General features: G+C 42.3%; 2 protein-coding genes across 4 annotated transcripts; both read right to left on the bottom strand.

The window, feature by feature from the left end:
- Positions 1–10,473: 10,473 nt before the first annotated feature.
- LOC138750463 (uncharacterized) lies at positions 10,474–12,789 on the bottom strand. Its single transcript, XM_069912522.1, has 2 exons — positions 11,178–12,789; positions 10,474–11,072 (listed from the first exon to the last, which is right to left on the bottom strand). Exons 1-2 carry the CDS (start codon positions 11,703–11,705, stop codon positions 10,656–10,658), a joined length of 945 nt encoding a protein of 314 aa, XP_069768623.1. The 5' UTR covers positions 11,706–12,789; the 3' UTR covers positions 10,474–10,655.
- A 9,172-nt stretch (positions 12,790–21,961) lies between these two features.
- On the bottom strand, positions 21,962–55,447 carry LOC138750466 (microtubule-actin cross-linking factor 1-like). 3 transcript variants are annotated; one of them, XM_069912528.1, is made up of 8 exons: positions 55,078–55,447; positions 44,517–44,726; positions 40,008–40,236; positions 39,459–39,775; positions 38,427–38,594; positions 33,181–33,304; positions 31,535–31,630; positions 21,962–25,825 (listed from the first exon to the last, which is right to left on the bottom strand). In XM_069912528.1, the coding sequence occupies exons 1-8, from the start codon at positions 55,273–55,275 to the stop codon at positions 25,818–25,820; spliced, it is 1,350 nt and encodes a 449-aa protein (XP_069768629.1). In that variant the 5' UTR covers positions 55,276–55,447; the 3' UTR covers positions 21,962–25,817. The 3 variants fall into 3 exon arrangements, with proteins under 3 accessions (XP_069768629.1, XP_069768630.1, XP_069768631.1); XM_069912529.1 differs by lacking the exon at positions 55,078–55,447 and adding an exon at positions 51,546–52,422; XM_069912530.1 differs by lacking the exon at positions 55,078–55,447 and adding an exon at positions 50,190–50,747.
- Between the last annotated feature and the right edge of the window lie 16,642 nt (positions 55,448–72,089).

Raw genomic sequence — 72,089 nt, 5'->3', positions numbered from 1 at the left:
AACTTTTCACGGTGGTAGACTGCACCACTCATTGGCCTGAGGTTATCGAGAAGCCTCCACAGACTCCTGCTCCCGAGCACTTTTGACCGATTGTATTGCCTGGTTCGGCATGCTGACCCACCTCACCAGCAAACGTGGCACGCAGTTCACCTCTTCACTCTGGGCACAGCTCACCAACAGACTGGGACTGGTCGAGCGATTGCATTGCCACCTGAAGTCGGCACTTATGGCCCGCCTCACCGGCCCCAACTGGGTGCATGACCTGCCTTGGGTACTCCTGGGCATCTACTCGACACCCAAAAAGGTCTGCAGGCGTTATCGGCTGAGCTGGTCTATGGTGCACCACTAGCCCTGCCTGGTGAGTTTATCAATGCACCTCACAACTTGCAACAGGCACCGCATGGTTTACTTCCCATCTCCGGGCCCAGTTGGAGTCATTCACACCCCCACCACCGCCCAGACATGGCACACGCGCCTCTTACCAGCCCAGTGAGCTGTATTCCGCAGAGTATGTTTTTATCAGATGAGACCCTTCACAGCACCCCTTCAAAGACTGTATGAAGGGCTGTACAGAGTCATCCAGCATTCAGGATCCACCTTCACACCAGACATTAATGTAAGAGGGAACTGTTTACTGTGGACAGATTAAAGCCAGCACACCTCAACCCCAATGAGCCAGTGGTCGCGGCTCAACCCAAGAAGCGAGGCTGCCCGACAAAAAAGGCCATTGGCACCGGTTCTGGGGGGGCTGTGTGGCGGCATGCCATTAGGCATGTGATCCAGCCCCTCATGTCATGCATGCGGTGGGGCAGCCGTCCAAAATGGCACCGTCGCGGGTTTCTCCCCTACCTCGGCACCAGGCTCAGAAGCCCGTGAACTGCGGCCCACGTGACCCCCCGGTACGCTTCTCAGCCAAGTCTGGGCTGGGAGCATAAGACCAGCCATGCAAACCTGAATAAAGGAATTTTTGCTCACTGAACTCAACCTGTCTGGTTGTAGCTGCCGCTACAGTAGTATCTTAGTTTCTTTTCCTTTCTTTTCTTTTTTATATATTATCAACATATATTTGTAAGCTCTGTAACATTGTGATTTGATTTTAATTGTTATAACTTTCATATATATGTTGATTTAAATAAAATATTCAATGAAAGAAAATTCTTCAAGAATTTTGCAGAAGAAAATTTGGATGGGATGAAACTATCCCAGAATCCATCGCACAAGATTGGAGAAATTGGATTGAGTGTCTTCAAATACTTGGACGTTTGAAGTCAACAGACTTTGGATTGGCCACGTTTGCTGTTACACCATTTTGCTGATGTAGTGAAGGTGATTTTGATCCTGTCAGTTACTGAGTCCTGTGAAAACCAAGTGTGAGTACATGGTGGATTTGTAATGGGAAAAGCCAGAGTTACTCCATTAAAGTCAGTCACCAGACCTTGAATGGAATTGACTGCTGCTACTACGGTGAGCAAAATGGACACTATGTTAAGAAGAGAATTACAGATGGAGTTAGCAGATTCTGAGTTTTGGCCTGATAGTACATCAGTGCTTAAATATATTAATAATGAAATCATGAGGGTTCATATCTTTGTGACTTACAGAGAGAATGAAAACCTGGACAACAACAAATGTCAGATTTACCACAGGCCAGAGTTTCACCTGATTAATTCCCTTTTACATACGTGGAAGTTGATTATTTTGGTTCTTTTATATCACAAGATCTTCCCATGATCTTCCAGTTTAGAGTGTAGTGTTACCAATGAAATTGCTGGGTCTGTCAAACATATCAGGACATCATCTGCAAATAGATTAATCTCATCTTCTTCCTGGTTTATTTACCCACGATCCTTAAATGTCTGGATCTCAGTGAATATCTTCCACCAATGGTTCTCGAATCAAAACGAAGGGAGCTGGAGATAATGGGCATCCCTGCCCACTACACCTGGTTCATGGGAATGCTGAGGACATTTGTCCATTAGGTACAACCCTAACTTTGGGCTTATAATATAATACCCTGATCTAATTTATAAAATTGGACTATTGTCTGATTATTTTAAACCCTTTTCTGTTTATTTAATTAATACATAAAAGCCCTTCAGGTCTGTAATATTTCAATATTATCTATCTATTATAAAAGCCCTCTCTGCTCAGCAAGTTTCTGCCATTAAATACTGGGCCAAAATAACAAATTAAATCTTGCTTTGGATCCTGTTTTTATCGGTTCATTTGATCCAAGATAGACCTTTGCTCCAACTATGAACTTTACGGCCTGTGTGAAGAGGGGATAACAGAGCCAGTTCCTTGTTACTAGTTGTAATTCCCCAACTTCTGCTGGGAATGTAATAAATGGAAAGAGTATAGCATTTGGATCAGGCTTGCTTTAGATAATTTTGGAAAAATCAGTGAATCGCCCTTCATGGGCCATGACGGAATTACAGTTTTCCAAAAAAGTTCTACAATATTACCATTTTCCAAATTTGACACATAATCCATGATTGAAAAACTGATTGAGAATTTTGGCCAATTTAGGAACTGTTTTGGGCTAAATGGTTTTTCATTGGGCAACCCTATGATAGATAACCATCTTTTACCACCATCCTTGTTGGATGTAGATTTCAAGGATGTTATAGAATAGGTATTCAAAATTTCAATTACCCCTTTATTTCAGTTAATTTTGCCACGTTCAAACAATTATCAACTAAATTTTGAACTTAGTAATCACTCTTTTTTGACATTGAAAAATTAGACATTTTCTTCAATCTAAGATTTTGGATTTTCCGTGAATTTCTAAGACTAATATTCTTCATCTATTTTTTTAAATTTACGGCTTTATGTTCATGGTGGATTAATAGCATGTATTTATAATAATGTATTGGGTTTAAAATCCAAGATTAAGAGCAGTTGTGAATGAGATTTAAATATAAAATTTCCAGAAGTAGCTGGGTATTCTATTCTCAATTGTATTAATGACTCTTCACTTTATGCTAGGCATTGATTTTTACAATTTAAGGTGGTACAGGAATACATATGTCCAAACTGAAACTATCTCGCTTGTATGCAGATGTTGATTCACTATGTGAGAAATTTAAAATTTTCCAAGTATCTTTAATTCCTCTGTTTTGGGAATGCCCAAACTTAGAGAATTTCAGGAAAGGCATTTTTCAAACTTTATCAATGGTTCTTAAGATCAATTTTGAACTTGTCCGTTAAATTGCTCTGTTTGGTTTTTCTCGTGATCCAGATAAACCATCGTCGGCAGCTCAGAAAAAATTTTGAGCTTTTGCTACGTTAATAGCCAGATGAGCAATGTTATTGAAATGGAAAGATGATTCTTCCCCGACTCATACACTGTGATTACATGATGTAATGTCCTTTTAAGTTTAGAGACAATCATATCTTATTAAAGATAGAAAGTTCCAATTGATGAAATAATGGGGCACATTCCTAGAATTTTTCTACAATTGGAGGAACTAAATGTGTGGTTTGGCCATTCATCGCCTGTTCTCTGGGGGCTACCAGTGGTTCTACACTATTCTTCTTTTCTTCATTACATAAGGTAACTTTGATTAGAGGGAGAGGTTGGATTAGACCTAATTTTTAGGTTTTTTTCATTTTAGCAGTTAATTTTTTTTCTTTTTTCCTTCTATTTAATTTATTTCAGTTAATGGGTTTGACGGTGTTCTATAGATTATTTCTGATCAATTGTTTTTGAGGTTAATGAAACAGTTTGCCATTGTGTTCAAGATGGTTAAAGGAGAGAAAGAGTAAACACTCTTTATTCTGAATAAGATGGCATCTAAAGGATGACATGGTTGGTGTGGAAATTAGCACAACACCTTTACAGCACCAATGGTTGGGACCGGACCTGGTTTCGGGTCCTGCACTGTCTATAAAGAGTTTGAAAGTCTTCCCTGTATCTGCGTGGGTTTTCCTCAGGGGCTCTGGTTTCCTCCATCCATTCAAAATGTGCAGGGGGTGTAGGTCAATGGGGTGTAAATTGGGCAGCATGGCTTCAGGGCATGAGATGTTCTGCTACCGTGCTGTATGTCTAAGTTAAAAATTAACCGAATATGCAATATAAACGTAACTCATTTTATGGCATCGCGCGCTCATGTGCCTTCTCATAACATTTACTGGGTGATCTCTAAAATTTCTTGATTGATCAAGAACAGTCTCTACTCCTTTCTGAAACCTCTCATGCCTGGGTTCATCCCGATATCCATGTGTGTGTCCTCTCACCAAATTGTTTAAGAATCAGTGACCATAACTAAATCTTTCAGGTTCACATCCTTCCTCCCAGTTTTGTAGTGGAGTCTAATTCTTTGAATGATATTGCCATTACATGTACAATATAGATGTTGTATTTAAAATATAAAACAATCCACATCAATCATCAAGCTGCCATTTACACCTACCTGAGGGATGTGAGAGGACATCAGTACCCAGAGGAAACCCATGGAGTCAAAATTGTAAGGTTTGGAGTAGAGTGGATGAAAAACCAGAAGGCAATTGATGTGTTATGTTGTCTTTTGTTCAATGGATGAGCCTGGCTCGACATTTATCTCGATGCAGTTTTTTTGGAAGTTTATTTAAGAATTTTACAGAACCAAGAAAAAATACAAAGTTTAATCTAAAACTACCCTCTACTACCTCCCACCTCCCTCCTCCCCCTTCTAATCTATCCCAGCCCCTATAACCCTCACCCCTATGAAGCTTATATTAAAAAACTCAATAGCATCGTCTCATAACAGACTGTTACGGTGTGACATCCATTTACATCTTGCAACACGTATAAGGCTTTTACTTAACATCTCAACCCATACATTCCAAATACCAACTTCACATCTTTATAAAAAAAGAATAATTATTTTGCAAATTATACGTTATTTTCTCTAAGTAAATACATGATTGAATTTCATTGTGTCATCTATAAATACTCAATTCGACATCATTTTTCCAAGTTGCAGCTATACATTTTCTAGCCACTGCTAATTCTAAACGAATATATGCAATTTGAGGTTTCTCCAAGCGTAAATTTGCCATAATTGTATTCATGTATCCCAGTAATCATACCCATGGATCCACATATAAATCTATTTGAAAAGAACTCGCAAAAATTTAATCACTTTTTACCAAAAGGGCTTCAACTTTAAACATTCCCACGCTGAGTATAAAAAAAGTACCTGTCTGATCACCAAATCAAAAACACAAATCTGACCCACTAAATCCATATTTTGTCATGTTTTCAGGAGTTCAATATAACTGATGCAGAAAGTTATAACTAACTAAACTATATCGTACATTAATTAATTTCATAACACTAACCAAACACATGTAAGACCACTCATCCACAGAAATAGGAACACATAAATCCTTCTCCCATTTATCCTTTATTTTAAATATATCTACCTTTTTCATCTTTTCTTGTAATAACATATCATTTCGGAAACAAATCCCTTCTTTCCGCTTATCAACAATTAATCTCTCAAATTTCATTTGACCAGGTTATACTAAAATTTCTACCAAAGCATTCTAATAATAAATCTTGTACTTGATAGTAAGCAAATAAAGTATTTTGTGATATTCCAAATTTCTCTCTGTCTATTAAACCAAAGAAGTGAATCTACTTCAAAACAGTCCTCCAATAATATCACTTCTTTTGATTCCCAATCTTTCAAATAAGAATTATTCATAGAAAATGAAATTGTCTGATTCTGATATAATGGTGTCTTAGCTGAAATCTTACCTTTCGATCCTATAAACTGATTCCATTTATACCATTCTCCTATCAAATGTTTCAATACTGTCAGTTGATACTACTGCAAAAGCAGAGGATTCCATTTATATATAAAATAATGTATTGTTCTTTCTTGTATTTGATCCATCTCCACATTCACCCACATCGGAGGTTGGTCAATATCAAACAATCTATTCATAAACTTTAATTGTGCTACTTGATAATAATTTTGAAAATGTGGAATTGATGACCTCCTAAAACATACCTCCATGTCGACTTTTGCATAGAGACTCTAGACAACTTACCTTTCCATAGAAAGAAACAATCTGCTTTATTTAATTCCTGAAAGAACTTTCCCGGTATAACACTCAGAATAGATTGAAACAAATACTGAATGCGTGGATATATACTCATTTTAATACAATTTACCCGTGTTAACAGTGACTCCTTCCATCTATTTAAATCAAACTTAATCTTATTTAATAATGGTACATAATTTAAGCTGTATAAATTTTGATACTCTTTATCCATTATTATACCCAAATAATTTTATTTGACCATTTAAACTTCATAAGTTGTTTACAATCTGAATAATCTCCATCTGATATTAGTAATATCTCACTTTACTTTATAGCCTGACATTACCCCGTATCTTTTCAACAAATTTTGTAATGGTTCGAAAGAATTCTTAGGTTGAGACAAATATATCAACACATCATCTGCAAACAGATTAATTTTATACTCTTGCCCACCAATTGTAATTCCCTTAATATTCATTTCTTGCCTAATTGCTTGGTTCTATAACTAATGCAAATAAGGCTAGTGACAGCGGACGACCCTGTCTAGTGGATCTAAACAAATTGAATGCCTGCAAAATCTGTCCATTTGTCACCACCCGAGCAGGAGTATTAGTATATAATGCCTTAACCCAACTGGTAAAGAGTGGTCCAAATTTATATTTTTCTAACACCTTAAATAAAAATTCCACTCCACACTGTGGAAAGCCGTTTCCACGTCTAGCGCTAATATCATTGTCTGGTTGAGTTGTCTTGAAGCATTAATTATTGTAATTAATTTAGTAATATTATCAGCTGAATACCTGTCCTTGATAAATCCTGCTTGATCCACATGTACTAATTGCGGTAAAGGGTTAGCCAATCTGTTTGCTAAAACCTTTGCTACAATTTTGTAATCTACATTCAATATTATTATTTATTAATATTAGTCTGTATGACACAACTTTTAATGGATCTCTGTCTTTCTTTGGGATGAGTGTTATTAATGCCCTTGAAAACGATTCTGGAAATAAACCTGTATCAGTGGCGAGCTTCAGTACATCAGAATATTCCGGAAATAACAAATCATAAAAATTTCTCTAAAATTCCAATGTAAATCCATCTTCTCCAGGTGATTTTCCACTTGGCATAGATTGTAACGCCTCCTTAAGTTCCAAATCAGTAAATGAACCATCCAAAGTCTTAATATCCTCTTCCTCTAATAAAGGTAAATTTAAATTCGACAAAAAACAATCAATCTGCTCCATATCCGAATTCCCTTCAGATAAAGTCCCGATGAAATGTACAAAATTCATCATTAATATCCTGTGGTTTATGTTATCTCTGAATTTCTCCTAACTGCATTCTAGACACTTGTTCAGTTTCCAATTGCTAAGTTAAAACCGTATGTGCTCTGTCCCTCAACTCATAGTAGAGCTGTTTCCATCATTGAATTATTTTTTCACAATTGTATTATATCAAAGCTTCAATTTGGACAACTGTATTTTATTATCCTCAGTTGAATTTTTCTGAAATGTCTTCTCTAATGTTGCAATTTCTTTCTCTAAGTCCTGAATTTCTGCTATATATTGTTTCTTCACTTTTGCTGTGTAAGTAATAGTTTGACCTCGTAAATATCTTTTTTAAAGTATCCCATAACATAAAATTACTTTGAACTGATCCCTTATTCGTTTCTAAAAAAACCTAATCTGATCTCTTACAAGCGTAATAATTTCAGGTTTTTTTTAACAACATTTCATTAAATCACCAACAATAACAGGTTTCCACCATCTCTGCGATACTACGTGAAATTAACAATAATGAGTGATCTGACAGAATCCTACTCTTATACTCAGCCTGTCTGATTCGACCCTGCAAATGGGCTGATACCAAAAAAAACTATTCTTGAAACCGAATCATGACGTGAGAATATAAGGAAAAATCCTTTTCGGTCGGATTCCTCTGTTCCCATATTTCCACTAAATTTAAATCCCCCATCAACTCAGTTATTCTTTTCGCCATTTTGTTTTTTTTTCACAATTTTTCGAGATTTAATCAACAACGGATCCAAACAACAATTAAAATCTCCTCCAACCATAATATTCTCATTGATTGATTCAAATATAAAAATGCATCAGGAACAAAGTGAACATCATCTTCATTCAGTCCGTACAAATTCATCCAAGTCCAAGCCTCTGAAAATAGTTTCCAATTAACCTTCAAAACCCTCTCTACATGAGCAGAAAAAGATTCTAAAAAGGCACCTTTTTATGTATCTCCCGATAGTTTTTACCTGGCCCACCAGGAGTCACTGTTTTCACTTTTGTACATGGTTTTTCATTGTTTGAGAAGATTTTATAATTTGCAATGTTTTCCCGGGAATTTTAACAGCTCTTGGCTAATATTGTGAACTCCGAGTTGCGCACATATTGAAATATGAAAATAAAGTATCTATTTTGAGGAACAGAAGGAAAGGACACTGCTGGTGACACATTTCAGAGAGCAAAGGTGCAGGAAGGGGGAACATTGCAGAGTGCGTCGAAAGAACCAAACACTTGTTGATCCAAACCAAGACTTTTATTAACTAAAAGACTGGAGCATATCATAAGTGGGTCGACCAGTCCAGAATGACCTGGTCTGGCTAGGAGAAATCCTTTAAGACCTGCCAGTAGGTGTGGCTACACTCTCAGCCAATCACAGTCATCCTACACTACACTCTGGACAGATACACATTGGTGTTAGAATCTGTACTATCAGGGGGAACGACCAGAAGGCAATTGCTGTGTTATGTGGCTTTCTGCAGGTGTGCAGAAATGCTGGGAAACAATTCTGGGGGCCATCACTTTTTCTTCACCCGTTACAGAGCAGCAGGTAGCTGGGAGAAAACAGCAAGGCTGCAGAGAGACAGATAGATTAGGAGAATGGAAAAAGAAGAGGCCAGTGAATTCCAAAGTAGGAAAATGTCTGGTCATGAACTTTGGGAGAAGGAATAAAAGGGCAGATTATTATTGCATAGGGTGAACATTCAAAATTCTGGGGGAGATGGACCTTGGCATCGCCGTGCAGGATGCCCAATAGGTTAACTTCCATGTTGGTGGTCAATCAGCTGATTGGAATGTTGGTATTCATATCGCAAATAATAGGATATAAGAGCAGGGATGTGATGTTGAGGCTTAAGAAGGCACTGGCGAGGCAGCACCTGCAGTAGCGGAGAGAGTTTTGGGCTCCTTATTGAAGAAAGGATGTGCTGGCATTGCAGAAGATTCACAAGAATGATTCCTGGAATGAAAGGATTAATATATGAGGAAGGTTTGATGGATCTTGGACTATACTCCTTGGTGTTCAGAAGAATGATGAGTGGTAGGGGTCCTAAGAAGCACTTCGAATGTTGAGAAGCCTGGATACAGTAGATGTGGTAAAATTATCTCCCATGTTAGAGGAGTCAAGGACGAGAGAGCACAACTTCAGGGTTGAAGGATTCCCACTAAAAACAGAGGTGCAGAGGGATTTATTGACACACAGACTGCAGAACCTCTTGAATTTTTTAACTGGTGGCTGCAGTGACCAAATCATTGGGTGCATTTAATGCACTTCAACTCTGTCTGCTGCAACAGGGTGGATCTCCCAGTGGCCACCCATTTCAATGCTTACATGGCTGACCGTGGACTCAAGCACATTTAGATTCTGATGAAAACAATTCATTAAATCAGTAAAAGTTCAACCACAGCAACTGCTGGAATATAAGTTATACAAAACTGCTGGAAAAAGCAGGTCAGGAAGCAGAGAAACCAAGAACTGGAGAAGTAAGAAAACAAGTGTATTTGAATTGACAGGCTGGAGAAAACACAGAATAGGTGTTGGGAAATTTGCAAAGAAAGTCCTGGCCAAATAATGTAAGAAGCAGCCAAGTGGAACCACAAGATGCCCCTGTTATGCAATTTTCCCAGGTGGCACATTTTTGTGGCCTTGTCTTGAGATGTGCATCTATATGTGGTGCTTAAAAACCCACCGTTAAGCTGGAGGAGCTCAGCCCGGATTTTCAGTGTCCATAGGAGATCAAGATATATTCCCAACATTTCAGTCCTGAGCCCTTCTTCAAAGAATGAGCCAGATACAGGAACTCTTAGAAAAGGCACTTTCAGGTGGCCAAATGCCCCACTTGTAAAGCCGCATATAATGGCAATATGGGCTGCCGGAAGGCCACCTGAATGCGCAGGATGCGCCTGCCAAATGAACTTGGTAACCCTCCTCCGAGAGGTATAATCGGCACAACACAGAAATGCTGTGGTGCCGGGTGGAGGTGTTTGTTGTGTTTACCATTTTTGTTTTTGTTCTGCGGTGTTCAAGTGTGGAGTGTATTTGCAATGTGATTTGTCCGTTCCATGGTTTACATCTAGTTTAAACATAATGTGAAATGTTTACATTGCTATATCGAACTCAGATATTTATGAAGCAATAAGATTTCTCAAAAAATGTTTTTTATTACATTTTTGACAAGCACACAAGTCTCATTTATATGCAACCATTACTTCACGAGAACACATAACATGCCAGGCAGTAGGCTCATGTTGTCGCATTGGGTGGGGAGGGTGGAGGGGGGAACAAGTTGTGGAAATTAGGAGCTAGGTGGCAGGGTTATACCCTTACAGGATGGACAAAATGGCAGAATGGATGGCCTGGTGCCCATGGGCCTGCTGATTGTGACAATCTGTGCTAATGGGTGCAGGACCATCTGCTTCAACCAACGTCCACTCTGACAGAAAGTCTTCCTTGTTAATCTCACATATATTGTGCAGGACACAGCGAGCAAACACAACACCTGGGACTAAGGTGGTAGAGATATCCAGACGGTTGGACAGGCACCACCGGCAGCCATTTAGACGGCAATATGCATGTTCCACCACTATCCTTGCAGAATTAAGGGCCTTGTTAAATCTTTGCTGATCCAGATCCAGTCCTTGGTGCTGTGTGAACCCCTTCATCAGCCAATTTCGTAGTGGATATGCCAGATGACCCACAAGATGCGCTGGAACCTCCACTCCATTAACATCCTTGGACACCTGCAGGCACAACAATGGAGAATGTTGTTAATTCATACACATGACCGTTGACACAATAAGCATACATAAGATTGACACATGAAGCTTTGTAGGGTGAACACTCACGTCAGGTGGGAAGTGGTATCCGCCCTGGTCCTCTTCCTTTCTATACAGAGGAGAGTTGGTAAGCACTCGGGCATCATGGGTACTGCCCGGCCAACAAACACATCTGAGAAGCTGTAACGTGAATGGAAAGCACAGTGAAGTGATAGACATTGAGATGTGATGTGATAAAGACCAATAAAGGCTTAGCTCACCAGAATCTGTGGTCGACCACTGCTTGCAGAACCATTGAATGCCAGCCTTTGCAGCATGCAAGCTGGGGGCAATAATGGGAATATGTGATCCATCAATGGCACCGGCACACATTGGGTATCCCCTTTGCACCAAGCTGTCATTGGTCTCCTGGAGACGTGTTCCAATGGGCAGGGACATGAGACGTTTACCGAGGAACTTCGTCAAGGCGGCCGTCACCACCTGCACCACCATGCACACGGTGCTGATGCCTATTCCAAAGATGGGACTGATGGATCGATACTCACAAGGGGTGGCATACCAGCGCAGAGCCACAGCTAATCGAAATCCCGGCTCCATGGTTGCTGCGCCTGGTCTATGCGGCTTCAGGTGAGGTTCTTAGAGTTCCAGCACGAAGTGAAAGGTGCCATGCGACATACGAAAGTGTTTCCTCCATTCAGCAACATCAAATTTGGTGTGGTCATTTCTCCAGAACTCAGTGCCCTGGGATCAGTTCAACCTCCAGAGAGACCCATGTGTCACTGACAAGCATCATTCACCTTCGTCTGTGAACAATGGTGGGCGAAACCTCTGAGCAGAAACAATTTCAAGCTGGCACTGGAAGGTGTTGTTAAGGTTACTGAACGCTTACTGTAGCTTTTGACAATTCACATCTGATAGGTAATAGACTCAATCAGCTGTGTTTGGGCGGGAAACCAATATATGAATGGGCTGCCTTTTGGAGGTTGGGACCCTGTTGGGAAGAATTGATCATTGAACCCTGTCTGGAAGATTTGCTGGCCTAAAGACTTGTATTTTCTCACCCACTCTGGAAGCCTGTGAGTGAGTAAAACCTATACTGGTTGTATTTTCATCGGAATTTATAGCTATCCTATAAATACAAACTTCTCCATGTCCGCCACAAGAGTGGGGATCTCCCAGTGGCCACCTGCTTCAATTCCCCATCCCATTCTCTTGCTGACAGCCTGTTCATGGTCTTGTCGTGACTGCAAAAGGTGGTGCTACTGAAATGAAGCACCTCCACACAGCATGAAGTGAACCAGTAACTGCCTTTATATGAACCTCTCGTGCTGCTTTTAGGGGACGACCTCATTCCTCTCTGGGGTGCGCTGGTCTAGGGGAGTGATGTCAGTGCGTTGCGAAGTTGCTGCAACCAGGATGTGGCGACATCTCCCAGGCAACATGTGTCACCAAATGCATGCTTCTCATGAGAAGGGAAGGGGGGCCTATGCCATCTTGTACCAACTGACTGGGACAGCGATTCGGCCCGCCTGACCACATGGTCGCTCGGCCTGCTATGAAAAACCTCATCCCTATCACATCCAATTAACACCTTTTGTTGGGCTGGATTTGTCCCCTAACCAGAATTCTGAGCCTTTCTGAGATTTCCTGCTTCTGGGTTATTCTGTTTATTCCTTGAAGAAGGGCTCAGGCCTGAATGCTGGAAAGAATAGCTGAGTTCCTTCAGCATGTCAGTGTGTTTGTAATTATAATCACAGCGTCTGCAGACTTCTGTGTTTCACTCATCTTTATTTGTAATACAAAGAACTGATGTTGGCAGTGGTGGTGGGGAGAGAGTGGGGGGTGGGGAACCATCTGATGGCATCCTCATTAGTACCTGGACCTACCACTTTGTGTCAGCCTATCCCAACAACTGGGAGCTACAACCCTGCGACAGTTCCCATAGAATTAGAGGACTAACAGTAGATCTGTGTGGAAAGAACAACCTTAGCTGCTTCTTGCCCTTTCGTGTAAGACTTTATTCGTAATAAATGATCGACCACAAAAAACCCTGTTCCAAGTCTCTTTCAGCCCTTAGTATCATGTCCATACATTCCCATCATTGAACATTTTACATGCGCTCTCTGTTTGCACTCGGATGGTGAGTGGGAGCAGTTCCTTTGGTGCTTCAACCTTCTCCCGACCCCTGCACAGAAGCTGTTCTTCATCCTGCTGATGCTGGTTCTGATCCTCCTTTCTCTTTCTTGATGGGAGCAGCTGAGAGATGCTGCGGGCAGGGTCAAAGGGCTTCTCCAGGATTTGGCATGGCCTCTTCAGACAAGGATCCTGCTAGATCACACTGATGGGGAAGAGGGAGACTCCAGTGATCCTCTCTGTTGCTCTGAGGGTCCTGTGGATTGACTCCAATCCATTTCTCTGCAAGGACCCTCTCATCCAGTTTAGTTTGTACTTGTGTGGTGTTTCAAGGTCCCTCGGCCTGACGGAGATTGCCGATTCTATCGCATCTGCTGATTCCAAACGACCTTAGTTCCTCCGTCCTGTCGGGTCAGTCCGATTTATTGTTTCTCATCTTTTGTTTGATTTTTTAAGATTGTGTAGTGGATGTGTGTGGGGTATAAGTGCATGGGTGCTTGTGGGTGGGTATATGTGTGAGCGTGTGTAAGAAGGGGTGTGAGGGACAGTGTGTGTGTGTGTGTGTGTGTGTGTGTGTGTGTGTGTGTGTGTGTGTGTGAGGGAGGGGGAGTGTCTGTTGGCATTTGGGTGTGTGTGGTAGTGTGTGTGTGCGTGCATGTATGTGGGGGTTTTATTTACAGTGAAAAAGTATATACAGAATATTTACAATATATACAGAATATATACAGAAGAGTGAACAAATATATACAAATATATCAACGATCAAATATATACAGAACATATGTACAAAGCACAACATCGACGTCAAATGAAAAGAACTCGACAAAATTATCTCACTTATCGAACACGTCCCTGATATAAAAGCACATCTACCAATTTGCCCCGAAATAGTTGGGGTTGTGTGTGGGATTTGGGATGTGTGTGTGGAGTTGTGTGGAATTGGGTGTGTGTTTGTGGACTGCATGTTCGGGTATTGGGGTGTTGGATGGAACGTGTGAGTGGATGTGTGTGGTGTGTGTGGGTGAGATTGTGCGGTGGATGTGTGTGGGTTATATGTGCATGGTTGCTTGTGGGTGGGAATGTGTGTGGGTGTGTGTAAGAAGGGGTGTGGGGGAGGGTGTGTGTGTGAGGGTGTGTGTGCAGATATGTGGGGCTTTTGTTTACAGTGAAAAAGTATATACAGAATATATACAGAATATATACAGAACAGTGAACAAATATATACAAGTATATCAACGATCAAATATATACAGAACATTTGCACAAAGCACAACATCGACGTCAAATGGAAGGAACTCGACAAAATTAACTCACTTATGGAACACGTCCCTGATAGAAAAGCACATCTTCCAATTTGCCCCAAAATCATTGGGATGTGTGTCTGGAGTTTTGTGGGATTGGGGTGTATGTTTGGGGTCTGCATGTGGGGTTATGGAGGGAATGGGTGAGGGGTTGTGTGTGGGGTGTGTGGGTAGGATTGTGTGGTGGATATGTGTGGAGTGTATGTGCTTGGGTCCTTTTGGGTAGGTATGTGTGTGGGCGTGTGTAAGAAGGGGTGTGAGGGAGGTTGTGTGTATGTATGTGTGCGTTTGGGAGGGTGTGGGAGTGGGTATGTGTGCGTGTGTGCATTTCCTTCTTTCCATTTTCCATAAGTGAACAAATATATGCAGACATTTGTACAAAGCACAACATCGACGTCAAATGGAAGGAACTCGACAAAATTATCTCACTGATAGAACATGTCGCTGATATAAAAGAACATCTTCCAATTTGCCCCGAAATAATTGGGGGGACCTATCCTGAACGATTTTCAGAACCTTTCATTCTAAATCCCGACTTCCAGACCCATATTATATTCGTCTAGGAACAAAGTCTACTTTAAATACAAGAATCTGGTTCGGAGACGGGATTAAGGGGAGAGGGAGAAAAGAGATTCTATTGGAGTGTGGATGTGTGTGTGTGTGGGGTCACTGTGGGAGTTGTCTGAGTGTGTGGATTGAGTGTGTGGGAAGTGGATGTGAGAGGTTTGTGTGGGGTGAGTGTTTGGTAAGTGTGGGGATGTGGGGTGTGTGTGTAAGTGGGAGTGTGTGTGGGAAGTGTGTGTAAGTATGTGGGTGTGTGGGGTGTGTGTGGGAATTGTGTGTGGTTTGTGTGTTGTGTGGAGTCAGTGTGGAAGGTGTCTGAGTGTGTGGGAAGTGTGTTTGTGGGTGTGTGTGAGAGGTGTGTGTGGGGTGTGTGTAAGTGGGAGTGTGTGGGTTGTATGTGAGGATTAGTATAGGGGGCTGTGTGGGGGTGTCTGAGTGTGTGGATGGGGGGTGAGAGTGTGTGGGATGGGTGGATGGGGGTGTGGAGGGGTGTGTGTTGTGGGGTATGTGTGTGGCAGTGTGTATGAGGGGTATGTGTGTGTGGGTTATGTGTGGTGTGTGTTTGTGAGGGATGTGTGTTTGTGGGGGGTGGATGTGTAGGGAGTGCGGTGTGTGGGGGTGGGTGTGTGTAAGGTGTGTTAATGTGGTGTGTGTGTGTGAGGGATGGGTGTGTGTGGGAAGTGTGTGTAGATGTGTGTTTGTGAGAATATGTGTAGGGGGCAGTGTGGGGGTGTCTGAGTGTGTGGATGTGTGGGTGGGGGGTGAGAGTGTGTGGGATGGGTGGAGAGATGGTGTGGAGGGGTGTGTGTTGTGGGGCATGTGTGGTGTGTGTTTGTGAGGGATGTGTGTTTGTGGAGGGTGGATGTGTAGGGAGTGGGGTATGTGGGGGGTGGGTGTGTGTATAGTGTGTTAGTGTGGGGTGTGTGTGTGTGAGTGATGGGTGCGAGAGGGGTGTGTGTGGGAAATGTGTGTAGATGAGTGTTTGTGAAGATAAGTGTAGGGGCTGTGTGGGGGTGTCTGAGTGTGTGGGTGGGGGGTGAGAGTGTGTGTGAGATGGGTGGGTGGGTGTTGTGGAGGGGTGTGTGTTGTGGGGTATGTGTGTGGCAGTGTGTGTGGGTTATGTGTGGTGTGTGTTTGTGAGGGATGTGTGTTTGTGGGGAGTGGGTGTGTGGGGAGTGGGGTGTGTGGGGGTGGGTGTGTGTATGGTGTGTTAATGTGGTGTGTGTGTGAGGGATGGGTGTGTGTGGGAAGTGTGTGTAGATGTGTGTTTGTGCGAATATGTGTAGGGGGCAGTGTGGGGGTGTCTGAGTGTGTGGATGTGTGGGTGGGGGGTGAGAGCGTGTGGGATGGGTGGAGAGATGGTGTGGAGGTGTGTGTGTTGTGGGGCATGTGTGAGGGTGTGTGTATGAGGGGTGTGGGTGTGGGTTATGTGTGGTGTGTGTGAGGGGTGTGTGTGTGGTTGTGAGGGGTGTGAGTTTGTGGGGGATGGGTGTATGGGGAGTGTGTGAGGGGTGTGGGTTTGGGGTGTGTGTGGGGGTGTGTATGTGTGAGTGGGTGTGTGTGGCAGGGTGAGTGTGTGTGTCAGTGTCTGTGTGGGGCACCAACGTATATAGGACATGGCAAGCATTGCATGCGCCCCCACCCTGCTTGTCAGCGCTACTTCCATCCCCATACTTGTCAATGATGACGTCATCTTGCACCCCTTGACACATCAGCGATGGCACCAACCTCCCTCCCTCCATCAGCGATGGCACCAACCTCCCTCCCTCCATCAGCGATGGCACCACCCCCCTCCTTCCATCAGCGATGGCACCAACCTCCCTCCCTCCATCAGCGATGGCACCAACCTCCCTCCCTCTATCAGCGATGGCACCACCCCCCCTCCTTCCATCAGCGATGGCACCAACCTCCCTCCCTCCATCAGCGATGGCACCACCCCCCTCCCTCCATCAGCGATGGCACCAACCTCCCTCCCTCCATCAGCGATGGCACCAACCCCCCTCCCTCCATCAGCGATGGCACCAATCCAACTCCCTCCATCAGCGACGGCACCAACCCCCCTCCCTCCATCAGCGAAGGCACCACCCCCCTCCCTCGATCAGCGACAGCACCAACCCCCCTCCCTCCATCAGCGAAGGCACCACACCCCCTCCCTCCATCAGCGACGGCACCAACCCCCCTCCCTCCATCAGCGACGGCACCACCCCCTCCCTCCATCAGCGATGGCACCAATGCCCTCACCCACACCTCCCCATGGGTCAGCGACTGCACCAATGCCCTCACTTCCACCATGGGCGCTATTTTGGGGTTTGTGTGTGTGGGGAATTTGGGTAAGTCTCTGATGTTTGGGGATGTGAGTATGGTGTGTATGTGTGGTGGGTTAGTGTGTGTGGTGGGTTAGTGTGTGGGGTGGATTTGAGTGTGGGGGTTGTTTGTGTTTGTGTGGTGTTTTTGTGTGTGAGTTTGTGTGTGTTAGGGGTTTTGTGCTTGTGTGGTGTTTATGAGTGGGGTTTGTGTGTGTGTGGGATTTGAATATAGAGAGTGTGTGTGTGGGTATGGGATGTGTGGCTTGTGTGGGGTTTGCATATGGAGGGTTGGTGTGTGTGTGTGTGTGTGTGTGTGTGTGTGTGTGATATACGTGGAGGGAATGTGTGTGTGTCTGTGTGTGAGCGCATGAGTGTGGGGGAAATATGTGTGGGGTGGTGTGGGTGGGTGGATTTGCGGGTTTGTGTGTGAGGGGGTTGTATGAGGGAGTGTGTGTGTGGGCGTATTTATGGCTTGTGTGTGTGTGTAGGGGTATGTGGTTCGGGATGTGTGTGTAGGGCCATGTGAGTGGGAGTGCATGTGTGAGGGACTTGTGTGGGAAGGTGTTTGTGCAGGGTCGCATTAGTGCGTGTGCATGGTGGGATTTGTCTGGCAATGTTTGTGTCAAGGGTGTGAAGGGTGTGTGTGCGGAGAAATAAGTGTGGCAGTGCATGCGAGGGAGAGAGTGTGTAGGGGGCATGATTGGGAATGGGTTTGTGCGTGGGTTGTGTGTGCAGGGGTGTGAATGCGGTGGTGAATATGGAGGGGCGTCCATGTGCTGGGTGTGTATGTGGGGTATGTGTTTGGGGGATGGGTGGAGGTCTATGAATGGGTGTGTGTGTGTGGTTTGTGTTGGGTGTGTGTGGGACGGGTATGTTATTGTTTTTGTGGGGAAGTCTGTAGGGTTATGATTGTGTGGGGTGTGTATGTGGGGAGTGAGTGGGGGATGTCCATTGGGGCCATGTTTTTTGGGGCAGATGTGTAGGGTTGTATTGTGTGAGTGTGCGTGTATGTGTGTGTGTAGGTGGGTGTTGATTCTGTGTTGGTTGTGTGTGGGAGGTGGTCAAGTGTGAAGGTGTGTGTGTTTGGGTGTGTGTGTGAGAGGTATATGGGGTGTGGGTGGGTGTGTGTGGGGGGGACTGTGTGTGTGAAAGGATGTGTGTACGGGTATGTGTGTGGGAGGTTTATCTGTGTAGGGGTTGTATTGTGTGAGTGTGCGTGTATGTGTGTGTGTAGCTAGGTGTTGATTTTGTGTTGGTTGTGTGTGGGAGGTGGTCAAGTGTGAAGGTGTGTGTGTGTTTGGGGGTGTGTGTGAGAGGTATATGGGGTGTGGGTGGGTGTGTGTGGGGGGGACTGAGTGTGAGAGGATGTGTGTACGGGTATGTGTGTGGGAGGTTTATCTGTCCAGGGGTTGTATCGGGTGAGTGTGAGTGTGCGTTTATGTGTGGGATGTGTGGCTGGGAGTTGATTTTGTGAGTTGTGTGTGGGAGGTGGTCATGTGTGAAAGTGTGTGTGAGGGGTGTATGTGGGCGGTGTTTCTGGGTTGTGCGTCGGGGTATATGTGTAGGTGTGGTGTGTGGGAAGGGGACTGTGGGTGCATTGGGTGTTTGTGGAGTGAGGGTGTGGAAGGTGTGTATGAGTGTCGAAGGGTGTTTGTGTATATCTGTCAGAGGTTGTGTGTGGGGGAGTATGTGTATGGGGGATATGTGTGTGTGTGTGCGCAGAGTGTATGTGTGGGAGTTTGTTGCGTGAGGGTGTGTTCCTGGGATGTGTATGTGTGTGTGGGGTGTGCATGTGGGAGGTGTGTGATTGTGGGGGGTGTGAGTCGGGGCTTGTATGTGTGGAATGTGTGTCTGGGGATGTGTGTTGGGGGTTGTGTGTAGGGTGTGTGTGTGGGAGGTGTGTGATTGTTGGGGTATGTGTCTGGGGTATGTGTCTCGAGTGTGTTGCAGTTTTTTCAGGGGGGGGTCTAGTGTTTTTTATTGTTGGTTGAGGGTTTTTGTTTAAGTTAATTGTGAAAGATTGGGTGCCATTGTGTAAGTTGTAATAAGTAATTTAAGTTTTACAATTGTTAATGTTAAGGGTTTAAATCACCCAATAAAAAGGCAATGTGTGATAGATTATATTAAGAAGCTAAAAGTAGGGATCGTGGCAAGATAGCGTAGAGTCTAGACATGTAATCTCGACCTCTCTGGCCAGATTTTTAAATACCTGTTTTTTAACCCTTTGTTTTCAAGTTTAAACTTTTTAAATTTTAGTTTAAAGTATCAAGCAATTATTATGGCAACTAATGGTAAAAAAATTAAACCTCAAGTTCATAAGAATATACATTTTCGAAGTGCTGAGGATCTGGGGACTAGACGACCTGAAACAGCCCCTGGCTCAATTTCTTCATTGCCTAGACCCCAAAGATTTCCTGTGCGGGCTGCAAAAAAATCTATTGCTACCAAATGAAGGATGGCGCTGGAATTACCCATTCCCCGGAAGAAGGTGTGTGTTCCCAAGAAGTAGAAAGCCTTTTGATTTCAATGGAGGGAGCACACAGGAAAATGTCTCCATTGTTGGAAATGCATCAGGTCGACGTCGATTCAATCCAGTTAAAGAAGTTTTGTGACATAAAGGTTATAAGTCTACTTTTCGTTACCCTGCAGTGTTGAAGGTGTTTTACGGAGTCTGTCAATTTTGGTTTTTTGAAACTGATTGTGAAGCAATGATTTTTGCTGACTCATGGCCAGATATAAGAGGACAAAGACATAGTCCAGCATTATCTCCTAAAGAAAAATTTGGTAGCTCTGGAAAAGGAAGAAATGGCAAAAATGGGAAAAAAACAGGAATGGAAAGAGTCCAACTTCTGAAATGGGATTTTCGAGATTGGAGTCTTTTGGGTAAAAAGAATTTTCTTATTCTATTTTTTCTTTTGTTCTTATAATATTTTGATGTTACTGACTGTTTGGCTGGGCAAGGAGAGATTTGGACTTTCTTTACTAGTCATCAGCCACTGGTGGGTGACCCACACCCAATTTTTGTTTAGAGGATTACTACCTTTTGGTAGTTTTTTTTTGGGGGGGGGGGATTTTCTTTTTTTTTTTCCTTTTTCTTTATTTTTTTATTTTTTTTTATTTTTAATTTTTTTTAGTTTTTAATTTGTGATTTTTTTATTGGAGGGCCTATATACATTAATTTGAGTTTTTATATAAAGATATTATTGGTATTTAGTAATAATAGTAGATATGTCAAAGTTGAAGTTTGCTACTTTTAATGTTCGAGGATTAAATAGTTAGATTAATATACGTGGGTCTTGGCGTATATTAAGAAAATGAAAATTGATATTGCTTTTTTACAAGAAACACATTTGAATGTGAATGAAAGCGTGAAATTAAAAAGGAACTGGGTTGGGCATGTATATTCTTCATTTAATTCTAAGGCTAAAGATGTAGCTATTTTGATACGTAAAAATGTATCTTTTGAATTACAATCAATGGAGAAAAAGGCAAAAAAAATAAAAATTTAAAGAAGCTAAAAGTAGATATTGTATTTTTGCAAAGGACTCATTTGACAGAAAAAGAACATGTGAAGTTGAAGAGAGATTGGTCAGGACATGTAATTTTGTCTACATTAAACTCTAAAACTAGAGGCGTGGTGATATTAGTTAATAAAAAAAAACTTTTTGCTGTGGATTTTTTTTTTGCTAATGTTGGAAGAGTACTGATTGTTAACTGGAAGATTTTTTTCTGAAAGTTGGACTTTAATGTATGTTTATGCACCAAATGAAGATGATCAGACATTTATTTCAGGGACATTTTTAAATTCGAATCAGGCATATGGGAATGTGTTAGTCGGAGTAAATTTTAACTGTTGTTTGGATCCCTTGTTGGACAAATCTCCAAAAATTGTTGAAAGAACTAAAATGGCAAAAAGACTGTTTAAGATGATGGAGGATTTAAATTTAGTGGAAATTTGGAGGAATTTAAACCCAACTGAGAAAGATTATTCACTTTATTCAGCTCGGCATAATTCTTTCTCTAGAATAAATGTATTTTTGATTTCTGTGCATTTACAAGGTAGATTTAATTTTGCAGAAGATAAAAGTAGGTTATTCTCATATCCTTCATTAAATGTTTAGGGACTGAATTAACTGAGACAGCTTATCGTTGGAGGTTTAATGAAAAGTTATTGAAGAGACCAGATTTCATTTAGTAGATGAGAGATCAAATTATTTTTTATTTACAAATGAAAGAAAATTCAGTTCAAAGTAAATTTATTTTGTGGGATGCTTTAAAAGCATATTTGAGGGGACAAATTATTAGCTATACAACTAAGAGAGAAAAAAAACTATTTATTCGTAAGTTTAAATTTGGAAAAGGAAATCGAAGGCTTGGAGAAAAAATTTAAAAAGAAATATACAGAGGATGAAAAGATAAATTTATCTAAAGTGAAATTACATTATAATTTACAAACGTATAAATATGAGAAAATGATTTTGCAGTCTAAACAATGTTATTATCAATTGGGAGTAAGAGTGCATATGGTTGGCATGGCAACATAAAACTGAGCAAGTATCAAGGACAATTAATGCTATTAGGAAGAATGGAGAAATTACATAAATGAATACTGATGAATTTTAAAAATTTTATGAAAATTTATATATGTCAGAGGGTTATCAAAAAATGGATCAAATTGATTTATTTTTATCTAGTTTAAATTTGCCAGTGTTGAATGAATTTGAGGTAAAGAATTTAGATATTTTATTTACTGAATTAGAATTGAGAGAAGCTTTGCCATCGATGCCTGATCGGAAATCTCCTGGAGAGGATGGATTTAAGGTGGAGTTTTATAAAAAATTTAATGATTTATTATTTCCATTATATAAAGATGTTTTGAAACAAGCAACTAAAATGGATGTATTTCCAGAATCTTTCTCAAAAGCATTGATTACAGTTATACCTAAAAAAAGAAAGGAACTCTTTAAAAGTGTCACCTTACAGACCGATATCATTATTAAATGTTGATTATAGATTGGTGTCAAAAGTTTTAGATAATAGGTTAGTGAATTATTTGCCAAATTTTTTTACGTAACAATCAGGTAGGGTTTGTCAAAGACAATATAGTTAAATTGTCATCAGATAATATAGTTAAATTGATTTCATTAATTAATGCTAAAAACAACAAGATAATCAACCAACGGATATATCTTTGGATGCTGAGAAGGCATTTGATCGAGTTGAGTGGAAGTTTTTGTTTAAAGTATTGGAAAAATTTAATTTTGTTCCATTTTTTAGGGGTTGGGTTAGGGCTTTATATGCAGAACTTATGACAAGGGTAATAACGAATGGTGAGATTTTAAAATCTTTTAATTTATCTTGTTTTACAAGACAGGGTTTTCCTCTTTCACCTGCTTTACTTGCTTTGGTGACAGAACCTTTAGCTCAGGCTGTTTGACATGATTTTGGTGTTAGAGGACTTAAAGTGAGAGAAAATGAAAATAAAATTAGCTTATTTACACATGATGTTTTTGTATATTTAACTAATCCAAAGACTTCACTAAAATTATCACAGGACTTGTTGAATAAGTATGGTAAATTATTGGGATATGAGATTAATTGGGAAAAGAGTGAGGTTTTACCAATAGCAGAAGAAGATTTTATGGATTGTAGACAAATTACTAAATTTAGATGGTCAAATAAAATTAAATATTTAGGAGTAGTTGTAAATAAAAATGATCATGAATTATTTATTTTGCATTATGTACCTTTATGAAATAAGGTTAAAATTGATTTAGATAAGTGGAAAGATTTATCACTGACCTTAATACGAAGAGTGAATTGCATAAAGATGAACATTTATGCTCGAGTACAATACTTTTTTCAATCTATTCCTTGCATAGTTGGGTTATTCTTATGGAAAGGTAAATTATCGAGGGTTTCTTTCCAAAAATGGACTTGGCATTATAAATTGGGTGGTTTGCAATTACATTGTTTTTATAATTATTATGAGGTGGCACCGATGAAGTTTATTAATTGGTTATTTGATAATGAACAATCTTCTAGGTGGGCAAAGATAAAGATGGCTCAGATTTTGGAAAATAATATTAATCATTTTATTTATAAATGGAATCCTTTATTGTTATAAGAATTTAAATTATCCGTTTTTCGACATACAATGAATATTTGGTAAAATCGCAATTTAATTCTAGATTCTATCGGAATAGTTTCGATAAGATCACCATTATATCAGAATAAATTAATTCCCTTTTCATGATAGAATCCTTACTTAAAAGATTGGGAAATTAAAGGATTAGTGAATGTAATAGATTGTTTTTAAGCAGGGAGGTTTTGTGCATTTAAAAGGTTGCAGGAAAGATATGGTATTGCATCAAATTCTTTGTTTATTACCAACTTTGAGATTATTTAAAGAAGAATTGTGGGAAGGAAATAAATTTACCAGGTCATAAGAAATTTGAATTATTAATTGCAGATAAAGGTGAAAAAGGCTTTATTTCTGATATGTATTGGTTGTTGCAGGAGAAAATGGAAAAAGACAAATGGGAAAGAATTAAATATTATTTTGACATGGGAGGAATGGTCAAAACTGTGTGTTGACGGTGTTACCAAGTTAATTAATGTGAGGTATACTATGGTCAATTAGAATTTTTTGCATCAATTATATTCAACCCCTGAGAAATTGAAGAGATATGGGTTCAGTTTAACAGATTTCTGTTTTAGATGTAGAGAGCAGAAAGTTACTTTTGTACATTCAGTTTGGTCGTGAAAGAAAATTAAGCATTTTTGGGAGGAAATTATAAAATTTTTGAGGGATTTGTTTCAAAGGGATATTTAATGGATCCAAAAATATGTTTGTTGGGTTATGTTAATGTTCCATTTGTTGATTCAAAATGCCTAAACCATATTTGGCTTTGTTAAGATTTGTGTTAGCAGTAGCGAGAAAATGTATAGCTGTCACATGGAAGAATATAAACTTGCAAAGATGGCATAACGGATTTCACTCTTGTCTATATTTAGAAAAATTAACATATAATGTAAGTAATTACTCTTTTTTATTTATATGTGGTGTTTATATTTGAAACACATGGCTATAGAAATTAAATCAATGTTGTAATGTTGGCAGACCAATCAGGGAATATTTGATACATTTCTCTAAAGTTTTGGGGGAGGAGAGGTTGTTTTTTTTTTCTTTATTTTGGTTATTTTTTTCTTTTTTTGGTTTTTATTGTATTAGTAAGGGGGAGGGGATGTAGTTTACAGTTATTTTATGTGTATTTGATTTTCTTTATGTAATTTGAGAATATTAAATAAAATCTTTCAAAGAATCGAGTGTGTATGTGTGTGTGTGTGTGGGGCGTATGCGTCAGGGTTTGTGTGTGTGGGGGTGTGGTAGGAACTGCCGCTGATCCCCGAGTCCTCCCCACTGCCGCCGCTGATCCCCGACCCCTCCCCACTGCTGCCTGACACATCGATTCCTCCAGACGCTCGAGATTCCAGCCGGCTTCTCTGAGCCGACAGGGTGTCACGGTTGATGTAGTGGTTAGGGCAATGCCTTTACATGGCCAGTGGTCAGGACTGGACCTCAGTTTGAATTCTGCGCTGTCTGTCAGAAAGTTCTCCTCCTCGTTGCTATCAAGTGGCTTCTGTGTTCAATCTTGCCTTTGAAAGTTCTTCTGCATTCAGGACAGGTTGTTCCAGATGGCAGATCAGGCTTGGGTTGGTACAGCCTCTCCTCTCATCTTCTTCTATTTCTGCACATCTGCTGGCTTTGAAGGTTGCTGTTCCCTCTCAGATGATGGTTTGCCAGACCTTTCTGTCCATGGTTCATCCACCCTTTGACAGGTCTTGTTTTTCATCCTGCAGGGTGTCTAGCCACCCTCCTCACCAGGCAAGCCTGGTTGGGGAGCCGGTTTAGTCGCCGACCACTCGACCATGTGACAGGTAGTACTGGGTTACATGGTACCAGTAGCACTCAGGCGAGTGACCTGACACGGATCCTTGTTTACTCTTCACTTCATGCAAAAAGGCTCCCAAGTACTCATGTTGACCATGACTGTGGCCAATATGCCTTTGTTGAAGAGCCTCAGGATCCGTACTTCCATTTCAGTTCATCTAATACTAGAAGGGGTGTCCTATAGTTGTTTCCTTGATGCAGAGTTAAAGGCTTTGGTGTGGGTGATGAATGACGTGTACAAAGGTCGGATCTGTTCACTACATTTTTTTGGAGTTGTCGAATTTTTAGGTGTTGGCAGAAATCTTGCTTGAACTTTGTTGAGATCCTCCAGGACTGGATGTAGAAATACCTGAACATGTTGATTGTGTTTCCAAGTGTGGCTGCCTTATTGACTGTTGGTCCTGCTACCAGCTCGACTTCCAGCACAAGTTGTTGTCCTCCCTTCTGCGCTTCACGAATCTACAAGCAACGGAAACAAAAGTCATTCAAGGGAAGAGATGAACAGAGTTGAGGAAGATCACGCGAAGACGACCAATGGTCTTCAGCTCAAAATCATCTTCACTTTTTCGTAAAGATTCAGAGACAATAGAAACCCTTTAATCCCCTATCCCTCTATCCCTCCCCCTTCGTCGACAACTCTTCCTCCCTCTCCCTCCCTCTCCTTCCCCTCTACCTCTCACTCTCTACGAATATCCCTCCCCATCCTCAAAAACTCTCCTTTCCTCTCCCTCTCCTTTTGCCCTCACCCTCTCCCTCTATCACTCCCCTTTCCTCGACAACTCTCCCTCCCTCTACTTTCCTCTCCCTCTCCCCCTCACCCTCTCCCAAAATCCCTCTCCTCGAAAATTTTCCCTCCCTTTCCTCCTCTTTCCCCTCTCCCTCTCCTTCCCCTCTCCCTCTCCTTCTCCTGCCCCCACTCTCTCCCTATATCCCTCCCCCTTCCTCGATAACTCTCCCTCCCTCCCTCTCCTTCCCTTCCCCTCACAATCTCCCTATAACCCTCTGCCTTCCTTGACAACTATCCCTCATTCTCTTTCCCTTCTCCTTCTCCTTCTCCTCACCCTCTCCCTCCCTCTCCTTTCCTCTCCCTCTCCTCCTCTTCCCCTCACCCTCTCCCAAAATCCTTATCCCTTCCTCAACAACTCTCCCTCCCTCTCCCTTTCCCCCTCCTTCCCCTCCCTCTCCTTCCCCTCTCCCTCTCCTTCTCCACCTCACCCTCACCCCATTACTCCCCCTTCCTCGAAAACTCTTCCTCACTCTCCTTTCCTCTCCCTCTCCTTTCCCTCTCCTCCTCTTCCCCTCACCCTCAGCCTATATTGCTCCCCCTTCCTCACCAACTCTCCCTCTCTCCTTTCCTCTCCCTCTCCATCTCTTATCGCTCTCCTTCTCCTCTTACCCTCACACTCTTCCCTATATCCTTCCCCATTCCTCGACAAGTCTCCCTCCCTCTCCATCTCCTTTCTCTCTCCCTCTCTTTCTTCTCACCCTCCCACTATCCCTCCCCTTCCTCGACAACTCTCCCTCCCTCTCCCATTCCTTCCACTCTCCATCTTCTTCTCCTCCCCCACTCTCTCCCTATATCCCTCCCCCTTCCTCGATAACTCTCCCTCCCTCCCTCTCCTTCCCTTCCCCTCACAATCTCCCTATAACCCTCTGCCTTCCTTGACAACTATCCCTCATTCTCTTTCCCTTCTCCTTCTCTTTCTCCTCACCCTCTCCCTATATTCCTTACCCTTCCTCGACAACTCTCCCTCCCTCTCCTTTCCTCTCCCTCTCCTCCTCTTCCCCTCACCCTCTCCCAAAATCCTTATCCCTTCCTCAACAACTCTCCCTCCCTCTCCCTTTCCCCCTCCTTCCCCTCCCTCTCCTTCCCCTCTCCCTCTCCTTCTCCACCTCACCCTCACCCCATTACTCCCCCTTCCTCGAAAACTCTCCCTCACTCTCCTTTCCTCTCCCTCTCCTTTCCCTCTCCTCCTCTTCCCCTCACCCTCAGCCTATATCGCTCCCCCTTCCTCACCAACTCTCCCTCTCTCCTTTCCTCTCCCTCTCCATCTCTTATCGCTCTCATTCTCCTCTTACCCTTACACTCTTCCCTATATCCTTCCCCATTCCTCGACAAGTCTCCCTCCCTCTCCATCTCCTTCCTCTCTCCCTCTCTTTCTTCTCACCCTCACACTATCCCTCCCCTTCCTCGACAACTCTCCCTCCCTCTCCCATTCCTTCCACTCTCCATCTTCTTCTCCTCCCCCACTCTCTACCTATATCCCTCCCCTTCCTCGATAACTCTCCCAACCTCCCTCTCCTTCCCTTCCACTCACAATCTCCCTATAACCCTCTGCATTCCTTGACAACTATCCTTCATCCTCTTTCCCTTCTCCTTCCCCTCACCCCCTCCCTATATTCCTTACCCTTCCTCGACAACTCTCCCTCCCTCTTCTTTCCTCTTCCTCTCCTTCCCCTATCCATCTACTTCTCCTCTTCCCCACACCCACTCCCCCAATCCCTTCCCTTCTTTGACAACTCTCCCTGCCTCTCCCTCTCCTCTTCCCCTCTAACCCACCCCTTCTTCGACAACTCTACCTCCCACTCCGTCCTTCTCTCTCTCCTTCCCCTCTCTTATGCCCCTCACCCTCTCCCTATATTCCTCCCCCTTCCTTTACAACTCTCCCTCCCTATCCTTTTCTCTCCCTCTCCTTCTCCACTTCCTCTCCTTCTCCTCAAACTCTCCCTGTATCCTTCCCCCCTTCCTCGACATTTCTTCCTCTCTCTTCTTCCCCTTTCCCTCTCCTCCTCTTCCACTTACCCTCTCTCCCTCTATCCCACTGCCTTCCTTGACAACTCTCCCTCCCTCTCCTTCCCCACTCTCTCTTTTTCCTCTTCCCTTCACCCTCTCACTATATCCCTCCCCCTTCCTCGACAACACTCCCTCCCTCTCTTTTCCTCTCCATCTCCTTCCCCTCTCCCTCCTCTTCCCCTCTCCCTCCCCTGAGTGAGGTGTTGGATTTGGGAGGGGGGGAGGTCAAATGCATGGGAAAGACTACAATATATCTTTTCTAGCATTGATGAAGAGAAGGATTTTGAGTGAGCGCTCTCTGCTCCCTGAAAGAGACAACATGGTGGAGAGGATGGTAAAGAAACATCCAGCCTGCTGGATTTCTTGATTTGGGGCACTGAGTGTAAAAGTTGGTGAGTCAAGTTACAGCTGTATAAAATTTTGGTTTGCTGCATTTGGAATATTACGTAGTGTTCTGGTCCCTGAATTCACGGAAGGATGTCGAAGATCTTGTAGACCTCTATCACGTCTCCTCTAATCCTTCTACACTCCAGCTCTGCGAACCTTGCCTCATGAGAATTGTTTCCCAATCCAGGCAGCATCCTGGTAAATCTCCTCTGTCCCCTCTCCTTCCTATAATGAGGTGACCAGAACTGAACATAATATTCTAAGTGAGTCATACCAAAGATTTATAGATTTGCAACATGACCACTCTACTCCTGAATTCAAACCCCCTATGAAGGAATCACAGCACACCATAATCCTTGTTCACTCTCCTATCAAACTGTGTGGCAACCTTGAGAAATGTGTAGATTTGCAACCCAAGGTTCCTCTGTTCATCCACACTCTTAAGTAACCGACCATTAACTCTGGACTCAGCCTTCTGGTTTGTCCTTCCAAAATGCATCAACTCTCACTTATCTGGATTGAAATCCATCTACCACTTTTCTGCCTAACTCTGCAACCCACCTTCATCATTTTGTAACCTTCAACAGCCTTCATCTCCATCCACAACTCCTCCAAACCAACCTCCGTGACATCCGCAAACTTACTGACCTATCCATCCGCCTCTTCATCCAGGTGACATGAAAATCACAAAGACTAGGGGTCGCAGAACAGATCCCTGCGGCACCAACCTCCAGGCAGAATACTTTCTTTCCACTACGACTCTCTGCTTTCTTCCGACATGACAGCTTTTATTTCATGCAGGTAATTTTTCGCTAATCTCATGACTCATGACTTTCTGAAGGAGTCTCCTGTGACTGACCTTGTCAGATGCCTTGCTAAAATCCTCGTAGACCACATCTATCACCCTACCCTCATTAATTTCTTTTGTAACCTCCTCCAAAGACTGAGTTAGATTTGTGAGGCCCAAGCTTGCCTTCACAAAGACATGCTAACTATCCTTGAGTAGAGTGTATTTCTCCAGATCTTCATAGATCCCATCCTTAAGAATCCCTTCCATTAGTTTACTCACCAATAATGTAAGACTAACCCTAATTCCCAAGATTCTCCCTATTACCTTTTTTAAACAAGGGGACTCCATTTACCATTCTCCAATCCACCCGAGTCGCGCTGCTGTCTATCTCCCTCCTTGCCCACGTGAGTGGTGCTGCTGTCTCACCCCACCCCCCCACACATCTGGGTCACGCTGCTGCCTCTCCAACCCACCCCCCCCCACCCCTTCACCAAGGGTCGATATCGACTACTTTGGAGACCCCTAATATGTTATTTAAAGTAACTTAATGTCACTTTATTCGATTCAGCAAAGAGTGGGGCAGGGAGGCAAGGTTAGGGGGGCTTTACTAAAGCTCTGCCTGGAGTGGTAGTTAATCCGCCACAGTTGACATGGCGTTGCAGTCGTGCTCCAATCTTCAAATATGCCTGGATGCAGCAGGCATGGATAATTGCCGATGATTTGCCACAACCCATTTTTTATACACTTGTGGATGCATGAAACTATGCACCAGCTTTGATCTTTTTCAAACTTCGAACATGCGAGGCAGGAGCTTTAATAGTAAGAACCCATTTACTTGTTTCAGATGGTGAAGAGAAGCAACATCCACGTCATTCTGTGCATTTCTAAATGGCACATTGGGGAAGTAGTGAAATCAAATTGCATGAGTGGATGCAATTGGTTTGGATGAGACCTTAAACCACATCCTATATGGTTTTTAAAGAACATACAAGATTCTATCGTACAATAAATTCTGTTCTTTACCCGGCCTCGGGCCTAGTCGGTTCGAGCAGCGAGTCGGAGGAGACGGAGACCAGAGTTTGGGCAGTGTTCGGAGGAGGAGCGAGTTGAGAGTGACAGGTTTAATTGGTCAAGGCCAATAAAAGGAGGAAAAGGCAAAGGAGAAGCCAGAGAGGAGTGGCCCAATGAGAGAGTGGCCTGGTGAAAGAGTGGGGCTTCGAGGCTTTGGCTCGAGAGGCTTCACCGTATAGGGGCTGAGGTCGAGTATCTAGATTAAGGTAAGACTATATTTTTTTGTTATTTTCTCTTTCTAAGGTGAGGGGGAGAGAGAAGGGTTGAGTGTGAGAGCAGTTTGCTCTTTTCAGTGTCAGATGTGAAAGGTCCTGGAGTCTTCGACCTCCTGGACATCCACGATTGCACTAGGTGTACTGAGCTGCAGTGTCTCAGGGACCGTGTTAGGGAATTGGAGCTGCAGCTCAATGACCTCGACCTGGTCATTGAGAGTGAGGCCGTCATAGATAGGAGCTATAGCCAGGTGGTCTCAACAGGGCCACAGGAGGAGGATCAGTGGATTACATTTAGGAGAGGGAAAAGGGAAGAGACAGATACAGGAGGGGGCCCCTGTGACTGAAGCACTCAACAAATTGTACTCCTCCTTGAGGAGCATTCAGGCTGGGGAAGGAATCAATGGCTGTATCTCTGGCATAAGGTCGGCCTCTGTTGCCCAATAGGGTAGGGAAAGGAAGAGGAGGGTAATAGTTATAGGGGATTCGATGGTCAGGAGGACAAATTGGGGATTCTGTGGATACGAATAAGGAAACAGATTGGTAGTTTGTCTCCCTGGTGCCAGGGTCTGGGATGTAACTTCTTGTGTCATTTCAGAACAAGTTGGATAGCTGCATGGATGTGAGGGGATTGGAGGGATACGGACAGGGAGTGGGTAAGTGGGGCTAGAGGAGCTCACTTAAATCGGTGTGGACTCGAGGGGCCGAGAAGTCCTGTATCCGGACTGTAATTGTCCCAGCCAAGATTTATCTTGCAATCAACATCATTAGGTCATTCCTGCATTGCTATTAGGGACCAGTTATGTGTGCAAAATAGCAATGTTTCTCAACTAGGTCAACGACCCTGCTTCATCAATCCAGAAATAAAACATTTCCAAAATCGCAGTGGTGAGAAGTGCCAGGTAAAAGTAAACCTTCGAGATCTTCCACTTGGACATTTGTCCGTTCCAATGTCCTCTTCTGCTCTGATGTTTCCTCACGCAAAAGCTGGAATCTCTGTTCGATGGTAGCTAAAATGAACACAAGGTTCTGTTACACATACATTTAAAAGTGTCTTCAAAGATTTACCACAAGGTTCCGGTGTTTTCATCCCAACAAACACATTTTTTGTTTTGGAGAAAGGAGAACTGTGGGTTTAGTAATATTTAAAGCAATGCAGAACAGAAGATGACGAGCAACAAGTAGGGGCAAAAATGTGAGCAAGGAATGAAAAAAGTTTGGAGGGAATAAGTGTGAAATAGCAGACGAGTGAAATGAGGAACAGTGAAAAGGAAGGGACATTTGCAAAAGGAAATGGAGAGAGAAAGAGAAGGACAGTTGTGCAACTCTTTGTTGAAAACATGTTGAATTCAAGGCCTTTTACTCATCAAGAGGAGCAGGTGAAGTTGGGGGGGAGCTGGGGCCGTGGAGGAGCAGGAACAACAATCAAAGCTGAATAGAGAAGACTCTGAGAGCAGCTGCAACCGTTCTCACCAGAACTGTATCCCGCCCTTCGGGTGCTCAGATGCATGGATCTTCAGTGCCCTCCCAGCACAGCATGAGAAATCCCCTCTCATTGGGGGGTCTTTGAGACATCACAGCCCTAAACACTTCCTTGGCTGCATGTTTGCCAGATGTTCACACTTGGTAAATGGCCGCTGCTTAACCTTCTACCATTTCTACATACCCTCTATTTCTAGTAATAACTGATCAACAAGACAAACACACTCTTCAGAAAATATAGAATTTCTGAGATTTAGGAAAGAAAACAAAAATGTAGAAAAATAAATGAGCTGATAGAGCATCTGGAAAAAAGAAAAGCAACATTAACATTTCGATGGAGCTCGTGACTTCACCGTCATGCTGGCATATTGTAACATTTGTTTCCTATTTCCAGTCTTGTTTCTATGATTGGAAGATATCTGGTTTCCAATCATTCAATCTCCTCTTCAATTGATGAGCCACGGACAAGTATGCATGACTGGAGCCTGGCTGCTTTATTAAATAATCGCAGAGCATCACTTTCAACGAATTCACTGTAAGAATTCCCATTTGCCGTCATTTTCATTTCCAAGGCTCCAAATATGGTTCTTAATTCAGTACCTTCAATGCAACAAATTTATAAGACCCAACACTTCTAAGATGCACCACTTGAGCAGAAATTTCATTCAATAAACACACATTTTGCAATACTATTGTGATTCTGGCCTACGAGTCTGAATCACTGTCCACAATTCACTGGAGAAAGTTCTATTGAACTTTCTTAAATACTGCATTTTATTCAAACATTTATTGAAGTGTGCACAGTTCTTTAGTAAATGGTCTTTCCATTAAATTTAGAGTTTTCAGAGCTTTTTATGAAATGATAGCCTATTTATGACGTGCTAGGTAAAGATGATTCAACATTTGAAATCCAATCAATTGCAAGAAATATTTTAGAATAGTTCAAAGAGGTTGGTGGGTCCCCACTGGTAATTTGCACATTTTGAAAATGTCTAATTTTCCAGCTGGAAGCATCACTTGTATTTGTTGGAATTAGAGAACCATTTTTTGATCTAAGCAGCAAATGTTGAAATGGTACCTGTGGTCTTTCGAAGCTGGAGTACATTTGGAACAACGTCAATGCTCAAGGACAGCAGGCACTTTGCTGCCTCCTGTAACTTTTCGACACCATCTTCATGTTCAGAAATTTCTCCCTGAAGGACCTGTGATTTCAAAATGACACAATGACTCATTCACAATAAAATTAATATTTCTTTCTGTATATCTTAGATTTGCCGATACTTTGGTTAATTTCGATATTGTCTTGGGGTCAATGAGATAAACAGCCTGTGAAGACGATTCTATAAATTATCATAAATACCAACAACTCTCTGGCCTGCTTTGGGGTGAGGAGGCGAACATTTTCAAGGACCCAATAACCACAGGATATTGGAATTTTCTCAAACAACCAGCTCAAACTTTCTATTGATCATTACTCATTACTCATTAATGCTTCGAGGTATTTAATACGCCTGATGTTTGAGCATTTTCTGATTCTGTTGAGCTCATCATCTTTATCTTGTCTACATCTCTTGACCGGCCCTGAAGTCCCCTTGCAAACCATCAAGGTCACAAGAAAATATTTAAAAATGTTCTGATGCTTAGATTTACATCAGCATTGATAAAATAATGCTGAAGAACTCATTTGGCTTTTCACCACTAATGGACATAGATTTGGCTGCAGAGGGTTATTCTGCATTATCGCTTTTCGGCCTGTCCGTCTACTTTTACTCCGGATGACCCCTCTCCCCAATCCATCATCCTTCAAAAGTAAATATGTGTTCTCCCTCAGCAATCTGACCCATTTGCAACTCCTATTCCCACGAGCACTTAATGGACCACAGCTTTTCTCTTTTATTTTTTAATTTTTTTTATTTTTCACACCCTAAATCACATTAGCCATGATATACACTATTTCTTTTTCACACATATACAGTGACTTTTTCTCCCCCCCCCCTCCTCCCAAGCCACCCCCCCACCCCCCCCCTCATCCATTTTAGGTATACAATCTAGGTTGCATTAAGCCAGTCAGACAATGTTGTCATTCAACAAAAATACACCAGAAATTCTACTGAGTCCATTCTTTTCTTTCCTTCTCCTTCCATCAACTTAGGTAATGTTTGTCCCCGGTAGGTTCTCACTATTGTATTTAATGTAAGGCTCCTATACTTGTTCGAATATTTCAATATTATTTCTTAACCTATATGTTATTTTTTCTAATGGAATACATTTATTCATTTAAATTTAGTAGTTTCTTCCTTTTAATTTGGTTATGTATTCCATTAATATTTAAAGTCATATAGTTCAGCGTAGCCCTTTTATATTTTGTTTATCTTCTCTTTCCGTTTTTCCATCATTACCTTTCCTCCTTTTCCATTTCTGTTTTCTTATTTTCAACTCTTTATAAGACAACATTCCTACAACATCCAACATTTTCCTTATTCTCCTATTTCTATCTTATTTATCCCCAATCTCCCCTTCCCCTCCTGAGTTGTCCTTTATCCCTTGTCGGACAACCACATCTCCCCTCTCCATTTGGATTTGCGAATCCACTCGCAAGCGTCAACTGATTTTGCAGTGACCGCTATTTCCCCCCACCCCGCCCCCCCCAGAAAAGATTTCACTTTTCATATGTCACAAAGGTCACTCTTTTAATTCCCTCCTTATTCTCTCTATTCCATTACCTTCCCTTATTAATTCTTGTCTATACTATCTATATTTTCCTCTAAGTACAGATACATTCACGTATGCACATTGTCTCTATTCACTCTTATACCTCTTTACCCGCATACATATCAATCGTGATCATTTTTACTCTCATTACCCGTCTTCATCCCTCAGTCTATTTTTGTCTTTACCCACATACATATCAATCGTGATCATTTTTACTCTCATTACCCGTCTTCCTCCCTCAGTCTATTTTTGTAATTGTTCTGCAAATTTTTGTGCTTCTTCTGGATCCGAGAATAGTCTGTTTTGTTGTCCTGGAATAAATATTTTCAATACCGCTGGATGCTTTAGTATAAATTTATACCCTTTCTTCCATAAAATCGTCTTTGCTGTATTGAACTCTTTTCTCTTCTTTAGGAGTTCAAAACTTATATCTGGATAAATGAAGATTTTTTGCCCTTTATACTCCAGTGGTTTGTTGCCCTCTCTTACTTTTTCCATTGTCTTCTCCAGTACCTTTTCTCTTGTAGTATATCTTAGGAATTTTACTACAATAGATCTTGGTTTTTGTTGTGGTTGTGGTTTAGAGGCCAATACTCTATGTGCCCTTTCTATTTCCATTTCTTGCTGTAGTTCTGGACATCCTAGGGTCTTAGGGATCCACTCTTTTATAAACTCCCTCATATTCTTGCCTTCTTCATCTTCCTTAAGGCCCACTATCTTTATGTTATTTCTTCTGTTATAATTTTCCATTGTATCTATTTTTTGAGCTAGTAGTTCTTGTGTCTCTTTAGTTTTTTTATTAGATTCCTCCAATTTCTTTTTTAAGTCTTCTACCTCCATTTCTGCTGCTACTGCCCGCTCTTCCATCTTGTCCATTTTCTTTCCCATTTCTGTTAAGGTCATCTCTATTTTATTCATTTTCTCTTCTGTGTTGTTTATTCTTTTTCTTAAATCATTAAATTCCTGTGTTTGCCATTCTTTAAATGACTCCATGTATCCTTTAATAAGAGAAAGTACCTTCTTTATCTTGCCTTTCTTTACTTCTTCTATTTCACTGTACTCTCCCTCTTCCTCTTCTTCTTCCTCTGGGTTGGCCATCTGTTGTTTCTTTTTTGCCCTTTCCTTCTCTTCTTTCTTGTTTCTATTGTCTTCTGTGGTCTCTTCTTGCTGCAGGTGTTCTGCAGCTGTCGTTGCCGGCTGTGGAGATCGACACCCCAGCTGGTCCCCCCTCCCGTCGGTGTGTTTTTTTCATTCGCATCGCGCATGCGCGATTCCTCGCGCATGCGCGGTTGCGCACTTTTACTCGGCTCAGCGAGCCATTTTTGTAGTCCATTATTTACCGACCTGAGGGAGCGAGTTTCTCTCTCCGCAGCGGGCCTCTTCGGACAGGTAAGGCCTTCACCTTTTTCCTCCTTTGTCTTCTCTTCCTCTCTTCTTACCGTTGCTTTCAATTTTTCTTTTTTAGTCGCCATCTTCTTTCCACCTTTATACTCACTTTTCTGTAACTTTTATTTCTGTTCCTTTGTGTTTTCCTTTGTTTTTCCCGACTTTTCTGGAGAGGGCTGGAGTTCACCGTCCGGCTACTACTCCATCACGTGACTCCTCTCGACCACAGCTTTTCTCCATGACCATCAATCCCAGGCCATTTACTGCAATAAATGGTCCGACTTTTCTCTGACTGCATGAGCAGAAAAGCCCTCCACTTCAGAAAAGCAAAACTGGAACTAGTGATTTGTCTTTCTGATTCAAATTCCAATTCCTCAAACATCAACTCCAGTCAACATGATGCCATTAGTTTAGTTAATGATGGAGAAGGATAGGTCTGGGACTCGGATTGAGGTTCTAAATTGCAGAAAGGCCAATTTTGAGGAAATGAGAAAGGATTGAGAAGGTGTTGACCTGGAAAAGTATATGCGGGGTCAGTGGAAGACCTACAAAGGTGAAATTTGGAAAGTACAGACTTTGCATGTTCCTGTCAAGATTAACAGGCTTAGGAATCATTTGGAAGTAGAGAGGTGTGCAGCAGGTATAGACATCACAGAGCAAATGAGGTGCTTGAAGAGTATAGAAAATGCAAGAAAAATCCTCAATGAAGTTATCCTCAATGAAGATAGAAAGGCTATCTGGTTGATAATGCGGTAAATTGGATCAGCAAGTTTGCAGGTGACACTAGGATTGGAGGTGTTGTGGACAGTAAAGAAGGTTTTCAAAGCTTGCAGAGGGATCTGGACCTGTTGGAAACATGGGCTGAAAAATGGAAGATAGAATTTAATGCAGATGAGTGTGAGGTGTTGCATTTTGGAAGGACAAGCCAAGAAAGGACATACATGGTAACCAGTCGGGCAGTGAGGAGTACGATAGAACAGAGGGATCTGGGAATACAGACACCTCATTCTCTGAAAATGGTGTCACATGTGGATAGGGTTGAAAAGAGAACTTTTGGCACATTGACCTTGATCAATCAAAGGATAAAGTCTAATTTTCATTGGTGAGACCCAATTTGGATTATTGTGTGCAGTTTGGATCACCTAACTGCAGGAAGGATGGCAATTGTGCAGAGATTGACTTAGATGTGGCCTGGACGTCAGGAGCAGAGTTGTAGGAAAAGGTTAAACAGGTTATGATTTTATTCCCTGGAGTGTAGAATGAGGGAAGAATTGAGAGAGAGATTTAAAATGATGTGGAGGACAGAGTAAATATAGGTAGGCTTGTTCCACTGAGAGCAAGTGAAATACAAACCAGAGGACATGGGGTAAGGGTGAAGGGGATAAATTTAGGGGGAACATGAGGGAGAACGTCTTCACACAGAGTGAAGAGGTGGGAGAGTGGAACAAGCTGTCCGTTGAAGTGGTGACTGTGGGCTCAATTTTTAATTTGAAAAGAATTTGGACTGGTACATGGATGGGAGAGGTATGGAGGGCTATGGACTGGGTGTGTCAGAGGGCCTCGGCAGAAAAAGGGTTCGGAACAGACAAGAAGGGCCAAAGGGGCCTGTTTCTGTTCTGTAATATTGTAAGGTTCTATGGTTCGAATACTTCTTTGGAATAAATCAATCTCTGCCACTTTGCAAACAAATCTTACCTCCAAATGTGCTCCAAATCACCACTTTCCTCCCACCTCCCTTCCCCTGTTCCTGAAACCCCCATCTATGGAGTTATCGTCTCTGCACCTGATGATCCCATTAATGATTTGCTGAGATTTTTTGCTCTGCTGTTATAATCTTGGAGGTCGTCCAAAATTCTGCCACCATATCCTTAGTCACCAGGCCCCCATTAAACATGGATAAGGTCTGAGGAAACCCATACTGAAAATAGACACACAATGAGAGCAGAACTGTTTGGCTTCTTTGTTACAGTTTCCAATCTTGCCCCCACCATCTGGAAGCAAATTGGCTGTTGGATCTTCATCAGGCTCCCATTAAAACCTGATCAAGGTGGAATGAATGGAGCTCAACTTCCTATTTCAGGTGCCAAACTTACAACCTCCCATGTGGCCTTCACCACTGTTATTGGATGTGCACATTAACATTATTTCAAAGCATTAATTATTCTACTCGTAAATTAGATTAAGCAACATTACACAGTGATTTATGAAATAACAACTTTAATTTACCATGATATTTTCAAGTTCTTGCTGCAAGATTTCTGGATTAGAGATGGCCTCCAGCTGAACCATTCGTCTTTCTGTTTCAATTCTCTCTAGCCACAAACGCAGCTCATCTGCCTTCTCTTGCCATTGTTCAAACAACTTTTTGCCAAGACGGGATCCAAGTCCAATGCACTATAGAGTGAAAGAAATGAATGAGTATGTGGATTTTTAAAATGTACGATTTTGTGATGCTATCAAATATCGAGTGTCCAATCGATCCAAAATGAGTCAAGCGATACATTACTGGTCCATCACTTATGCCAACTATAATTTTTTTTGTTCCCTGCATCAAGTTTTTTGAGGGTCACAGACAAAAAGGCAATGTTCACTTCTCACCAAAGGTGAAATGCCTGTTACCCTGCCATACTGTTCCATTTTCTTATTATGTCAATAAATCTTTTAATTAATATTTTGAGTTTGCTTTCAAAATAAACTGATAGTCAGGAATATATCAGAAGCATTGAAAACCTTCACAAATTTAGTGTGTCAGTGAAGATTAGACAGAAATTCTTTTGGGGCTGGGCTTGTTCCAGCCGAACATGCTGCATTTCTGTTATGCCATTCAAGCCTCACCGTTGAGTTTAGGAATATTGAACCAGCGATGTGACCTTTGTGGATTGGACACATTACACCTTGTTCAGTGACAAATACACGTGGGAGGCCAGTCTGGAAAATCTTCGCCAGTTATGATCTGTTCGACATTTGATTTTATTAAAAGGAAATGAGATCACGACTTATTTTCTGCAATGGTCTCTGTCCAACTTGAGTGAGTTCGGCCACCAAGAGAGCTCCACAATACTGGAAAGATTTAATCATTGTTCCTGTTCTTCATGGGTATTATTAATAACAGCCGCAAACCTTTTCCAGAGCCACTCTTCTAAGACTAAAACTTACACAAGTTGCTCAGTCTATCAAAATGCTCTCAAGTTACTGATCTTAAGTAAAATTGGAGTTTAAATGCTATTAATCTAAAAAAAAAATGAAGATATGTCATACTTCTGATCGAAGTGTGTTGAAGCGAGCATCGGCGCTCTCAACCGTCTCCTCCACATGTTGGCTTATGGCATCAGGATCAATTTGGATCTTGTAGCTTTCAATTGCATTCCTGAATTCAAAGTGAAAGGCAGCATCGATGACACTTTTCCAAGATCGTCTGAGGTGTCTTAGATCCCCTTTGTGAAATTGAAGATCTTTGAAGAGGAATTGCTGCTTCTTAAGTTTGAATGTCAATGACGTGGAGTCAAATTCCCCAGCTTTAATCTTTGTTAGTTCCTTCTCCAAATAACTCATGAATGTTTCAAATTCATCGTGATCTGTTTAAAGGAATATAATGGTCAAATAGTTAAATGTTTTAAAGCATTCAAAATGGTCAAAAAATACCAGATTATCTAGACTTCGATACATTGACAGGATCCTGTAATAATTACAAGTTGGGGTTATTCCAAACCACATGTAGCTTTCTGTTGTCTTACTTAGAATTCTTTTCAACTCTCAGTAAATAGTATTTTATAGTAATCTGGAAAATAAATGAATACTTTCTCTCACCTTTTCGGAACTTCTGCAATTCTAGATGCAGATCCTCAATCACGTTTAATTGAGAATCTGCACTTGATAAAGCGGATTCGTACTCCTCCATCAAGACATTCAAGATCTCCTGCAGTGCAACTTCCTCGTCTCGCAAAGGGTCCTGGACATTTTGTTCCAGGAAAGTCTGAGCTGCCTCTGTGGCCAAAACCAACTCTTGCTCTTTCCGGGACAACTTTTGGTGATGTTCCTAGAAAAGAAACAATCCTAGGTTCATTTTTATTGCTCCAAGTTGTCTTGGGGGAGGTAAGGTTTCTATTTATTGCATTTGCAATTGAAATAAAATATTCAGGTTTCCCAATTTATTAAAAATCAGGGTACCAAAACACTCTTAAATACACACAGGAAACGTACTTCAAGTCCAGAAATCTAAATGGTTTTATGCTTTCGGAGGTTTAATCAACTACCTTGATCTACAATTCTTTGCTTGTGTCAAAGGATGAATCCTGCTGAGATGGAGTAGAATATATTCCATATTTAATTTGACTGACAAGAAAATAAATCCTCTCCTTCAGTATTTGTACACAGTCCCTTCCCCGTCAAACAGACTTACTTTAAACTTAAGCACATTAAACTTTTGTCATTTGAATGATCTCATCCTTATCTTTCCATTCAGGGATTTAATATTCTTTCATGATTTAAAAGAGAACACGTGAAATCTAACTAGAGTTGACTGTGATCTAGTCATGAGAATGTGAACTAATTTGTAACTGTGTAAGAATACACCCTTCTCACTGTAGTAACTGTCGTGCACCACTGTGGGGTGGATGTCTATGTATATGAGTGTGTGAACAGTTTCAAGAGATGGTGGATCTTCTTGTCTTTTTTTCTTCACTGGTATCACTGTTTCCTTCACCCCAGACTTGCACATCTTCGCCCAGTGGTTTGCTATGCCGTAGGCTCCACATTCAGAACCATATGCGGGGCAATCATTTTGGTCACGGAGGGGTGTTGTCTGCTGCCCTTCCTACAGGTCCTGGGGGTGGCACTTTTCTGATTGTATTTTTTATAGCATCAACCCTTCCTTCACTTTGCTGTGGGTGGGTCTGCATTGATAGGGATTTCATTTGTGTCCTCGTGGATTCGAAGACTCTGCCTGTTTCTATATCTTTGGCCAGTTTCAAGCTATCCTTCCCTATAAGAGACTTTTGCATTCAGGATGGGCATATTAGTGGATCAGCTAATCTTTCCTCTATATCCTTCCATCTGCATTTTGCAGCATTAATTTTTGGTGTAGTAAGGAAGTTAGTAACAGTCTCATCAGTCTCTTACACAAAACCTTGAAATTCATTGCATTCAAGTCTAGGATTAGAGCTGAGTTCAAGGTGAGAAACAACCTTTGCAAATATCTGCTCTGGATCATTTTTCTCCACCCCGTAAGCTCTCAGCTATTAAATAAGTCACGGCCTGGCTCCCCTATCCAGACATGTATAGCACTAACCTTCTCCTCGCTGTTGCATTTTTAAAATAGCTTTTCACTGCTAAATTGTACATCTGCTGAAACGTTTTCAACGATTCAACAATATCTTCAGCCTCCCGTCCATCACTGGGTGAACTGCTGTTGCACCAGCCATTCATTTTCAGGTGTACTTTTTCTCTTCTTCCCCTTCAGATTTCAGTCACTTCCAATCCATTTTATAGTTTTATTCTTGTTCTCTCAGACCGACCACTGCCAACATGTTCTGTCTCCGTGTTACCTGGGAGGATTCTTAAATAACTTAGAGATGCAAGATTCAAATAACAGAAGGGAGTTTACTTACTGATGCCTTCTACCATCTCAGGAAACTGTTCACACTCATACTCATGTATAGGTGCCCCCCAGTAGTGCACGACGGTTACCACAGTGAGAAGGGTGTATTCCTAGGAAGTTACAAAAGAGTTCACATGATCCTGACGAGATAACACACCCGTCTCACTGTCGTAAATGTCGTGCACCAATGTGGGGTGCATGTCTATGTGAGTATGAACATTTCCTGGCATGGTGGAAGGCATCAATAAGTAAAATCTCTTCTGCTATTTGAATCTTGCATCTCTAAGAAGATGCAAGATTCAAATAGCAGAAGAGATTTTACTTCTGCTATTTAAGAAGCCTCCCACACAGAGACATAACGGTGACTTTATTGTATTTATCTTTACCTTTTTGTTCAACATCCTTTGGATTTTACAAGACTTTATTCAAGTCGCCTTATTCCAAAACAAACCAGGCTGTCAAGCACACACAGGGCAATAATTTGCATACATGTTAAGCAATGCTTTACGAAAAGAAGATAAGACCAATTGGCAAATGTTTAAAGATCTTTGCTCTTTTTTAACGATGAAAATCTGACTTGAGCACTGCATATTAAGGAATGACAAACATGAAAATCTATCCCCATTTTAGTGAAAACATTCTGGGTAATTATCATTTTCACATTAGTACTTCAAGATGCAGGTGTCCCTGCCAGGGCCCAAACTGATTAGTTCTGCCTCACTGCCGGCAATGTCATCATGGACCACCTTCTTGAATAGCTGTCATGCTACTTGTCAAGGTCTTTCTACAAAGTTATAAGGTTGGGAGTTCTGAATTTAGCCCCTGAGAAGGGATAGGAGTGTAAAGGGGAATCAGCAGGTAGTAATGTTCCTACAGACCTACCGCACGTCCCTGTCCATGTCAGGTGGCACCTCTTTGGACATATTCTTGGAGTCGAGTAGATGTCGTTCACTCCGTTGATAGGATACAGGACCACCTCAGTGGAGAGAATGAATGGAGGGCCAATCAAGCCAACTGCTTTGCTCTGCTGTTAAGGTCCTTGGGCCCTTTGGGAATTGTGCTCATCCAGTCAAGTGCGGAGCAAAGGTTCGCCACCTACTGCTTGACAGGTAGCCTCTGATCTGCTTTGGTAATTACAGTACTCAAAATGGCTGGTCTATGTTAGGACCACAGTGAGAAGGAGACCTGGAGTCATGTGACAACACCCAAATGAAGTACCATTATGCAGGTTATTGGTGAACAATGCCACTTTATGTCACAGTGTGTGGGCCACACTTTCCATCGGGCAGCTGATTATTAAAGTATGGCTCTGTCCTGCTTTTGGTAGATGGACCAGATACCAGAAGAATTTGCCACTTTGTCAGAAGGATGTCAGTGGATCAACTGTGACAAGAGGTGCAAAAAAATCTAGACTGAACTTCTTCAGTACTTCGAATGTGATGGAGTCTGGTCCTATTTGCACTTGGTGTTCCAAAGTAAAATAAATGGGGTGAAAGTGATTTCTGTGATGGTGTCGGAAGAACCTGATGGAACATGCTAGAAAGTGTCTTAACCCCAACTTTGTTATTCAGAAGCTGAGGACTACCTCCACTGAGAATGAGGAGACCCTTGGTCCCTCTTTTCCTGTTTACTGTTCATGATCCAGCCGGAAGGATGACAGAGCTCAAATTTCATCAGCGGTTAATTCTGTCTTTGGAATGTTATTTTTTTTTCTGCATTGCCTGCCCACTGTCCAATGTTGTAAGATTATCAGTCTGGCACCTCATGTGCATCTGCATTCCCTATTAAACCATGGTGATGACTTGTCTTGGTTGTAATGGGAGAACTAACGATGGTAAGTAACACTTTCCTGCTGCAAATGTTAAAGGCCCATCGTACCTTTTGGCCACTGTGATTCCAGCTGTCAATTTATTCTGAATCTATCCCATTTAGCACAATGGTGCTACCACACATCAGAATTGAGGGAGCCCCTGGAGAAACATGGGATGGATCTTTCTGCTCCTGCTGTCACCAACAGTTGCTTCAACAACAGGAAAATTGTGGTAGTGAGGGGGTGTAGCCTTACTCACTCTCTTTTCCAAACCAATCCCTAGATCTGCACAAGGATCTGGCCTGGTTGAGTGGACGAACAGTGACGTTGCTACGCCAGAATTCATTCCGGTGGTGTATGCTTCCTCAACCCTTATTGGTTGTGAATAGCTTGCATGGCCCATTCAATGGGTTATAAAGAGTTAATCACATGAGTGGGTGCTGGAGTTATCAAAATAGGGGAGGAGGTTCTTCCCTTTACAACATCAAGATCCACATTATCTGAGAATACAGCATTACTGAGGTGAAGAGTTTTTGTTAAGAAGCTGCCATGGTGAGATTGTTAGTGAAGGGCCTCTGTGACCATCGTCAATCACTGCCCCTTCACTAGTGAGTTAATCATATTCCCGTCATCTCTCATCACTTGCGTGACTGGGCCAGAGCAAAGAACAGAAAGTAGGACTGAGTTAGAAAGAGGATCTGCTAGATCTTTGAATAGGATTGGGAGAAGATCGTCAAAATTCAATTCAACATTATTTAGAAATTGTGTTAGTCATTATTTAAGTGAATTTTATTTAGTCGCCTTTCATCAAATCTGTACTGATCAGAGGTTCTGATGAAAAGTCCAATCCAAAATAGTTTTACAATTGTTCGAATATACACTTATCCAAAACACCTGGAAGTGTTCATACCTTCAGGCCTTGCTGGTGGTCATTCAGTCTTTCGCCCATCTCAGCAAATGACCCCATCGCATCGTCCTCTTCCTCCATCTGGAAACCATCACCTAATGCGTAGAATTCGTCTTCGGTGATATGAACTCCATAGTGACCCTCGACTGCCAACCATTTCAGAAGATCACCTACTGTCTTCTTATGTTTTTGTAGGTGATCTTCTGTTGTTTCCTACAAATTGCAAAATCCTGTTAGTTTGAAGACGTGTTGTACTTTCCTGGCAGCAATTCCATATTCCCTCATCTATTTGCAAACCCTTGGGATTGAGGAGGATGTGAAACCACTTGAGTGGAAGATGCCTGTTTATAAACAGGGGCCATTCCACACCATTTCATCGGAATATGCACATGGGCAACACGTGGTCTTGCCCAGTCTTGGATCAATACGAAAAGGATGGAAAATACTAAAGACCAGCCTCCTATGCACACACACGGGCATCGACGGAATTCCGCTTCATCATTTCCCTGCTCATGTCTCCCTAACACTGCCTTCATTTCTCGGGCCCCTTCGTCTAATCCCTCCCCTTTCATTTCAAAGGCCTTCTCTGCGTCTAAAGCAACTGCTACTGTTGGCGCTTTACTCCCTTCTACTGCATGAATTAAGTTAATAAATTTACAAATATTGTCTGTTGTGCGTCTTTTTTTAATAAATCCAGTTTGGTCTAGATTTACCATTTTAGGTACATAATCTGCTAATCTGTTTGCTAATAGTTTAGCTATTATCTTATAATCTGTGTTAAGTAATGATATTGGTCTATATGATGCTGGTGCGAGTGGATCTTTCCCTTGCTTTGGTATTACTGTAATTATTGCTGTTTTACATGAATCTGGTAAGCTTTGTGTTTTGTCAATCTGGTTGATTACTTCCAGGAGGGGAGGAATTAATAAATCTTTAAATGTTTTATAGAATTCTATTGGGAATTCATCCTCTCCTGGTGTTTTATTATTTGGTAGTTTTTTTTTATTATCTCTTGTATTTCTACTATTTCAAATGGTTCTGTTAATTTATTTTATTCCTCTATTTGTGATTTTGGTAGTTCAATTTTAGTTAAAAATTCATCTATTTTGCCTTCTTTCCCTTCGTTTTTAGTTTGGTATAATTGTTCATAGAATTCTCTAAAGTTTTCATTGATCTCCGTTGGATTATATGTGATTTGTTTGTCTTTTTTCCTTGATGCCAATACAATTTTCTTAGCTTGTTCTGTCTTAAGCTGCTATGCTAGGATTTTGTGCGTTTTTTCCCTTAGTTCATAATATTTCTGTTTTGTCTTCATTATGTTCTTCTCCACCATATATGTTTGTAGTGTTTCATATTTTATTTTTTGATCTGCCAATTCTCTTCTTTTAGTTGTATCTTCCTTCATTGCTAATTCTTTTTCTATATTTACTATTTTCCTTTCCAACTGCTCTGTTTCCTAATTATAGTCCTTCTTCATCTTGGTTACATAACTTATTATTTGCCCTCTAATGAACGCTTTCATTGCATCCCATAGTATAAACTTATCTTTCACTGATTCGTATTTATTTCAAAGTACATTTTAATTTGTCTTTCAATGAATTCTCTAAAATCCTGCCTTTTAAGTAGCATGGAGTTTAATTTCCATCTATACATTCTTGGAGGGATGTCCTCTAACTCTGTTGTCAATATCAAGGGTGAATGGTCCGATAATATTCTAGCTTTATATTCTGTTTTTCTTACTCTATCTTGCTTACGAGCTGATAACAGAAATAGGTCTATTCTTGAGTATGTTTTATGTCTACCCGAATAATATGAATATTCCTTTTCCTTTGGGTGTTGTTTCCTCCATATATCCAAAAGTTGCATTTCTTGCATCGATTTAATTATAAATTTGGTTACTTTGTTCTTTCTGTTAATTTTTTTCCCAGTTTTATCCATATTTGAATCCAAATTAAGGTTGAAATCCCCTCCTATTAATATGTTCCCTTGCGTATCTGCTATCTTCAAAAAAATATCTTGCATAAACTTTTGATCTTCTTCGTTAGGTGAATATACATTGAGTAGATACCAAAACTCCAAATATATCTGACATTTTATCATTACATATCTCCCTGCTGGATCTATTATTTCCTCTTCTATTTTAATTGGTACATTTTTACTGATTAATATAGCTACTCCTCTTGCTTTTGAATTATACGACGCTGCTGTTACATGTCCTACCCAATCTCTCTTTAATTTCTTGTGCTCCAATTCAGTTAAATGTGTTTCTTGCACAAATGTTATATCAATTTTTTCTTTTTTCAGTAAATTTAGCAGTTTCTTCCTTTTGATTTGGTTATGTATTCCGTTAATATTTAAAGTCATATAGTTCAACGTAGCCATTTCAAACTTTGTTTATCTTCCCTTTCCGTTTCTCCATCATCACCTTTCCTTCTTATCCATTTCTGTTTTCTTGTTTTGAACACTTTATAAGACAACATTTCTAAAACATCAAACATTTTCCTTATTCTCCTATTTAAAACTTCTTTAACCCCATTCTCCCCTCCCCCTCCTGAGTTGCCCTTTATCTCTTGTTGGGCAAACACATCTCCCCTCTCCATTTGGATTTGCGAATTCACTCGCAAATGTCAACTGATTTTGCAGTGACCGTAACTCATCCCCACCCAGCCCCCCCCGGAAAAGATTTCAATTTTCATATGTAACAAAGGTCACTCTTTTAATTCCCTCCTTATTCCCTCTATTCCCTTTCATTCCCTTATTAATTCTTATCTATACTCTATATATTTTCCTCTAAATACGTATACATTCATGTATATACACACATACATACACATCTACATATATATATATATATATATATATATATATTTCTTTTTATATATATATAATATATACATACATATACCCATATACACACATACATATAGTTCGTGGTCATTTTTACTCTCATTACATGTCTTCATCTCTCTGCTTGTTTTGTAGTTGTTCTGCAAATTTTCGTGCTTCCTCTGGATCCGAGAATAGTCTGTTTTGTTGCCCTGGAATAACTATTTTAAGTACCGCTGGGTACTTTAACATAAATTTATATCCTTTTTTCCATAAGATCGTTTTTGCTGTATTGAACTCCTTCCTCTTCTTCAGGAGATCAAAACTTATGTCTGGATAGAAAAAAAATTTTTGACCTTTGTATTCCAGTGGCTTTTTGTCTTCTCTTATTTTCTTCATTGCTTTCTCCAATATATTTTCTCTTGTATATCTTAAAAATTATACTAAAATGGATCTTGGTTTTTGCTGCGGATGTGGTTTCGGGGCTAATGTTCTATGTGCCCTCTCTATTTCCATTTCTTCCTGTAATTCTGGTCTTCCTAGGACCCTGGGGATCCAATCTTTTATAAATTTTCTCATATTCTTGCCTTCTTCATCTTCCTTAAGGCCCACAATCTTTATATTATTTCTTCTAATGTAGTTTTCCATTATATCTGTCTTCTGAGCTTACAGCTCATGTGCCTCTTTAACTTTTTTATTAGATTCTTCTAATTTCCCTTTTGTCCTTTACTTCCATTTCTACGATTATTTCTCGTTCTTCCACATTCTCCACTCTTTTTCCTATCTCTGATATGACCATTTCTATTTTATTCATTTTTTCTTCTGCATTCTTAATTCTTCTTTTTATCTCATTAAATTCTTGTAATTGCCATTCTTTCACTGATTCCATATAGTCTTTGAAAAAAGATACATCCATTGTCTTGCCTTTCTCTTCTTCTTCTACTTCTTTCTGTTCTTCTTCTTCTTCTTCCTCTGGATTGACCATCTGTTGTTTCCTTGTTTTCTTTTTACCATCTTCTTTCTTGTTGTTGTTATTGTCTCTGTTCTGCACCAGCTGCTGTGCTGCAGGTGTCTCTCTCAGCTGTGGAGATGGACTCCGCAGCTGTTTCCCCCTCCCGTCAGTGTGTTTTTTTTCTTGCGCGGTTGCGCACTTTTACTCGGCTCTGTGAGCCATTTTTGTAGTCCCGAGCCCGGGACTTCCACTGACCTGAGGGAGCGGGCTTCTCTCTCCGCGGCGGGCCTCCTCGGATAGGTAAGGCCTTCACCTTCTTCTTCCGACGTTTTTTCTTCTTCTCTTCTTCCCGTTGTTTTCGACTTTTCTCTCTTCGCTGCCATTTTCTTCTCACCTTTATTTTTACTTTGTTTTAAATTTTAATCTTGTACCTTTGTGTTTTGTGCGTTTTTTAACTTTTCCGGAGAGGGCTGGAATTCCCTGACCGGCCACTACTCCATCACGTGACTCCCCCCATCTGGATCATCTTCAGCTGTCATCATTTTCTTAGTCACAGACCTAGTTACCGCACATGCAGGATATATCTCACCATCCTCTCTAACCACATCCTTACTAGGCCAATTTGTCAATCTTAAAACTGACCCAACTTTATTCTCTGACAAATCATTCCCCAGCAAAAACGAGACACCTTGCATGGGTAACTCCTACTACAACAGTTCCTTTGACTAATTCTGAATTTAGCACAACCTTGTGAAGCAATATTGACCCTACCTCATCTCCAACACCTTTAATCAAAGTTGTCTCCTCTGTGTCTGTCCTTTGATCCACAGTTAAAACGGTTTCTAACAACAATGACTGAGCAGCCTCAGTATCTCTAAGAATGTTAACTGGAACCTGTGGTTCTCCCTCCTTTATTGAGACAAAGCCCTCTGACACAAAAGGCTTGAAAACATCCATGACCTACTGATCAGGTTATGCACCTCTGCTCTCCTTAAATTCCACTGTTTCTGTATACATGGTTCTGGTTAAACCTGTTTTTACCTTTTCTGTTTCAAGACTAGACAGTCACACGACCAGCTTTCTTACACAAATGGCATATAAATACAGAAGTTCTGTCCTTTCCTACCTTTCCTTCATCTTTTTACTGAACATTTTCTCCAGACTTTATTTCAGCCCTACTATCCTGCTCCATCCTAACCTTATGAACAGGTTTATTAATCTGGTCCACATGAGCTCTCTGAAAATGCCTATTATTCTGGAATGTCCTTTTGTGAGTCTTCCTCAACAAATTTTCCTTCACATGTAATATTTCACTATTATAATCCTCTACGTTTGTACTTTTCTCATCCAATGTTTAACTTCAACAATTTTCAATGCCTCAGAAATAGCCATCAGTTCCTATTTTCTCACCTTCTGCAGTTCTGCAGGTGATGGTTGTAACAAAAATGTATCAACATCCATTGCTGCAGTTTTTCCAGACACAAGCTTTCTGTAAGCTTGTAAAAATAGCCTGCAAAAACATCCCAATCAACTAATAAATCATGAAACTGCAATGTTCAAATCTTAAAGGATGAGCCCCCATAAAATGTTACGGAGTCCAGATGACCCCAAAAACCAGTAGCAATAGATATGCACGACCACACAGGGTTATTTAAACAAAAGTAGTTTAGAATTTTATTTGAACATGAAAACAGAATTGAACTTTAACTTATTACTTAACCTATCTAACCCACTTAATCCGCCCTCAAATACTAAGTGCAGGTGAGTGTAATGTGTATTGAAGATTAGAAAAGTTCTTTGAATCACAGTCCTGGTTGCAGGCAATTCTTGCAACAGTGCTCATACATTAGCATTAACAAAGTTCACCAAGCTTTGGTGTTTAACAGACAAATGGTTACCACTCAGAAGGGCTCTTGCTGGTTTTCAGAGAGAGAGATTCCATTTCCAGAGCATCTGCAACTGATTTCTTCTTAATTAGTCTTTCTGACAGAACTTGCCCCCTTCAGGGTTCTCCGGATGATCCTTTTTCTTTCAGGTCATCTTTCAGACCACCAGTCTTCTCCTTTCACCAGGCAGCCTTCCAAAGTTTGGCAGCTTGTCCCTCTGGAACAGATTTCTCTGACTCCTTCTCTCTCACTCCCTCCCTCTCTGAGAGCAAAGCTGTTCTAACTCTGCCTGCTAACGCCACATGCTCTCCTAGGCAAGCTGTATGTGGATACTTTGTTGCTCCTTTGCAAAAAGCAGGATGCAATAATCCTGCTAAAATTCTGGCTTTTCAAATGTGTGTGTGTGGAAGCTGCTCGAGTAATTCATTCCAAGCTACCTCTAAAACTCTTGTCACACTGCACATTCAGAGATCTGAGAAGAACCCTTGGCCGAGCCAACTTTGCTTGAAAGTAAACAACAATCACTAGCGATCTGTGGTCGTCTCAGCCTTCCTTAAGATAGGTTGCAGACACCACCTTATCAATTAGTGCATTGGATCAGGTAGTGCCGGAAATACACAGAGAAGCCGCTGTGTGGAGATTTCACAGAAATACAGTTTAGAAGCAGGAAAGGATCAGATGTTATTGAACAACAATGAAAGGAACTATTAGCATGTGGTCTACAAAGTAACCTTCTTTTTATATACTTTATTTAAAATCAAATTCAAAATCCACAATAAAATACATCATATTAACATACAATAATTTCCCCATATATACCCCCCTCCCATCCCCTCTCTTAGCTCCCTCCCATCCTCTACAACCTCAAACTAAAGAAACAAACCATCATAGTCGGGTTTGATGTCACCAATCAACCATGACATATTTAGACCCATACATTTCACAGAGGGACCCGCACATTAACAAAAACGGTAGACGCATGGCGTAAATTGTAAGTTATCTTTTCCAATGGAATACATGATTGCAATTCCATGTCCCATCTCTGAATACTTAATTCAATTTAATCTTTTCAGGTTATAGCTTTACATTTTCTCGCTACTGCCTATTCCAACTGAATAAATGCAATTTGAAATGTATCCAATTTCATTTCCAAACTCCATTTTACTTCATATGTCCCAATAAAAATTCCATAATTCCATTCAGAAAGGGTTTCACCTGATCACCTAACCATACTGAATGTAAAAAAGACCCTATCTATTCCCCACATTGAAAACACATATCCAAAGAGATAAATCTATACCTCTTCAACTTCTCAGGTGTTAAGTAAAGTTGATGAATAAAATTATAATGAACGAATCTTTATCTTACGTTTACTGGCTTAGTCACACTGTCCTCACATAATGTCATCCAATCATCCTGAGAAATTAAAACCGACAGATCCTTCTTCCTTTTACTTCTCACTTTATAAATATCCGACTTAGGCATCTTATTTTGTAATAAAGCATACATTTGTGTAATCAATCCCCTTTCCCCTCCTTCAATAATTGAACATTCAAATCTCTTCCTTCGAGGTAATCTCAAACTGTGTCCAAAATTATCTAGTAACAAAGTTGGTAACTAAGCATGGACCTGATCCATATTTTTCATTCCATCATTGATATGAAACAAAATTTCCAGCTTCATAACAATCTTCGGCCAAGATAATACCTTTCTTTTCCCAAATATTCAGGAATACGTGATTTATTTTTATACAAAGCTTATTTTAATACAAAGGGTTTTAGCCGAAATTTTGCCCTCAGCACCAATAGCAACGTTGGTCCGATACCATATTTCCATGAAATGTTTTAACACCGGTAAAGGATAATTTTGGAAAAGTTGAGCATTCCATTTATAAATAAACTGTATCATTCTTTGTTCATGAAGCTGAGCCATTTGGATTTTAGCCCAACGTAAACATTGTTGTGATCCAACCATTCTATTAATAAACTTGAATTGTGCCGCTTCATAATAATCCTGAAAATGTGGTAATTATAAAACTCCAAGTCAATTTTTGTATAGATACTCTTGCCAATTTACCTTTTCATAATAAAGATCTTCCCAGCACATGGAAATCCTTAAAACCTTTTAGGAATCCCACATGTAATTGATTGACAAAAATACTGAATACGGGGGAAAACATTCATTTTAAAACACTGTCGTGATGGACACAACCAAGAAAGACTCAGCCACCACATTGAAAGCCATTAATGACGTTTTTATTCAAATTCAGCCAACGCCCGCTTAAGGGCAGCCTAAGCTCAGTCACCTCGTGCATTGTGATATCAGAATCGCTGCCCCAGGCGTGCGCTGGGCAGGTGACTTGAGGCAGGGAAAAAACCTTGACAGCGCCATCTTCCCATGGCTGCTCCGCCATGTGGCGTTATACACCATGGGAGACTGCGCCGCCACATCGCCCTATTAAAGTTATCAGTAAATCTTTCCACCTATTTAAATCTAATTTAATTTTATGCTATAATAGTCTATAATTCAACTCATATAAATGATTATAATTATCATCTACATTTATCCCAAAATACTTAATTTTATCCAACCGCTTAAATGTAACAATATCTGCAGTTTGCAAAATCCATTCTTGTCAAAGGCATCATTTCACTCTTATCCCAATTAACCTTATATCCTGATAATGCACCACACTGTTCCAACCTTGCATGTAACCTTCCTAACGACTGCGTAGGATTTGTTAAATATATCAAAGCATCATCGGCAAATAAATTCATTTTATACTCTTCCTCATTTGCCTTAATATCTTTAATATCACCATCTTGTCTAATCATTCGCGCTAACGGTTCAATAACCAAAGCAAATAAAGCCGGTGACAAAGGACACCCTGTCAAGTTGATCTAGATAATATAAAGGAAGAAGATACTTGTCCATTTGTCACCACTCTAGCCAATGGATTTTTATATAAGGCCTTCACCCAACCAATAAAGAGTGGCCCAAATTTAAATTTTTCCAATACCTTAAACAAAAATCCCCATTTTACTCTGTCTGCAAGGTAACCTTGATTAGAGAGAGGCATTAGATTAGATGTATTTTTTAGATTTAATTTTTCGAGTTGTTTTCTTTTTCTTTTTATTCTTTTGTTTTGTACAATTTATTTCAATAAATGGGTTCACCATATAGATTATTTCTTATTACATTACAACTCCGATTATCTGAAAGGGCTGTGACCAACCGGCTGCTGCCGAGAGGCCGCTCTCCTGGACGACGGCAGGACAAGGAATTCTTCCAACCACTTGCTGGGAGTGAGTGGTGTGCAGTTTGATGGGAGAATTGGAGAGAAAAGTCAATAGGGGAAGGTAAAGAAGGAATAGAAAAAGAGAGGGGAGGGAGTTACCTGAAACGAGAACAATCGATGTTCTAATTTCACGTGCAACAATTTTTTTTTCAACCTGAGAGGTTAGTTTGTCTCTGAAAAATATTTCAGATAAATGCAGATTCCTGATTTGTTTTGGATATCTTCATTTATTTGAATTTTTGTAAACTTTTGGATAAATGAGGATTTCAGCAAATCTGATTTTGGATGATTGGAGTTGGAGTGTAATTGTTTTGGAGGTTAACAAGTCATCCTGAATGTAGTTTCATTAACTTTGTTTTCTTCGCGTGTCCTTACTCGTAATGGAATGAATTGTCACGTGGTTTTCAGATTTCTGTATGTATGCTTATATGTTAAACTCAATAAAAACATTTTACCAAGAACAAGCATGTGGTCTTGCAGGTAAAAGTCACAGTTAAAACTTAATGACTATTTTCAAATCCACTGCAAAGCATTATCTTCATCATGTGAACCATGGCAGTGAACAGAACAAAAGTATCTGGAAAAAGCAAGGCAAAACACCTTTCAGGATTGGCCCAATGAACATTGGTTCAAGGGTTGCTGAAGGCATTGCAACTGAACACATGGCACAGGGTCAATCCCCAGAGACATTCAGATTTTACACCTATACACTCAAGGCTGAGGTTTCTGACTTGAATTTGATGAAAGGCAAACCACAGATTCTTGGTGCATCTTTACGAAGAACACTCTTGTTTTGATTTCAGCCAGAAAACCAGGACTCCAGTCTTTCATCAGTCTTTCTTCCAGGGCAGAAACCAAAGGAAAGGGCACATTCTTCTGGGGTTCCTTGGTTAATATTTACTCTTAAATCACCATGGCAGAAACACAGAACATAGAACACTGCAGCATAGTACAGGCCCTTCAGCCCTTGATGTTGTGCCAACCCATATATTCCTTCCTAAAAAAAGCACTAAACTCTCCCTACTCCAAAACAATAAAGAGAATTTAATTCCTGCCTTTGACAGCCAATTGTTCCCAGAAGAAATATTGAAAATAATTATACTTCAAATGTAACAACAGAAAATGTTGGAAATAGTCAGCAGGTTGGTCACCTCCTGACTTGCTGGGAGTTTCCAGCCTTTTCTGTTCTTATTGAAATATCCAGTAATTCCAGTTTTATCATTTACACTTTAAACCTTGGGGATCCTTTGTGCTGTGAAAGGAAAGAGAATGTTTTTCATTTTAATTTACAAAAATAAGACTATCTTGACCCATTTATTAAGTAGGAATGTATAAATTCCAAGTAGGATTCACTTGTTGATGACCTTGTTTAAGTTTCAGAATAAATGAAGCACCCAATCTGTAGATGCTTTGGAAAAAGATAAGACAAAGCGTAACTGATTTACCAACACTGAATTGGAGATAATTAGCTGCGAAACACCAAGCTCTCCTTATAGGATGAGTGTCTGATGTTTACGTGAGTAATGAACCTTGTGCACACAGTACAACTTATGTTCATTTCGACATTGCCTCATAGAAGGTTTCACACGTGACCGAGAGTACCTGCTGCGTGTTTTCTTCCCTGCGGTCGACATTGAAGTCTGACGATTCCTCCGCAGCAACTCGGGAATGAAACCACCTGCCTCTGATCTTCTTGCAGCAGTTGCACGTCATTCTTTTCCGAGGAGTGAGGGATCTCCTACTCTGCTCCTCTTCCCCAGCCACTCGTGCCACTCGTAGACAGCACAAGGCATTGCCCATTCTCCTGCAAGTCACACACGAGGTGTTTCCAGTGACGTGTGATGTAGTAATTCAAATACGTCACCACCGTGAGCCTCACTTGGCCAAAAAGCCCTGGTATTCGGCAAAGACTGTGCCACGCGCTCGCACCACGTTCAACCCTCACAATGAACACGACTGCAGTCTCAGCAACTGGGTTTGCTGGCTGTGTGATGTCATCAATGGGTTTATTGTTACACAATAATACAGAAAGACAAGTGAAACCATGGCAATCTCCCAATATTTACTCTCTCGCTATGATGTCACAATGAGACCCCAACCCCCCCACATTCTCGGAATGAATGTACTCAAGGGGCAGTTTATATTTGAGGGTCTCCCGCCAACCATTGTTGTCGGGGCAGCCAGGTGGACTCCTCTTGTCATTGCCCCTCCCTCCCAGGTAGTCTGCACCCACCTGGATCGGGTGCCAGGGGGCTATAAGGAGATCGGGGAAGTGATTGATACCCTCCTCTATGAGGGGGTGTGATAAGACAGCCCAATCTGGCCTGTCTGTAAGAAAAATGGCACGTGGTGTATGATACTGTAAATTGGACAAATTCACTCCCCACCCCCCCACCCCCACCCCCCCCCCCCCCACTCACTCTTGCTGCGGTCGTTTTCGATGTGGTTAAATTGGTGGAGGATATCACGGGCAGGGGCGACAAACCCTGGTATGCCGTGGTCAACATCGACAATGTGTTCTTCTCTAACCCATTAAGCCCCAACTCCCAGGACAATAGTGGAATCCTACACAGGTGTTCTGTGGGCACTGCCCTTCGGGCAGGTTGACCAGGACAGCAGCATTCAGGGGCTGAAATACCTCTCTTACATTTATGGAACACCAGAGGATTGCACTGGCTTCTTGCTGGGAAGATCACATTCGGAGAGTACAGTTTTGGGTTGGACGTGAAGATGAATGGAAGATAGTAAATTCTGTGACAAAGAGCCGTTACGACACATTCACATCCTTCACCGTGCTGGAGAAAAGGTCAAGATACCGTAAACCAAAAGTTAACATCGCATAGTGATTCCCAAAGTGGGTGCTGCCTCCCCTCTATGGGCATTTAAGAGACCCTTAGACTGGCACCTAGATTAGCGAATAATAGAGGGTCACAAGGCAGGAAGACTTTAGTATTTTAGTTTGGAAGGAATATATGGGTCTGCACAACATTAAGGGCATAAGGGCCTCTACTGTGCTGTAGTGTTCTATGTTCTAATGACATCATTCTTTTCACCTTCAAAGAATAGGCACCTGACCTGTCTTGCCCTTCTTTATAAATGTTCTGCATTTATATAAGTGGAGAATATACTGTGGTGATATGCTATTACTCCTCTAGGTCACCAGGACCACCACCTGACAACCTCATATATAAAGCCGACCAATCCTAGGCTCCTCCATTCTGACCTGGGCTTGCACAGAGGCAAGAACTTGCTTTATATACTTGTCTATTAAAACTAGCATTTAACTTGGACTCTGTCTAATGTGGTTGATGTTAGTCACAATTTAATAGACTGATATATATTTATATATACAGCTCCGCCTGTTAGTTAATTCAACGGAACCGGGATTGGCCGTGCAACCACCTGGGTTTCTGACTTACAATTAAGGATCGCGACAAGCACGGGCAGAAGGCGTACGACAAGTCGCCCTCCTGATTATGATCTACTACCAGGATCTCCTGGATGGGTTGCTAACTCTGAGACACCCCTAGCCAACCCCAATTTCCCACAGGGTGCACACGCTTGCCCAGGACCGAGTGTCCGCATGGCGAAGGGATCAGTTGGTAGGTGTCCACTCACAATCTGACCATGACATTAACCTTCCATTTTTTTTCAGGCAGCAGAGGAACTCAATCTAATGTATAATAGGGACAAGTGTGTCTTTAGCACTAGGTAACTGGCCATCCTGGGATATGTGGTACAGAACGGGGGAAATCAGCCCAGACCCTGTCCGCATGCACCTGCTCCCAGACCTCCCAGTCCCACACTAACAGAAAACCTTAAAGAGATATTTGGGACATTTTGCATATTATGTACAGTGGGTCCCCAACTATGAGAACAGGGCTTGCCCACTGATAAAAGCCTCCGGTTCCCAACCTGCCCAGCAGCTGTCAAAGCCTTCACAGATATTAAGGACCTGACTGCAAAAGCAATCCTGCCATCCATAGATGAGACGATCCCATTCCAAGAGGAGACTGATGTATCAGATGTAGCGCTAGCTCCTACACTGAACCAGGAGGGGCGACCGGTAGCCTTTTTCTCATGGACCCTACAGTGGTCAGAGGTGAGAGACTCAGCAGTGGAAAAGGAGGCTCAAGCCATTGTGGAAGCAGTAAGGCACTGGAGAGATTATCTGGCATGGAAACCTTGTCAGGACCAATGATCTATGGCTTTTACGTTCGCCAACCAGAACAGGAGAAGATAAAAAAACAATAAAATCTTGTGCTGGAGGATAGAATTGACTACATATAATTACGACATTCTTTACCATCCAGGGAGGCTCAATGAGCCCTCAGATACACTGTCCAGGGACAACTGTGAGGCCCTCAACCACATGTCCCAACTGCAGAGCTTGCACAATGAGCTGGGCCACCCGGGAGTCACGAGACTGTTTCACTTCATAAGGACCCAAAATCTCCCATTCTCGGGAGAGGAAGTAAGGACAGTAAACAAGGGCTGTCCCATCTGTGCGGAATGCAAACTACAATTGTACTGGCCGGATAAAGCTACACTTATGAAAGCTACTAGATCTTTTGAGCACCTCAGCCTTGTCTTTAAAGGCCCGCACCCTTCCTACGACAGGAATGTCTATTTCCTTAATGCCATAGACGAATACTCCCACTGATCTTTTGGAATCCCATGTCCCCACGAATCGGCAGCCACAGTAGTAAAGTGCCTGCAATCCATTTTCAGCATGTGTGAGTACTCCAGCTATGTACACAAAGAGGGGTTCCGCTTTATGAATGCCGAAGTCGACCCAGTACCTACAGGACAGAGGTTTTACCACCAACTGCACCGCAAGCTACAGTTCCAGGGGAAATGGGCAAGTAGAAAGGGAAAATGCCTCTCTCTGGAAAACCATCCTGTTGATCTGAAAGGCAAAAGACCTACTCGTGACAAGATGGCAAGATGTGTTACCAGAGGCTTTACATTCTATACGCTCGTTATTGTGTACCACCACTAACACAACACCACATGACCATATGTTTTCCTTTACGAGGAAAGCCGCGACAGGCACAGTGCTGCCTAGATGGTTGATGACACTGGGACCAGCACTCCTCTGGAAGCACTGCCCAGCCCCACAAAATGGACCCACGGGTGGACCCAGTGGAGTTGAGCCAGGCGAATCCCCACTATGCATTTGTCACATTCAGGGACGGACGGGAAGACTCGGTGGCCACCAGGGACTTCGCACCGGTTGCAATCGTGGACAATGTGGGAGACTCACAGTCCCCTATGGATCAGCATGAAGGCAACAGACACTAGTGTGAGAGATGGGAAAATTGATCTAAAATTATGAACATGGAAGAAACTAAAGTTCATCAGTAAATGGCTGTAACCAGTTCAAACAGGATAAGCTTGGGGCTTAGGATGCAGGAAAGCAGAGTCAGCACGATTAACATAAGAATCTTCTAGTCTTTGTGACAAGACCATAAGACTAAGATAAGGAATGGTAAGGTACAATAGAATGTAGGAAGTTGAGGTAGTCTGGATCAGATAAGGGTCTCCTAGCCCTGGACAGAAGTACCAAGTCATACATTTCTAATTAGCTAACCATACACAGATTTATACATATGAAATTAGCCAACCCTAGATAGAATGAGTCAACTCTGCATATCAAGAGACTGTAGCCCCGAGAATCAGGAAGGTGTGAATAAGGACAATGACATGATGGGGCACCCACAGGATACCCCCTGGTCCTCCAAGTGTACTGAAACTGCACGTAGGCAGGAAGGATTGCCTATGCCAAACCCATCCAGGGGGCAGAAGAATGTAAGGGGGAGGGCACTCTGATACTGAAATTGACTGTATAAAACTTGGGTGAGCCCCAGTGTATGTGTGTATTCCCAGGGTAAGGGGAAGCACCCAACTTTGCATTGTTGTAGTAATAAATGTTCTTTGTTCTCAATTTTTGTCTCAAGCAATTTCTTTAAAGGTACTTTAATTTCTAACAAATGGGGGCTCGTCCGGGATCACACTCCCTCCACTGACAGAGTGCCCCGACGACGAGAGTAGGTGCACCCCGGCTGATTCAGCTGGACTCACGGGCGACGGGTGGCTGGTCAGTGGAAGAAGCGAGTGATATCCGAGAAGAGGCATTGAGAAGAAACGACGGAAGGAAGCGCACTAAAGCAGTACTACTAGAACTCGGTAAGAGTATTTTACTTGTTTATAAGCATGGGAATAATGGGTAGCAAAGAGGAGAGTCCTGGTACAGGATGTGAACACCAGATAGCTACGTACAGCCCGCTTGGGTTGATGTTATCTGAGTGGGGCACAGGAAAGACCCGTGGTAAAGAGAAACTGACGATGGTCAGGTATTGTTGTATTGAATGGGTTAAATACCCGGTTAAAGGGAGCTCCGTGTACTGGCCAAAATTCGGATCCAAGGATGAATGGATGTGTAAAGCTTTGAACCTATGGCTCTATCAAAACCAGAAAGACAATGTTGAGAGCAGGGAATATGCAGCCTGCTGGCTCAAGGGATCCATTGAACAGCTGGTTTTGAATGAGAAAGAATTCAGGGATAAGAGAGAGGAGGAACCTCTTGTCCCTGAACCACAGGGTTGGGATGTGTTACATTCCCTCCCTCCACCCTATGTTCCTCCTATGCCAGCTCCTATCTTTCCTTCCCCTCCTATTACCTACCCTTCTGCACCTCCCCCTCCTCCCCTACCACTAGAGAAGAAAGAGGAGAACCGGAGTGGTATGGTGACTCGCTCACAAAGCGCTCGATTACCACCTCCGTTAACAGTAGAGGTAGAACATTGTAACTCAGAACAGCGTGAGACCCCTCAGGAAGAAGTGGCAGAACCCTGCGATTTACTCCTCAGGGAACAGGAACACAAATCTAAGAAACCAGAAATTAGCTGGATGCGACCCCTACGGGAGGTTCCCGTAGGAGAAGGTCTTGGGTTCGTAAATGTGCCCCTGACCAGCACCGAAGTACGTAATTTTAAGAAAGAATTAATCTCCCTGATAGAAGATCCCCAGGGATGTGCCGAACAGTTAGACCAATTTTTGGGACCAAATTTGTATACTTGGGAGGAATTAACGTCCATCTTTAAGACTTTGTTTACCTTAGATGAGCGGGGAATGATCCGACAGGCAGGCATTAAAGCATGGGATAAGGAACACCAAGGGGGACACGAGGCGATCCCTGGAGAAGCCAAATTCCCTCTCACAAAACCTAATTGGGACAAAAATACCAGTGCTGGCCGCACACTGATGGAGGAATATAGGATTAATTTGATCAAAGGAATCAAGGAATCTGTCCCCAAAGGACAGAACTTCAAAAAAGCCTTTGAGGTTCCCCAAGGTCCTGAGGAGACCCCCTCTGCATTTCTCAATAGATTGCGCACGGCAATTCAACAATATGGGGGTCTCGACATAGAATCCCCAGCAGGGGAACAATTGGTTCTAACGGGTTTCGTTACCATCTCAGCCCCAGACATCAGAAGGAAGTTACAAAAGACAGAAAATTGGCACGAGCAAGGAATTACCCAGTTACTGCAGATTGCTCAGAGAGCATTTGTCCAGAGGGCAGAGGATAAACAAAAAGGGAAAGCTAAAATTCTATTACAAACAGTCAAAGGAATAGTAGCTGACCATCACGAAAAAGATAAAGATTACTGGCCAACTTCTGTACGAGGTGAGGGGAGCTACGGGTGGGGAGGTGGAGACCCCAGCAGGTGGAGGAGTAGAGGAGGATTCCGGGGACGACGTATGCCCCCTAGAAATTTTGGGAAAGATTGGGAAACAGGACCCCTTATTTGTTTTCACTGTAGAAAGGAAGGGCACTTTAAAAAGTAATGCCCACTGCGAGCAATGGACACACGTTCCTATGCCTTGATGGAAGCTGATCACAAATAGGGGGGTCACGGTTCTCAATTAATACATACCGTGGGGCTGCAAGGAGAACCGTTAGTTAATTTATGCATAGGACCCCACAGGGATAAGATGACATTTCTGGTCGATTCTGGAGCCACCCGATCTAGCGTTCTATACCAACCCCAGGGGGTGAAAATAGAAGGGACAGTTACAGTTTCTGGGGTAGGAGGACGAGACTTTCCAGTCCCGGTATTGCAAGAAGTCAGTATTCAAATGGGAGATAAGATCATAATTGAGGATCTTCTATTACTTCCCCAAGCCAGAGTATGCTTGCTAGGAAGGGATCTACAGGACCAATTGGCTATCGGTACTCGACCTCTACAATCAGGCATTGGAGTACAATTCTATGTTTTAAACGAAGAAGATCGCAAACTAATAAATCCAAGAGTATGGGCAGGAAATGGAAATAGAGGAATCCTTGATATTCCTCCGCTACAAGTCACGTTAAAAGATACTCAACGAATTGTTAGACAGAAACAGTACCCAATTCCGATGGCTGGCCGGAAAGGTTTACAGCCCGTAATTGACCAGTTGATTCAGGACGGTATACTCGAACCCTGTATGTCTCCCTTTAATACCCCGATTTTACCTGTTCAAAAGCCAGACGGCACCTACCGCCTAGTACAGGACATGAGGGAGCTTAACAAATTCATTCTTGCCCGTCACCCGGTTGTACCCAACCCTTATACCATCATGAGTAAAATTGACCCCCATAATCAATGGTTTAGTGTCATTGATTTAAAGGATGCATTCTGGACTTGTCCATTAGCCACAGAAAGCAGAGACATGTTCGCCTTTGAATGGGAGAACCCCTTTACTGGCCGTAAAAACCAATACCGGTGGACTGTCCTTCCCCAAGGCTTTACAGAATCGCCCAATTTATTTGGTCAAGTCTTAGAGCGGGTATTAGATGAAGCTCCTAAGATAGAAAATTGCCAACTCATACAGTATGTGGATGACTTGCTAATTACTGCAAGAACACAGGAATTAGCTAAAGATTTTACGGTAGCACTTTTAAATTTTCTGGAGAAGAAAGGTCTGAGAGTCAGTGAGTCCAAATTACAATTTGTGCAATCCGAGGTCAAATACTTAGGTCATCTAGTTAGTCAAGGAACCAGGAAAATTAGCCCAGAAGGAATAACTGGTATTATACAGATCCCCCCCCTCCCAAAAATGCCCAAGAACTCAGGAACTTCCTTGGGCTAGTGGGATTCTGCAGAATATGGATAGAAAATTATTCGATTCTGGTCAAATTTCTTTATGATAAGATTTCCAGTATAAGAACCGAAACCCTTGACTGGACGGATGAAGTGATTGAAAAATTCAACTTTGTTAAACGGTGCCTAACGCGTGCCCCAGTTTTAGCGCTACCCGACCTAAACAAAACCTTTGATTTGTACACTAATACCAAAGCTGGAACAGCCACTGGAGTGCTCACCCAGAGCAGGGCTGGCTATAGACAACCAGTGGCTTTCCTGTCAAAGCTTTTAGACCCCGTTTGTCGCGGCTGGCCAGAATGTATACAAGCCGTAGCAGCCACTGCAATTTTGGTGGAAGAAGGACGAAAGATTACTTTCGGTGCCCCTATGATAGTTCATACCCCTCATACAGTCCGCAATATTCTATTGCAGCAGGCTGGAAGGTGGCTCACGGATTCGAGAATCTTAAAATACGAAACTATACTAATGGACAGCAATGATTTGACCTTAATCACGACCAAAACTCTCAACCCAGCAGCCTTCCTCATCTCTCCAACTAATGACCAGCCTTCGGATAATTTAGAACATGTGTGCTCAGAGGTTATCGACTTACAAACAAAAATTAGGGAAGACCTAACCGATGTCCCTTTAACTGAAGGGGAAAAATTGTTTATTGATGGTTCTTCACGTTGTATTGCAGGAACCCGCTATAGTGGGTATAGTGTAGTGGACGGTAAACAGGAACTGGTGATCGAAGCTGGTCGCCTCCCTGGTCATTGGTCAGCACAATCCTGTGAGCTATATGCCCTCTGTAGAGCACTCCACGAACTAGAGAACAAGTTAGGAACGATCTACACTGATTCTAAATATGCTTTTGGTGTAGTCCATACCTTCGGTAAGATATGGAAAGAAAGAGGGATGATAACTGGCAAAGGACAAAAGTTAGCCCATGAACAGTTAATTACCCAATCCTTAGAGGCTTTAACACTCCCGTCCGATATTGCCATTGTACATGTGCGGGGACATCAGACTGGTAACAGTCCTGAAGCTAGAGGAAACAGGCAGGCTGATGCAGCTGCCAAACAGGCGGCATTAGCAGAAAAGATTCACATATACCAGCTACTACCCACGCCGATAGAGATTAAAAAGAATCCCATCTTTTCACGGGAAGAGGAGGTCGCAATGAGAGATAAGGGATTTTGCCAGACTGCTGACGGGTTGTGGTGGACAGTAGACGGACGGCAAGTCATTAACAAAGCCATAGCCCGCCAAGTCATAGATCAGTTACATCAACAAACACATTGGGGAACCCAGTCCCTTGTTGATACCTTTGCACGTTCCCTTCACTGCCCTGGCATATACAATATTACTAAGTTTGCTACTAGATCTTGTCCCATTTGTCAAAGGGTTAATAAGAAATCGATGCGCCAAGTAATACCTGGCGGTCGCGACATTGCCGTTCGCCCGTTCCAGCGCATACAAATAGACTTTACTGAACTTCCTAAGATTGGTATTTACAAATTTCTCCTTGTCATGGTCGATCATTTTACAAGATGGGTTGAAGCTTTTCCTACCCCGAATGATCGTGCCAACACTGTCATCCGAATACTCATTGAATGTGTCATTCCACGATACGGTATGATGCAGACCATTGATTCAGATAGAGGTACGCATTTCACCTCTAAGATTCTACAGGGTGTCTGCAAGAACCTAGGAATAGAATGGCAACTACATACCCCATGGCATCCCCAAAGTTCGGGTCGAGTCGAACGTATGAATCAAACATTGAAACTCCAACTCACTCGACTTCATGAAGAGACTGGTCTTTCCTGGATTAAATCATTACCATTAGCCCTGATTAGAATTCGGACAGCACCTCGTAAAGATCTTGCAGTCTCACCGTATGAGATGATGTTTGGGCTCCCATTTATGGGGGTCCACACTGATTCTCCCATTCCTGAAGCTAATGACCAATACATTTCCAAATTTTTACGAGGGCTTTCTACTTCCATCCAAGATTTAAAACAAAAAGGACTCTTAGCCCAAACACCACCCTTAGACTTTCCTATACATTCTATTAAACCTGGTGATTGGGTTTATGTAAAAGCATGGCAAGAGGATCAACTAAAACCTGCCTGGGATGGTCCCTTCTGTGTACTTTTAATTACAGACACCGCAGTAAGAACAAGAGAGAAAGGCTGGACCCACATTCAAAGAATTAAACCAGCTTCTGAACCACAACATCACGACACACAGATTCAAACCCAAACCTGGCGTGCAGTCCCTCATCCATCAGACCTGAAACTTACACTGCGCCGTGACAAAGTGCCGTAATGTTACATTTTTGTCGTATTTTAATGGTTTATTCAGTTATTGTTGTATTCTTTATTGCCGTATTTTAATGGGTTTTACATTTTTGTCATATTTTAATGGTTTATTCAGTTATTGTTGTATTCTTTATTGCCGTATTTTAATGGGTTTTACATTTTTGTCGTATTTTAATGGTTTATTCAGTTATTGTTGTATTCTTTATTGCCGTATTTTAATGGGTTTTACATTTTTGTCGTATTTTAATGGTTTATTCAATTATTGTTGTATTCTTTATTGCCGTATTTCAATGGGTGTTACATTTATCGTTGTTTATTCAGTTATTGTTGTATTTTATTGCTGTTTTCAATGGGTTTTACTTTTATTGTTGTTTATTCATTTTTTTGGAATATTGTTCGTTAAATGGATATGTCACTTCAGTACTCGCTATGTTTTAAGTCCCCCTGGAATAGGGGCAGCAGAGGTTACAATTGTGCTCCTTTAGAATGTAGACAGGGCATGGATTTAATGTATAGTCATAGTGGGATATGGGTTAACAAGGGATTCCAATACGGACCAGGGGAACTGAACAGCTTTAGTGGAGTACATCTAATTTGTATCTTAGCCTACACAGGTATTAAAGACAAGAGTTTTGAGGCGATAGCACAAAGGACATGGTGGGACAAAGACAGACAGAATGGTAGTCAGGATTGTACATGTAGCAGAGAGAGAGAGTTAATACATATGCTAATGTACACAGACAGGCTGCAACTCACAAGTTCAATGATACCCATGCTAATGTTAGCAGACAAGCTGCAACACACAGTTAAATCACAAGAAACAATCCCCCCCCAGCTTGGTCTCTTTTCATCACCCCGTGAAGGGGAGCACCAGTTACCAACAACGTGAGCTGCTTGACACTTTAATATCAGGCTCCAAACAGCCTTCGGAGATCGGTGGCCCTAGGGTTCGGGGCTGAAGAGGACGTCAGATACTAGCCACAATTCAACGGAACCGCCTGACTACTGCTATTCGTTCGCTGCTGAAGCGTTTCTCACAGACTTCGTCAGGACAATGCTTACAAAAGTCGGGTGGTTAAAAGACACTGCTTCAATGTTTCAACGTGAATCTGCCCATGCCCATGTTCAGACGTGGCAACTTCGGACTGATGTGGGATGGACTAGACTCTTTACTGAGAACTGGAGCCTGATACTCGCAACCCTAATAAGCAGCTGGACTCGCTACTCTGACCTTCATGGTGTTCCCCTACCTAAAGACTTAACACAGAGATTACAATTCGGCTATTGACCAGCTGGGTAAAACAACACCTTACACTTGAAAGATCAGTATTACTGATCTAAAAGAAAAGTGAGGAAGGGGGGGGGGGGGGGGGGGGGGGATCAGTCACACTGACACTAGTAACCAAAGATCAGTAACACTGATCATGGTGAAAGATCAGTATTACTGATCTAAAAGAAAAGTGAGGATTGTGAGAGATGGGAAAATTGATCTAAAATTATGAACATGGAAGAAACTAAAGTTCATCAGTAAATGGCTGTAACCAGTTCAAACAGGATGAGCTTGGGGCTTAGGATGCAGGAAAGCAGAGTCAGCACGATTAACATAAGAATCTTCTAGTCTTTGTGACAAGACCATAAGACTAAGATAAGGAATGGTAAGGTACAATAGAATGTAGGAAGTTGAGGTAGTCTGGATCAGATAAGGGTCTCCTAGCCCTGGACAGAAGTACCAAGTCATACATTTCTAATTAGCTAACCATACACAGATTTATACATATGAAATTAGCCAACCCTAGATAGAATGAGTCAACTCTGCATATCAAGAGACTGTAGCCCCGAGAATCAGGAAGGTGTGAATAAGGACAATGACATGATGGGGCACCCACAGGATACCCCCTGATCCTCCAAGTGTACTGAAACTGCACGTAGGCAGGCAGGATTGCCTATGCCAAACCCATCCAGGGGGCAGAAGAATGTAAGGGGGAGGGCACTCTGATACTGAAATTGACTGTATAAAAGTTGGGTGAGCCCCAGTGTATGTGTGTATTCCCAGGGTAAGGGGAAGCACCCAACTTTGCATTGTTGTAGTAATAAATGTTCTTTGTTCTCAATTTTTGTCTCGAGCAATTTCTTTAAAGGTACTTTAATTTCTAACACTAGGACAGCCAACCATCACATCACCCCAAAGGGCCCCGCCAAACAATACACTCCCAACAACCAGTACTCGTACAGAAAACCATCCACCCCCTCCCACCCTGCAACCGACAGGAATCCCTACATCCCCTCAGCATACTCCCACCTTGCAACCGACAGGAAGCCCTACATCCCCTCAGCATACTCCCACCCTGCAACCGATGAGAAGCCCTACACCCCCTCAGCATACATCCACCCTGCAACTGACGGGAAGCCCTACACCCCCTCGGCATACTCTCACCCTGCAACTGACATGAAGCCCTACAACCCCTCAGCATACTCCCACCCTGCAACCGACGGGAAGCCCTACACCCCCTCAGCATACTCCCGCCCTGCAACCGACGGAAAGCCCTACACCATGTCTTGGGTAAACTTATACCTCTCATTTTGTTCGTTTTAGATTGGTCATAGTGTTTGAGCTACCGAAAGAATATAGACACACACACACCGAGAGCAGTTCAGTTTATACAAGGCTTTATTACTAAATTTAAATCTGAATTCACACTACAATATGCAAGCCCTTCCCAATTATACATCAACACCTGGACTGGTCCCAACTGCTGAAGCAAGGCAACGACTGCACATTTGTAGAAGGTTGTCGGGGCGCTGGTAGCAGCTTCTCCACCTCCCTTGACCGGGACGTTAGCTGGATTCTTGAAGTTCTTCTTCTTGCTGAGAGATGTTGCCACCTCTTGGAGAGTCTCAAACTTCAGCAGTTGGACCATGGCTTATATTACCCCAAAAGTTGTTTACTTCAGATCTAATCTCTTTGAACAAATGATTTAATTATCTTCAAGGTCTCCTGACAGTCTGCGACCAACAAAAGACAACTGCATCTCTGGGCCTCATGAGGGAAGTTGGATAATGTCTACTGATTCATATGCATCCCTGGGCCCCATAGTGTAAATTTAGATAATGTCTACTAATTCATATGCAACAAGCAGGTTCTCAGCCTTGCAGGAGCAAAGGCTGCAAAAGTAAGAAACATGGTTTAAATCTTCCATTACACACCCCCTCATCATGCTCCCACCCTGCAACCGATGGGAACTCCCCCTCAGCATACTCCCACCCTGCAACTGACGGGAAGCCCTACACTCCTTCAGCATACTCCCACCCTGCAACCGATGGGAAGCCCTACACCCCCTCAGCATACTCCCACCCTGCAACTGACGGGAAGCCCTACACCCCCTCAGCATACTCCCACCCTGCAACCAATGGGAAGCCCTACACCCTCTGAGCATACTCCCACCCTGCAACTGACGGGAAGCCCTACACCCAATCATCATATTCCCACCCTGCAACCGATGGGAAGCCCTACACCCCCTCAGCATACTCTGGGGAGCAGGGCACCAGAAATGGAGAGAACATCCCTGTTAAGAAGGTGAAGCTTGGGATATGATTCCACCGGCCAGTGACCATAACAGTGGATCAGAAATGGGTTCAGCGGCTAAAGGAGCCACACAGGCTGCACATGAGTTATGTTCATGGGAACCGCTCAGGCTGCGGGCTGCTGGAGACTGGCTCATGGGAATCCCCGTAGGAAATGGGATACGAGAGGGTGCTGAGGGCAAAAAGGGCTTCTGAAGGGTCTCGGATGCTGAAGGCTTCCTGATCATGTCGGAGGTTTGGATCTGGAGCTTGTGTTACACAACACCAATCGTTGTGGACCCTGACATCATCAACAACACCCTGCCGCAACTACCTGTCCTAGCGGAGCTAGATGCTGAATTTACCATCACCGATGTCATAAAAGCAGTCCATTGCATGAAAAATAACAAATCACCTGGAATCAATGGTATCACTTCTGAGATCTTGAAGCTTGGTGGCGAAGCACTTACCTCCGAGCTCACAATACTATTCAAAACATGTTGGCTCCACCGTTACATCCCCAAAGATCTGCGGGACGCAAATATTGTGACCCTTTCCAAGAACAAAGGTGACCACCAAGACTGCAGTAACTACCATGGCATCTCACTGCTCAGCCTTGTAGACAACATACTCTGTTGTGCAATCCCATTCAACCCCCCCCCCCCCACGTCTGCCAACCATCACCAACAGAATACTGCCTGAAAGCCAATGTGGCTTTCGGCCATCTCCATCAACTATCGATTTGGCCTTCGACTTCCAACAACTGCAAGAGAGATGCATTAAACAACGCAAACCTCTCTATATGTGCTTCATCGACCTGACCAAGGCCTTTGACTCACATCTATTCCATGTCTTAAAACATCTTGGCTGCCCTGACACACTACTGTCCATCATCGTCCAGTTTCACAACATCATAGAGGCCACTGCCCAATTCGATGGCTTGAGATCAGAAGAGTTCCCAATCCAATGCAGCATAAAACAGGGTTGCGTACTGTTGGACTCTGGCTTTAATTTATTTACTCTTAATTTAGTCTATGTGTGAACTGAGTCCAGCGCGTTCGTTGAATGAAGTTGTGAGAGATGGGAAAATTGACCTAAAATTATGAACATGGAAGAAACTAAAGTTCATCAGTAAAATGGCTGAAACCAGTTCAAACAGGATAAGTTTGGGGCTTAGGATGCAGGAAAACAGAGTCAGCACGATTAACATAAGAATCTTCTATCCTTTGTGACAAGACCATAGGACTAAGATAAGGAATGGTAAGGTACAATAGAATGTAGGAAGTTGAGGTAGTCTGGATCAGATAAGGGTCTCCTAGCCCTGGACAGAAGTACGAAGTCATACATTTCTAATTAGCTAACCATACACAGATTTATACATATGAAATTAGCCAACCCTAGATAGAATGAGTCAACTCTGCATATCAAGAGACTGTAGCCCCGAGAATCAGGAAGGTGTGAATAAGGACAATGACATGAAGGGACACCGACAGGATAACCCCCCCTGGTTCTCCAAGTATACTGAAATTGCACGTAGGCAGGAAGGATTGCCTATGCCAAACCCATCCAGGGGGCAGAAGAATGTAAGGGGGAGGGCACTCTGATACTGAAATTGACTGTATAAAACTTGGGTGAGCCCCAGTGTATGTGTGTATTCCCAGGGTAAGGGGAAGCACCCAACTTTGCATTGTTGTAGTAATAAATGTTCTTTGTTCTCAATTTTTGTCTCAAGCAATTTCTTTAAAGGTACTTTAATTTCTAACAAATGGGGGCTCGTCCGGGATCACACTCCCTCCACTGACAGAGTGCCCCGACGACGAGAGTAGGTGCACCCCGGCTGATTCAGCTGGACTCACGGGCGACGGGTGGCTGGTCAGTGGAAGAAGCGAGTGATATCCGAGAAGAGGCATTGAGAAGAAACGACGGAAGGAAGCGCACTAAAGCAGTACTACTAGAACTCGGTAAGAGTATTTTACTTGTTTATAAGCATGGGAATAATGGGTAGCAAAGAGGAGAGTCCTGGTACAGGATGTGAACACCAGATAGCTACGTACAGCCCGCTTGGGTTGATGTTATCTGAGTGGGGCACAGGAAAGACCCGTGGTAAAGAGAAACTGACGATGGTCAGGTATTGTTGTATTGAATGGGTTAAATACCCGGTTAAAGGGAGCTCCGTGTACTGGCCAAAATTCGGATCCAAGGATGAATGGATGTGTAAAGCTTTGAACCTATGGCTCTATCAAAACCAGAAAGACAATGTTGAGAGCAGGGAATATGCAGCCTGCTGGCTCAAGGGATCCATTGAACAGCTGGTTTTGAATGAGAAAGAATTCAGGGATAAGAGAGAGGAGGAACCTCTTGTCCCTGAACCACAGGGTTGGGATGTGTTACATTCCCTCCCTCCACCCTATGTTCCTCCTATGCCAGCTCCTATCTTTCCTTCCCCTCCTATTACCTACCCTTCTGCACCTCCCCCTCCTCCCCTACCACTAGAGAAGAAAGAGGAGAACCGGAGTGGTATGGTGACTCGCTCACAAAGCGCTCGATTACCACCTCCGTTAACAGTAGAGGTAGAACATTGTAACTCAGAACAGCGTGAGACCCCTCAGGAAGAAGTGGCAGAACCCTGCGATTTACTCCTCAGGGAACAGGAACACAAATCTAAGAAACCAGAAATTAGCTGGATGCGACCCCTACGGGAGGTTCCCGTAGGAGAAGGTCTTGGGTTCGTAAATGTGCCCCTGACCAGCACCGAAGTACGTAATTTTAAGAAAGAATTAATCTCCCTGATAGAAGATCCCCAGGGATGTGCCGAACAGTTAGACCAATTTTTGGGACCAAATTTGTATACTTGGGAGGAATTAACGTCCATCTTTAAGACTTTGTTTACCTTAGATGAGCGGGGAATGATCCGACAGGCAGGCATTAAAGCATGGGATAAGGAACACCAAGGGGGACACGAGGCGATCCCTGGAGAAGCCAAATTCCCTCTCACAAAACCTAATTGGGACAAAAATACCAGTGCTGGCCGCACACTGATGGAGGAATATAGGATTAATTTGATCAAAGGAATCAAGGAATCTGTCCCCAAAGGACAGAACTTCAAAAAAGCCTTTGAGGTTCCCCAAGGTCCTGAGGAGACCCCCTCTGCATTTCTCAATAGATTGCGCACGGCAATTCAACAATATGGGGGTCTCGACATAGAATCCCCAGCAGGGGAACAATTGGTTCTAACGGGTTTCGTTACCATCTCAGCCCCAGACATCAGAAGGAAGTTACAAAAGACAGAAAATTGGCACGAGCAAGGAATTACCCAGTTACTGCAGATTGCTCAGAGAGCATTTGTCCAGAGGGCAGAGGATAAACAAAAAGGGAAAGCTAAAATTCTATTACAAACAGTCAAAGGAATAGTAGCTGACCATCACGAAAAAGATAAAGATTACTGGCCAACTTCTGTACGAGGTGAGGGGAGCTACGGGTGGGGAGGTGGAGACCCCAGCAGGTGGAGGAGTAGAGGAGGATTCCGGGGACGACGTATGCCCCCTAGAAATTTTGGGAAAGATTGGGAAACAGGACCCCTTATTTGTTTTCACTGTAG

Source organism: Narcine bancroftii, unplaced genomic scaffold, assembly GCF_036971445.1.
Source record: "Narcine bancroftii isolate sNarBan1 unplaced genomic scaffold, sNarBan1.hap1 Scaffold_152, whole genome shotgun sequence".
Taxonomy (NCBI): domain Eukaryota; kingdom Metazoa; phylum Chordata; class Chondrichthyes; order Torpediniformes; family Narcinidae; genus Narcine; species Narcine bancroftii.
Note: the sequence above shows the minus strand (reverse complement) of the source record. Positions and strands in the feature narration are given on the sequence as shown.

Bases quoted from the DNA above. Each gene is read 5' to 3' on its own strand.
- LOC138750466 (XM_069912528.1), bottom strand. From the start codon at position 55,275: ATGGGCAATGCCTTGTGCTGTCTACGAGTGGCACGAGTGGCTGGGGAA. The intron at 40,237-44,516 runs GTATGAACACTT...TTTCTTTTCTAG, and splicing joins ACCACCAGCAAGGCCTGAAG to GAACATCACCAAAAGTTGTC. The intron at 38,595-39,458 runs GTATGACATATC...TTCACTCTATAG, and splicing joins TCAACACACTTCGATCAGAA to TGCATTGGACTTGGATCCCG.
- LOC138750463 (XM_069912522.1), bottom strand. From the start codon at position 11,705: ATGGAGCCGGGATTTCGATTAGCTGTGGCTCTGCGCTGGTATGCCACC. The intron at 11,073-11,177 runs GTGAGTGTTCAC...TTGTGCCTGCAG, and splicing joins GATACCACTTCCCACCTGAC to GTGTCCAAGGATGTTAATGG.